The following is a 72,089-nucleotide window of genomic DNA, read 5'->3' on the forward strand; positions in this document are numbered from 1 at the left end:
AATGCTGGAAAAGGAAAAATTTATTGGTAAAATATAGCAATGGAATGAAGTGAAGCTGAAAAACTAAAACAGAGTGAAATGAAATGAATTTTACAGAATGCTAACTGACTATGGCTTTTTGTCACCACCTTTTTCAGAAAAGGAAATGGAAAATATAGGGTGTCAGAAGCTTCTGATTTTCACCCTGTATTTTCTGTATAAGCATGTCAATCTGTGATTGGTTTTCAACCTTATACAATTTATTATATATGTGTGTTATAGACATTTTTGTGCCTTACAGCTATAAACATGAAATGTCCATAAACCAAGGGATCCTAAGTCCCTAATGATGTTGTTCCAGCTCCTAAAGAAACAAGGTCAACAAATGACAGCTTCTCCCAGAAGTTCTCCACCAGAAATTGCCCAAAACTAGTCAAATCAGGATCAATTCAGAGGCTCCACTAGCTGCCTGCGTTGCAAAGCACCCAAATACACTGCCTAGGTGCATTGCAACGCAGGTGAATGCACTACCAGGGTGCGTTGAGCAGGAAATGACAAATGGCAAGCTCATTCAACGAGGTGGAAAGACACTGGAGGCTTCCAGAATCTTCTCCAATGACACTTGCCTCAATGAATTCGACTAGTGATGAGTAAGAGGCTCTTAACCTCCAAGTGGAAGCAAGAACTGACAAAGAGAAGCCACAAGTCAAAACATAAGATAACTCATCCTCTCTACTTACATCTATATATGGATCCCTCACCCAGAGATCCAGGGGGGCTGGAATTTTGTACTTTGCAGAGAATTGCTGTTGGTTTGAGATTGAGATTAGTGCATTGGGTGATTCATGCTTTGTTGGAGGAGAGGAAGGGATTCCTTTGCTGGGAGGTAGATGCTAGATCGGGACTCACTTGGTTGTATCTCCTCTTGGACTTTCTTATCATATCAATAAAACTATTTGAGTTTCTCCTATATGCTTGTATATCAATGATGTTTTGTTATATTTGCATGTTTAGTTTAAATCTGATCCTAAACTAGTTATGAATGTAAATCTATGTTTGTGTAGTTTTCCTCTCTTGTGATCTTGCAGGAACTTGATGAAGTTGGACCAGTGAGAGAGCAGGTAGCGGGAAGAGAACAAAGGAAAGAGTGATTGGATCAACAAACTAACGAAAGACACAGGTTAGTTACATCCTTCCTCTTTGTTTACATTTCATAAAGAAGAATACGAAAATAGTTTTCCTTGTTTGTTGCTAAGGCACTGTCACACCTTAGAGTGGGATAGGGGCATTCTGAATGGATACTTTTCCCAACAACAAATTGGCGACTCCACTGGGGAACGTATCTAGTTAGTTTATTTGTGCTTCTATTGTTGTTCATCTCATAAACTCAGGAGTGTCGAATCGAACTGCATTTGCCATTTACAAATGCAAAGTAGAGAGCTGCTACTCTAGTCCATTCACTGGGCCTGTTTATGATCTAAACAGCTGATCCAAAAGTGTTCTAACAACCCTTTGTGATAGCTCTTAGTCCTCCTTTAAATCATCCCTCTAATTGTACCTTATTGATAGCTTTCATCCGGCCAAAAACCGTAGATTAAACTGCAAACCGTGACCCAGAACCCGGAGACAATTCTCGTTTCTGCTTCAGCGCAGGCTCTGTGAAGAGGTTCTGCATTTCAATGCAGGTCTCGATAGGGCTACCTGCGCTGCAATTCAGTTTCTCTGTGCAATGGGTGCGTTGATCAGCCTTTGCCTTGTGCAGCTGTGGTTCTCTGCTTCTTTTTGCTCAGTTTTATCTCTGTTTTTTGCAGCCTATTATCAGTGTGTGTACCTATCTGAAACCCCTTTTCTTTGCCTCAATTCCGCCTCAGTTGTATAAAAGAAACTGTATTTGTTTTTGTGTATTTTTTACATCATTTGCAGTTTCCCATTACGAAAGTAAACTAGTCATACTGTCGCCCTTAGATCTAGACCTGTCGTAAGTGTCGTTTTGATCTTAGGAGTAAGTTTGTTTGCTGTTGACAGCTGATTACGCTTTTACTTTTGTCTTTTGGTTTGAATTTGTGAATTTCTAGTGTCGAAACAAGTATTAACTTCAAAATCATAAAGTGTCGTAATCGTCTTTTTTGATTTCGATAGAAGCTTGTTTGTGTTTTTCACTTGAAATCGAATTCAAATGTGTACAACAGCTTTCTTTTTAGGCATCAATATTAAGAAAGTGAAAACAAATACATGCATATGTGCATTTGCATTTTGACAGTTTGTATGGATTGATTTAGGAAAAGTGCATTTACAGTGTGCTCTATGCTCTTTGAGAAAAGATTGTGTCTTTCTTTTCCCCTTGTAGCTAGGATTTTCATTGTTGAAAAGATATAAAAGCTTGCTTATCATCTTTAGACTGCATTTAGGAATTATATCTACATCTCGTGGTGATCCAAAAAGGAAAACTTCTAAGAAAGATCAACCTAAAATAAATTGAATGAACTTAACAACGCTTTGTAACTTAACGCACAATGTAGAGGTCTAGGATAGAGACGTGTTCTGGCGTCGTAAAACCTGGTAACTGTTGCCTCACTGATGGTTGGGTGATTCCTCCTGAGAGACAATAAGTGCCAGTACGGATTGTGCTCCCACGTACCGTCGAGTATATATTGGGAGACCCCTATAGGCATAAAACCTTTATCCATAGGAAGCCGTGTCAGCCGCCCTACTGATCGCAATGCACTGAACACAGCATTCGGGAAGACTGACCGCCCGTACCGTAAAAAGTATTCTGTGGTTTTGCGATTGGTTTGGCACACCCTCTACCTAGAACTCCAGAGTAGTCCCTTTCGTTCCTTTTCAGACTCCTTAACGGAAAAGGTCCATCTGAGCACTTGTCACTTCAGGCTCATTAAAAATTGAAGGAGACTAGAGTCATCTTTTGCTTTTTCTCGACTCTTTAAAAGTGAAAAAGTAAGTTGTGTCCAAGCGTCGTTAAAATTTATTTCAAACGGAATAATCATACCCTTTTTCCTGCGTTGATCTTTAGGTTGAGAAAATGGAGCCTACCAACCAAGGAATTCCCCTTGGTGGAAATCCTAGTCCCTTCTCCTCTTGGGGAGATGTTGGTGCACCCCATATGGCCACATTGTCGCTTCCAGGACTGGCAATTGGCTTGCCGGTCTGGCTCTTCTCAACCAATGTCGTTCAGAACACCACTATTCCTGAACAGTCGAATCAGCAGTTAGACGAGTCCAGAATTTCCCACCAACCTTCTACTTCTTCTAATTCTTCCTCTCTTCCTTCCTCTTCGTCTAACGGGACTGGTAAAGCTAAAAACCAAGTACCTAAGGAGAAAAAGGAAAAGAAGAAGAAAGAGAAAAAGAAGAAGGAGCCAAGGGCAAATAAGAGAAAATAAGTGTCGTCTAATGAAAATCCACACACAGCACTGACCAGGCCTAAATCGCCATGTGTCATCTACAAGGGAGACCACTTTCACAAAGATTGTCCTTGCATCCCTCGGATACTAAGGGACTGGTCTCCCCGTTTGCACAATCTGGTGTCGTCAACCTCTGATGGCCATGTTGAAAGTACACCGTCAACTAGCGAAAGTGAAGTTCCAGGACAAAAAGGGAGAGCTAGACCTCCCTGTAGACTGTGCGAAGGCGACCATGCCCTCAACTGTTGTCCCTTCTTAGACGAGGCTAAAAGAGTCTTGGAAGATCGTCCAGTTTCACCGTTATGACTTCCTCCTGGATATAAAAAACTCTTGCCGAGTCCTTCGTTAGTTGAGAATCCAGCTGGCCCGCTCAAGTGGTCAGCTGAAGCATCTATCATTGAAGAAAAACCAACTAAATCCATACAAGACGAAAGTTAAAAGGTCGAGGCGGCAGTTGACCCAGTCTTGCCTTCAGAGGTTTTATCTTCGAATGATACAGTCACTGAAGAGGATAAGGATGACACCATCCAGATTCTTTTCATCAACACAGACTCCGACAAACACGGGGGCAATCCACCCATTCCTTTATTGTAGGAAGGAAGTTCGTCAGAGCGATACCCGGCCGTCTACTCGGTCCCACCACCAAGCAACCTAGTTGTATCCTTCGACTGGAACCAACTAGGCAGACCCCGTTTGCCAGCAAGCATACCATTCTGAATTATCGTTCAAATATACAGAATGTTCATGGCTGGCACCATCATTGATGAGGGGGCATCTGTGAGTATCCTTTCCTCTATTGCTTGGAAAGCGCTTGGTTCGCCATCACTTTTGCCTGAGATGAGAAATCTGACAGGCTTCGATAAAGGAACCAGTCGACCTTTAGGGATCCTCCCCAATGTGCCTATCACATTGAAAGGGAAGACCGTTCAAATGAACGTGATGGTCGTTCAAGGACCCTTGGATTATAACCTACTCCTTGGACGAGACTATATATATTGCATGGGAGCCATCGTCTCCTCACTCTTTAGAGTAATGTGTTTTCCGCACGAAGGAAGAGTGGTCAAGCTCGTGGACCAGCTTTCATTTCCCGGATCACGCATCGCAAATAATCATATACCATCCCTAAATGGTCTCTTCACGCAAGAAATGTCTCAACCCACTGTCCGTGCTCCCGATGAGCGCGAGTGATTCGGAAGGATATGACTGGAACCCAGGGGGCATGCGTCCTGGTCTGCTTCGGCAGGAAAATTTTGGGTATAGGGTAGGTTTCCGCGGGAGAATATGACTAGTTCGTACCCCGTCCATGATTGGAAGAGGGGTTGTTCTAGAATAAGATTCTCTTGTCAAAGTTATGTAAGCTGGGTCGGCACCGCTTACCTTTGTTTATCTCGGTAGACATCGCCGAAGAAATGTTTTGTTTGCTGCGCAAATGAGACCATCTTTGGATAACCTGAAAGAGACAGGCCTTTCCTGGTAGAACAAATGTTTTATCTGCAAATTGAGGGGTAACCTTGAAATCATACTTTATGCCTGGGGGCATGCAAACCTTTTGGAGTGCAAGCTAGGGGCGGCTATTTATTTTTTAAATTTTTAGGTCCTCCCTTTAAACACGTAGGTCTAACCCTTTAAACTCATAGGATTAGTCGTTCCCGAACTTGCATAAAGAAATGATTCCGGAGCAAAGCTTTGTAAGGTGCAAGCTCCATAAAAAATGGAATCTTAAATGAGACATTCTTATCATATGACTGGATTAATCGAGCAGTTTTAGCACATAGTTCATGCTCGTTAAAAAATAAACATAAGACCGAGCAGTGTTTTTCCGCGTTCAAGCTCGTTAAAAAATGAACTACCCTCCGGTAAATAACCACCGTGAATGTAACATTATCAGCCATTAAATCCTTGGTCGTGTTTGCACCGTCACCTCCACTTTTCCATTGGCCGATCATTCACCTCCATTTGATTGTTTACCCATTTTGAGGAACAGCTGCGAAGAGTGATTTCACTCGCCATCCTTGTGACACTGCCATGATTGGAAAATTCCAACCCTTACCTGGAATCAGCTGCTACCCTTTTTATCACTCGTTCCTCAAAAGACAAGTCTTCTTTAAGCTCTTTTCATCTGACTCGTAAAATATGAAAAGATTGCCGAGTTTTGGCCTTCCAGCTCGTTAAAGTGACCGGAAGTGCTATCCCTCCTCTAGATTTTAATCTTTTTGGACCTGAGGGATTATTGCACAAAAAGATCGAGTGCTTGTTTTGTTCGGCTAGTTAAAACTATCGAAAATTCATCCCTTCTGTATTGTTTTATACTTTTTCGGACTTAAGGGATTAGATGACGAAAAAGGACTTCCGGATTTATCTTTACGTTCCTTTTCAGACTCCCTAAAAAGGAAAAGGACTGAGTTATCTTTGTCGTTAAACTCGTTAAAAACATTAATAGCGATAAACTTGTCTTTAGACGAGAACGAGTTTCACTATCGCTAGGCTCGTTAAAACATAGCGATGGGTTTGCCCGAAGGGCAAATTATAGAACAAGCATATGTTATCCTCCTCAAGCTTGACAAAAATAAAGAGGTACTGGTCAGTAATGACTGGGGAAAAATTGGGAAGAAACTCAAAGAACCTTTATTGGTAGCAAGTCGCTCTTGAACATGACACTTCCACTCCGTGCCTGAGTCGGGTTGGGTTGTTTCATTCACCGGTCACATCACCATGGTCTCGCCATACCATCCACCTTTGGGGTAAATGCTACCAATCCATCATATAAGTGTCGCCGATATGTTCAAGAGAAGTCATCCAGAGAAGTCAACCGTGTCCCATCCACTACCATACATTATACTCCATTCTTTCATGACCGCCACCCTGAACCATATATCATCAGATCGTTTTCACCTCCATCAAAATCATTTGCTCCATTCCATGTCACTGATGTGGGATACATTAAGGCCCTCCTTTGACGGATCGCTTCTTGTCGACATCAGCTCATTATCCAAGAAGTTGATCTAGGAACACCCCCTTCAGTACTTTGAAGCTTGCATGCCTCAATGGCAAGTTTCTCACTTCCGGCAACAGGTATACATCAATGACCTTCGACCGAAAGATTTTGCGTGGTGTTCGACGCCAAGTCCTTTATTCACACCACGTGAATTGTACTGCAATACCTTGAGGGTCATTATCATTATCGGTGATTCCTCTCGCGCTTGTTAACAGTTTACATCATTGACTGGTAATCAAGCGATGTCTTTCCATGTTCGACTTCAAAACATTTCTCACATGGATCGACATGTACTTAGAGTGAAGATCGGACGAGATTGAAGACCCCGAATCTAGTTTCATCCATCCGGGCTGCGATATATATTCAGGAAAAATAAAGACATTGACATGTACAGCATTGCAGCACAGATAATCATCCTACCAAAAGGATGATGATTTCATCAGAATCATCAGTCTACCATCAGACGATTGTCTGTCCTATGTACAGAAAAATGGATTTATAAAACTGAGCATGGGAATGCCTGCCTGAGCTAAATCATGAAAACAGTATGAAAAATAATGTATTGTATTGTATCTTATTACAGGTCTCCTCCCAGCATTGGAAGAACTTCGGATCCTCCTAATAAAGCATTTCACCCGATAAACGGCCTCATACTTTAGGGGGCAACTGTTATAGACATTTTTGTGCCTTACAGCTATAAGCATGAAATGTCCATAAACCAAGGGATCCTAAGTCCCTAATGATGTTGTTCCAGCTCCTAAAGAAACAAGGTCAACAAATGACAGCTTCTCCCAGAAGTTCTCCACCAGAAATTGCCCAAAACTAGTCAAATCAGGATCAATTCGGACGCTCCACTAGCTACCTGCGTTGCAAAGCACCCAAATACACTGCCTAGGTGCATTGCAACGCAGGTGAATGCACTACCAGGGTGCGTTGAGCGGGAAATGACAAATGGCAAGCTCATTCAACAAGGTGGAAAGACACTGGAAGCTTCCAGAATCTTCTCCAATGACACTTGCCTCAATGAATTCGACTAGTGATGAGTAAGAGGCTCTTAACCTCCAAGTGGAAGCAAGAACTGACAGAGAGAAGCCACAAGTCAAAACATAAGCTGACTCATCCTCTCTGCTTACATCTATATATGGATCCCTCACCCAGAGATCCAGGGGGGCTGGAATTTTGTACTTTGCAGAGAATTGTTGTTGGTTTGAGATTGAGATTAGTGCATTGGGTGATTTATGCTTGGTTGGAGGAGAGGAAGGGATTCCTTTGCTGGGAGGTAGATGCTGGATCGGGACTCACTTGGTTGTATCTCCTCTTGGACTTTCTTATCATATCAATAAAACTATTTGAGTTTCTCCTATATGCTTGTATATCAATGATGTTTTGTTATATTTTCATGTTTAGTTTAAATCTGATCCTAAACTAGTTATGAATGTAAATCTATGTTTGTGTAGTTTTCCTCTCTTGTGATCTTGCAGGAACTTGATGAAGCTGGACCAGTGAGAGAGCAGGTAGCGGGAAGCGAACAAAGGAGAGAGCGATTGGATCAACAAACTAGCGAAAGACACAGGTTAGTTACATCCTTCCTCTTTGTTTACATTTCATAAAGAAGAATACGAAAATAGTTTTCCTTGTTTGTTGCTAAGGCACTGTCACACCTTAGAGTGGGATAGGGGCATTCTGAATGGATACTTTTCCCAACAAATAGCAACAAGCAGGTATACATCAATGACCTTCGACCGAAAGATTTTGCGTGGTGTTCGACGCCAAGTCCTTTATTCACACCACGTGAATTGTGTTGGAAATAATACTGAGAGGGGGGTGAATCAGTATTATCAAGCAATTTACCAAATCTTCCTTATTTGATCTTTTGAATTATTCTTGCATATCAGTACCATAAAATAATGAGCATGAATAAAGAAAATAGACAGTCACACCAAAGAACACAAGATGTAAGGTGGAAACCCAATGCGGGAGAAAACCACCTGCTGCAATATGTCTCTATCTTCTTTCAAGAAATTCTTTTTACAATGATTTTGTACTGGTGCAGTCCTTTACCAGCACGCAGGCTGCAACCTGCAGAGAGCTACAACTCTCTCTCGTTTTTTTTTTAGTCTCTCCTGGAAGGGAGCTACAACCCCCTACTTCTTTTCATGAAGAATCAAATGATCAACAAGTATACAACAGATACAGTCAACTACAGATATCAGATCAGTAATTACAGAAATAACCCAGAACACCTCATGAACAGAAATATACAATCAACAGATCATCTTAAGACAGGGACGCATATTTTCTTTCTGTGGCCTGCGACTGGACGCAGTCTACCTTCCACTGTTCTGCGTGCAGACGCACTGTTCCTCTATGCTTTGCTGCGACCGACGCACCCAGAATAACTATCGCGCCGCGTCTTTCACTTCAGAGACGCACCCAATAACACAGTCGCGCCGCGTCCTTTGCCTCAGAGACGCACCTGAGCCTTTACTGTACTGCGTCCCGGCGCACTTTCCCTTCACTGAACCTGCGTCCCTTCGGATATAAAAGATATGAGGACTTCAGTACCAACCCAAACACTCAGATCCACAGATCTGATCATGCGCCATAGAGATCACAGTCCATTAGAAGATTCGCCTTCATAGATCTGGACTAGATCTCACCAAAAGATATTCAACCAAGATGATACGTAATCCAAATGAACTCCTTTGCTTTATATAGGCAAGCTTCTCCCCAAAACATGGAACAAAACCACGAGCCGACACCAAGGAAACACAAAAACCGTCGGCTAGATACCACACAAGAAACCCCCACGTGCTTTTCTCTGCCTTGAAATGAGTGCACTGGGCGGACGCACCTCCTGAACGGCTGGCCTGCGTCCCTGGACGCGGGTTCTGTATGGTATATCTGCGGGGACGCACTTGCTGAACATATTTCCTGCGTCCTTCTTGATTTATCACCTGAATGGGTTTGCCATCAAGGACAACACCTGAATCATAATGCCAACAATCTCCCCCTTTGGACTTGATGGCAACCACATAATCTTCAGCTTCATTCTCCCCCTTTGACATCAAGGGCAAAGGGTATGCTCCCCCTATGCTCATGCATCTCCAGATCTGTAACCAGAAATCCATCATGAAGGAGATAGAGACATATTGCAGCTATTTCCAAGATCTCCTTCTCCATAATGCCAACAATGCATTATGTGCTCCCCCTGAGCCTATACCACCAATAGGAAGATGATCAACAGTAAGATGATGCATCAACAACCCCCAGCTTTTGCCTGAGGTATTCAAAAGTGTCCCTGGGCAATGGTTTGGTGAAAATATCAGCAACTTGTTCCTTAGAAGGAACATACTCCAACTTGACCTTTTGTTCAAGTACTTGTTCCCGGAGAAAATGGTACTTGATTGGTATGTGCTTGGTTTTTGAATGCATAACCGGATTCTTTGAGATGCTGATTGCACTTGTGTTGTCACATAAGATAGGAATAGGAGGTGTACAAGTGATGTGATAATCCTGCAAAGTCTGCATCATCCAAAGAAGTTGGGTGCAACAAGATGCAGCAGCAACATATTCCGCTTCAGCTGTAGACAAGGCAATTGAACTTTGTTTCTTGCTGAACCAAGATACCAGTCTGGAGCCCATAAAGAATGCACCGCCACTTGTGCTTTTCCTGTCATCCACGCTTCCGGCCCAATCTGCATCTGTGTAAGCATGAAGAGTGAGATCTGTATCTCTAGGATACCATAAGCCATATTTTTGAGTCCCTTGAAGATATTTGAAAATTCTCTTCACTGCTTGAAGATGAGTCTCCTTTGGATTTGCCTGAAATCTTCCAACTATTCCAACTGCATGCATGATGTCTGGTCGGGTACCTGTCAAATATAGTAAACTCCCAATCATAGATCTGTAGGTTGGTTGATGTACTGTTGCAGATTCATCATTTGCACTGAGACTACATCCTGTGACCATGGGTGTACATACTGGTTTTGCATCTTCCATGCCATATTTCTTCAAAATCTGCTTGAGATACTTGGTTTGAGATAAAAAGATTCCTCCTTCCTTCTGTTGGATTTGCAAACCAAGGAAATATGTCAGTTCTCCTAGCAAGGACATTTCAAATTCTTTCTGCATGACTGAGGCAAAGCTTTGACTCATAGCTTCTTCATTGCTGCCAAAAATAATGTCATCAACATACACAACAAGTATTAGCAATTTGTCATTTTCAACTTTTATATACAGATTGCTATCTGCTGAACCTTTTAAGAAACCTTGTTGATGAAGATATTTGTCCAACCGGTAGTACCAAGCCCTTGGAGCTTGTTTGAGACCATAGAGAGCCTTTTTTAATCGGCATACAAGATTTGGATCATTTCCAAGAATGAACCCATCTGGCTGTTCAATGTACACTTCTTCTTCCAAGTCTCCATTCAAAAAGGCTGATTTTACGTCCATTTGAAATACTTTGAAGTTCTGAAAACTTGAGAGAGCAAGGAACATTCGGATGGCCTCAAGTCTTGCAACAGGAGCAAAAGTTTCTTCAAAGTCTATTCCTTCTTGCTGCGCATACCCTTTACAAACGAGTCTGGCTTTGTTTCTAATTACTTCTCCATTTTCATTCAATTTATTTTTGAAGACCCATTTTGTTCCAATAACATTCTTATCTTTTGGTCTAGGAACCAGCTCCCAAGTGTTGTTCTTTTCGATTTGCTCAAGTTCTTCATCCATTGCTTTTACCCAACATTCATCTTTGCATGCTTCTTTCACATTTTGTGGTTCAGTAGAGGAGAGTAATGCCAAATAGCTTGAGGCTTCTGCAACTGTTCTTCTTGTTTGTACACCTGCTTCTTTCTGCCCCACAATCTGAGATTCTGGATGATTCTTCTGAACATATCTGGATGGAGTCTTTTCTTCTATTCTTGTCCGTTCTTCTGCTTCTTCGTGAGGTTCTTCTTGAGATTCTTCTTCTTCATCATTCTGTCTTTGAGGGTAGCTCTCATCTTCTTCGATGTCTTCACGATGTATTTGCCTAGGAATATATCCCTTTTCATCAACCACTACATCAATGCTGTCAACAATTCTGCCAAGTCTTTTATTGTAGCATTTGTATGCTTTGCTATGTGGAGAATAGCCAAGAAGAATGCCTTCATCTGCTCTAGGTTCAAGTTTGCCAAGCTGTTCGTCAGTATTCTTGATATAGCATTTGCTCCCAAAGATTTTGAAGTGCTTTACCGAAGGAGTTTTACCACTCCAGAGCTCATGAGGAGTTTGAGTGCTGTTCACCCGGACATTTGTTTTGTTGAGAATAATAACCGCAGCATGTGCAGCTTCACCCCAGAAAGTTGCAGGAGTTCCTGATTCATCAAGCATAGCACGAGCCATTTGTTGGATTGTTCTGTTCATTCTTTCAACAACTCCATTTTGCTGAGGAGTTCTAGCTGTAGAGAATTCTCTCCTTATCCCATGTTCATCACAGAAATCGAAAAATTCATTTGAAGTAAATTCCCCACCTCTGTCAGATCTGAGGCACTTAATTTTGTGACCTGATTCATTTTCAGCCAAGGCTTTGAAGGTTTTGAATTTTTCGAATGCTTCATCTTTGTGTTTCATAAGTCCTAACCAAACAAACCTGGAGAAATCGTCAATAAATAATATCAAGTATTCCTCTCCTCTAGGTGTTCTTTTTCTGAATGGGCCACATGTATCTGTATGTACTAGCTCAAGAGGCATGCTGGCTGATCCCTCTTTCTCTGGAAAGTTAGTCCTGGTTTGTTTTCCAAACTGACATGATCTGCATATGGTGTTGTCAGGAATTTTGATATCTGGAAGATCGCGAACTGCCTGATATTTGCAAGCTTTCCTTATTTGTGAGAAGCTTAGATGTCCCAACCTTCGATGCCATAACCAGTGCTCTTCATCCTTGCTAAGATAGCATTGTTGTTCTCCTTCTTCAAATATGTACAGATTATTTGGAGTTCTTTTGCCTTTGAGTACTGTTTTACCTGTATCAAGATCACGAACAAGACATCCATTCGATCTGAAAATAACCTCGGTTTTTTGATCACACATCTGGCTGACACTTAGTAGATTATGCTTCAATCCATCAACATACAAAACATTTCCAGCCTTGACCTTTTCTTTCAAAGGAGCAACACCTTTTCCTTTTATAGTTGCAGGAGTATCATTTCCAAAGGAAACTTTCTTTCCCTTTTCTAAAGTAGAATAAGATTCAAGTTTTTCTTTATCACCTGTCATATGTTTCGAACATCCACTGTCAATGTACCATAGATTTTCTTGTCCTTCTGCATAAAATGCTATCCCACATCTTTCTGTTTGAGGTTCCTTTATTCTCCATGTTTTGGCGTCTGAGGCTTGTTCCTTTTTCTGCTCTTGTACCTTTCTTTCCGGAAACCTGCTTCTGCATTCAAAGTCTTTATGTCCAAAATTATTGCAAATAGAACATTCAACTTCATTTTCAAGAGCTGAAAAGTTGTTATAGGTCCTTTTTGTAATCCCTGTCATACTTCTTTGTTTTTGAGCTTCTCTAGTCATGATTGTTTTATACGCAACACATTGAGCTGCTTTGTGACCAAAGTTATGGCAAGAAAAGCATTGTCCATTGAAGAAGCTTCTGCGATTATTGGATCTACCAGCCAACTGATTGTAATTTCTATTTTCGTCTATTCTTGAACCAAATTGAGAAGATTTTACCTGTGGCTGGTTGTGGCTTTTGTTCACCCTTAAGCTGGATTGCCCCTGATTGTTTCTGCTTGACATTTGTCCCTGCTTTACCTGATGATCTTCCTCGTGCTCTTGCTCATTTCTTCTTGCTGCATCAAGATAACTTTTTGAAGTGGATGCTTGAGAAGTTTCTCCATTATAGCCCAAACCTGTCTTATTTAGTGGAGACCGCTGCACACTGATAATCTCATCCAAAGTTTCAGATCCTTTGACAAACTTGAGGTTAATAGTTTTTGTTTTCTCAATTTCTTTTCTAAGTCCAACAATTTCACCTTCTAATTTTTCAAGATGTTTTTCCTTTTCATCAATTTGGAATTGTAGAGTATCAATAATCATGTTCTTTTCTTCTATGCATCTCTTGAGTCTAGTAATTTCATCATAAAGGTTATCCACATCTATAGCATCCTCATAATCATCATCTTCAAATGTCATTAACAACCTATATTTATTACCTTGTTCATCTTCATCACTGTTTGATAAGCCATCACTATCTTCATGGGTGTAGTAGCTTTTCTTATTTGTGCTTTGTTTCTTGTTCCATCTAACTGGTTCCTTTCCTTTATCCTTATAAGAGCATTTTGCAGCATAATGACCTACTCTTCCACAAGCAAAGCATTTGAAAGGTAGCTTACCTCTGAACCTTCCAGAACCTCTTTGAAGATTTTTGACAAAATTTGATTCTTCTTCCTCTTCTTCTGGATCATGGCTTGCTTCATAGTAATCTTCTTTGCCTGATGCTTTAAAAGCAGCCTCCCTTCTGTCTGATGGTCCTCCCTTTCTCATTTCATAAGCAGTTAGAATTCCATGTAGCTGAGACATAGTAAGAACACGGAGATTTTCTTTTTCTTCTATTGCAGATACTTTGGATTCAAACTTGGGGGATAATGATCTTAGAATCTTTTGAACTACTAGATACTCCTTTACTTCTTCACCCAAATTTTTCATACAATTTACAATCTCATCTACCCGAAGAAAATAATTAGCCACACTTTCATCATTATACATCTTGAGAGTCTCATATTGAATTCTGAGAGTTTGAAGTTTGGCTTGTTTTACCTGTTCATCTCCTTCATAGCTTGTGATCATTTTGTCCCATATTTCTTTTGCTGATTTGAAATGCATTACCTTCATGAATTCTGTTTGGGATATACTTCCTAATAGAGTACTGACTGCTTTTGCATTTGTTTCATACTTCTTTTTCTCAGCTGGATCTGTAGGAGTAGCTGAAGGAAAAGCATAGCCTGTTTCTATAATGTCCCAAACTTCAGTACCAAGAGATTGAAGATATGCAGTAACTCTTACCTTCCAATAATTGAAGTTTGTCCCATCAAAAACTGGTGGCCTGATTGATGCTTCTCTCTCGTAGTTGCTCATGATGAACGATCTACCTTCAAGCGATCAAGCTTTTCTGAAGGACCTGCTCTGATACCAATTGTTGGAAATAATACTGAGAGGGGGGTGAATCAGTATTATCAAGCAATTTACCAAATCTTCCTTATTTGATCTTTTGAATTATTCTTGCATATCAGTACCATAAAATAATGAGCATGAATAAAGAAAATAGACAGTCACACCAAAGAACACAAGATGTAAGGTGGAAACCCAATGCGGGAGAAAACCACCTGCTGCAATATGTCTCTATCTTCTTTCAAGAAATTCTTTTTACAATGATTTTGTACTGGTGCAGTCCTTTACCAGCACGCAGGCTGCAACCTGCAGAGAGCTACAACTCTCTCTCGTTTTTTTTTTTAGTCTCTCCTGGAAGGGAGCTACAACCCCCTACTTCTTTTCATGAAGAATCAAATGATCAACAAGTATACAACAGATACAGTCAACTACAGATATCAGATCAGTAATTACAGAAATAACCCAGAACACCTCATGAACAGAAATATACAATCAACAGATCATCTTAAGACAGGGACGCATATTTTCTTTCTGTGGCCTGCGACTGGACGCAGTCTACCTTCCACTGTTCTGCGTGCAGACGCACTGTTCCTCTATGCTTTGCTGCGACCGACGCACCCAGAATAACTATCGCGCCGCGTCTTTCACTTCAGAGACGCACCCAATAACACAGTCGCGCCGCGTCCTTTGCCTCAGAGACGCACCTGAGCCTTTACTGTACTGCGTCCCGGCGCACTTTCCCTTCACTGAACCTGCGTCCCTTCGGATATAAAAGATATGAGGACTTCAGTACCAACCCAAACACTCAGATCCACAGATCTGATCATGCGCCATAGAGATCACAGTCCATTAGAAGATTCGCCTTCATAGATCTGGACTAGATCTCACCAAAAGATATTCAACCAAGATGATACGTAATCCAAATGAACTCCTTTGCTTTATATAGGCAAGCTTCTCCCCAAAACATGGAACAAAACCACGAGCCGACACCAAGGAAACACAAAAACCGTCGGCTAGATACCACACAAGAAACCCCCACGTGCTTTTCTCTGCCTTGAAATGAGTGCACTGGGCGGACGCACCTCCTGAACGGCTGGCCTGCGTCCCTGGACGCGGGTTCTGTATGGTATATCTGCGGGGACGCACTTGCTGAACATATTTCCTGCGTCCTTCTTGATTTATCACCTGAATGGGTTTGCCATCAAGGACAACACCTGAATCATAATGCCAACAAATTGTATTGCAGTACCTTGAGGGTCATTATCATTATCGGTGATTCCTCTCGTGCTTGTTAACAGTTTACATCATTGACTGGTAATCAAGCGATGTCTTTCCATGTTCGACTTCAAAACATTTCTCACATGGATCGACTTGTACTTAGAGTGAAGATCAGACGAGATTGAAGACCCCGGATCTAGTTTCATCCATTCAGGCTGCGATATATATTCAGGAAAAATAAAGACATTGACATGTACAGCATTGCAGCACAGATAATCATCCTACCAAAAGGATGATGATTTCATCAGAATCATCAGTCTACCATCAGACGATTGTCTGTCCTATGTACAGAAAAATGGATTTATAAAACTGAGCATGGGAATGCCCGCCTCAGCTAAATCATGAAAACAGTATGAAAAATAATGTATTGTATTGTATCTTATTACAGGTCTCCTCCCAGCATTGGAAGAACTTCGGATCCTCCTAATAAAGCATTTCACCCGATAAACGACCTCATACTTTAGGGGCAACTGTTATAGACATTTTTGTGCCTTACAGCTATAAGCATGAAATGTCCATAAACCAAGGGATCCTAAGTCCCTAATGATGTTGTTCCAGCTCCTAAAGAAACAAGGTCAACAAATGACAGCTTCTCCCAGAAGTTCTCCACCAGAAATTGCCCAAAACTAGTCAAATCAGGATCAATTCAGAGGCTCCACTAGCTGCCTGCGTTGCAAAGCACCCAAATACACTGCCTAGGTGCGTTGCAACGCAGGTGAATGCACTACCAGGGTGCGTTGAGCAGGAAATGACAAATGGCAAGCTCATTCAACGAGGTGGAAAGACACTGGAAGCTTCCAGAATCTTCTCCAATGACACTTGCCTCAATGAATTCAACTAGTGATGAGTAAGAGGCTCTTAACCTCCAAGTGGAAGCAAGAACTGACAGAGAGAAGCCACAAGTCAAAACATAAGCTGACTCATCCTCTCTGCTTACATCTATATATGGATCCCTCACCCAGAGATCCAGGGGGGCTGGAATTTTGTACTTTGCAGAGAATTGCTGTTGGTTTGAGATTGAGATTAATGCATTGGGTGATTTATGCTTTGTTGGAGGAGAGGAAGGGATTCCTTTGCTGGGAGGTAGATGCTAGATCGGGACTCACTTGGTTGTATCTCCTCTTGGACTTTCTTATCATATCAATAAAACTATTTGAGTTTCTCCTATATGCTTGTATATCAGTGATGTTTTGTTATACTTGCATGTTTAGTTTAAATCTGATGCTAAACTAGTTATGAATGTAAATCTATGTTTGTGTAGTTTTCCTCTCTTGTGATCTTGTAGGAACTTGATGAAGCTGGACCAGTGAGAGAGCAGGTAGTGGGAAGCGAACAAAGGAGAGAGCGATTGGATCAACAAACTAACGAAAGACACAAGTTAGTTACATCCTTCCTCTTTGTTTACATTTCATAAAGAAGAATACGAAAATAGTTTTCCTTGTTTGTTGCTAAGGCACTGTCACACCTTAGAGTGGGATAGGGGCATTCTGAATGGATATTTTTCCCAACAACAATATGAGATAGGAAAAATAAAGACTAAGTTGGTGGAGAAGAAGGATTCTTCTTCACTAACTTCATTTCAGAATTGTTCTGGAAGATCTTGATGAACTCCTCCTTTGAGATTGGTTTTCGATATATTTTCAATTTATGACCATTCACAAGAAGAGGAGTTTGACTTTCATCTATTGTTCTGATTCTCACTGCTCCATTGCTGAAGACATTTTTCAATCTCATATGGCCCAAGCCAATGAGTTTGAAACTTCCCTTGAAAATCTTTAAACTTTGAATCAAATAACAGTGCCCAATCTCCCTCTTGAAACCTCTTATCCTTGATGTATTTGTCATGCCATTTAGCCCTCTATTATTGGACTAGACCAGTCCTTTGAACAACCTTTTGCTTGATTTCATCAAGTTCATTCAATTTCTCCAGTCTATGCTTTTGAGCCTCTAATAAATCCATCCCCAACTGGACTGGCATCTTGAAAGTTTTGACTTGGAACTCTATAGGGAACAAGACTTGTTTCCCATAAACAAGTTCATAGGGTGTATGTCCCGTTGTGTTCCTCCATGTAGTTCTATAGGCCCATAAGGCTTCAGGAAGCCTTTCTGCCCAATCTCTTCTATGTAGATGCACAGTCTTGGTGAGGATTCCTTCAATCACTTTATTTGTAGACTCCACTTGACCATTTTCTTGTGGATGATAGGGAGTAGATTTCCTATGCTTGATCTTGTACTCCTCCATAAGCCTTTCCATCATGTTGGATGTGAATTGAGATCCCTGATCTATCACAATTTCTCTTGGAACACCAAAACAAGTGAAGATGTCCTCAAAAAGAAAATTAACTATAGATTTTTCGTTAGCAAAAAGTAATGCTTTTGCTTCTAACCATTTGGTGACATAATCAATGCATACCAATATATACTTTTTTCTGCTTAGATGGAGGATTAATTGGTCCAATAAAGTCTAAAGCCCACTTTTCAAAGGGTTCGATAAGTACCTGAGTTTGTAATGGCATTTCATTTGAGGGAGCAGGTTTCCCTACCCTTTGGCAGCTGTCGCACCTTCTGACATATTCTTTAGCATCTTTCAATATGGATGGCCAATAATATCCTAAAGAAATGATTTTATAGGCTGTCATATTGTCAGTAAAGTGTCCACCACACGGCTCATCATGACATGCTTTGAGAATATCAGGCATCTCATCTTCCCTGACACACTTTCTGATCATAAGATTTGGCCCTGTTTTATACAATTTGTTAGTGATCCATGAATATCTTGCACTTTCTTGAATAATATTTCTTTTCTCTCTAGGAAACAAATGTGAAGGTAACTTCCCTATAACCAAGTAATTAGCAACATCTGCAAACCAAGGAGTTTGATTAGTTACTGCAAAGAGATATTCATCAAGAAACTTATATTCAACCGAAGAGTCTTCTTTGATATTTTGAATCCTGGACAAGAAATCAGCAACTGTGTTTTGTTTTCTAGGTCTATCTAGCATAGTAATGTTGAATTATTTCAAAAGTAAAAGCCATCTTGTAACTCTGCCATTAGTAATAGGTTTATTCATCAAATATCTAATTGCAGAGTGATCTGTATGAAAAAAGGTTTCATAGCCTATTATATAGTGTCTAAACTTGTTAATTGCATGAACAATAGCTAAGAATTCTTTTTCAGTCACAGTATATTCAACTCAGTGGGAGTCAAATTCTTACTTGTATAGTAAATGGCATAAAGAATCAAATATTTTTGTCCCAATACAGCTCCTAGAGCTGTATCTAAAGCATCTATAGAAATATGGAAAGAAAGTTTCCAATTTGGACCTCTTAAAATAGGTGCTTCAGAAATTTTTTCTTTCAAGGTTTCAAATGCTAGTTGGCAACCAAGATTCCAATTGAATTCACAATCTTTTGTAAGCAATTTGAAGAGTGGAGATGCTATTTTAGTGAAGTTTTCTATAAACCTTCTATAATATCCTGTAAATCCTAGAAAACTTCTAACATCCTTTTGGCAACTTGGAATTGATAACTTAGAGATGACTTCAACCTTAGATTTGTCAACTTTAATCCCATCTCCTGAAATGTGATGTCCTAAAACAACACCTTCTGTAAACATCATAAAACACTTTTCATGGCTTACTGAAAGGTTTGTTTCTTTACATCTTTTAAGGACATTTTCCAAAGCTTCTTCAAATGTGTTTCCATAGACTGTGAAATCATCCATATATACCACTACACAATCATGTACCAGATCAGAAAAATTCCTAGTACTGCTCTTTGGAATGTTGCAGGTGCATTACATAACCCAAAAGGAAGCACTTAGTAGGCAAAAGTTCCCCATGGACAAGTAAATGTGGTTTTATCTTGATCCTCAGGTGCTACCTGAATTTGATTACAACCATTAAAACCATCCAAGAATGAGAAATACTTCTTACCTGCTAATGTATCTAACACTTGAACTATAAAAGGAAAAGGAAAATGATCTTTAAGGGTTGCTTTATTCAATTCTTGATAATCAATGCACACCCTCCATTTACCATTCTTTTTAGGCACAATTACCAAAGGAGAAACCCATTGGCTATCTGAAATTGGGTAAATGAAGTTTACATTGAGTAATTTTTGGAGCTCTTCTTTCACAATTTCCCTAAGATTTGGATTCATTCTTCTCTAAGGTTGTCTGATTGGTCTACTATTTTCCTAAATATATATATGATGGATACAAGTCTTAGGATCGATGCCTTTCATGTCGGTGTATTCCCATGCAAATGCAGCAAAATGTTTTTGTAATATTTTGGCTAGCTCTTCTTGTTGTAGTTTCTCCAATTTTTTATTTATGTTCAATGTCTTACCTGGAAAAATTTCAATTGTAGAGCTACCAAACTCTTCCATAGAATAGAGAGACATCTGCCTAGATGACAAGTATTCAACACTAGATTTTTCTTGAAATTGTGCATGATCATATTTTGAAGATGTTTCAAATTTTTCCAATGTGTTCAAAATTTGACTATCTTCACTAATTTCTGACATAGTAAAGAGAGGTTGAATATCATCTTCATCATCAATCCATTCCTTGTCATCTATTTCTATGATTGCTTTTGCTATAGGATACAAAGTAAATTTCTTTGTTGAATTACCATCAGAAATATACAAGTCACCAGATCTACAACTAATAAAAGCATCAGCTGTGGCCAGCCAAGGTCTTCCTAATATGAGTGGGTGTCCTCCTACATTATTCTTGGGAGTTAAAATCATGAAATCAATAGGATATTCCCAAGAATCTAAGGAGACTGAAATGTTTTCTAGCACACCGATACAAAGTAAATTTCTTTGTTGAATTACCATCAGAAATATACAAGTCACCAGATCTACAACTAATAAAAGCATCAGCTGTGGCCAGCCAAGGTCTTCCTAATATGAGTGGGTGTCCTCCTACATTATTCTTGGGAGTTAAAATCATGAAATCAATAGGATATTCCCAAGAATCTAAGGAGACTGAAATGTTTTCTAGCACACCATCTGGTTTGATTACTGATCTATCTGCAAGTTGCAGTAAGGTAGGTGTGTAAAGAAGATTAGGAAGATTAAGCTGCTCCATAGTTTGCCTACTCATAATGTTTATTGATGCCCCTAAGTCAATCAATGTATTTGGAATTTCAATTCCATTTATATGTGTCTTGACAACTGGACTTCCTGGATCCAAATATTTCTGCATGGCAATATTTCCCATCATTATGTCTGCTATCTTTCCTACCAGGTGAATTTTTGTTTCTATTGGTTTTCTTCCTGGTCTTTTAATGCTCAACTCCTTTATTGTCTTGGCTAGAATTGGAATTTCTCTAATGGATTGTAACAAAGGAATTTTGATACAGACATTCTTCAATTCATCTAGAAAGTCATAATTGGGCAACAAGATTTGTTTTTCTACCCCTCTATCAATTTGTAATCTCTCAGGAAAAGGAGGTGTAGAAGTAGATGTTGGTTGCTCAATGATAGGAGTTGTGTTTATTGATTCTTTTTGTTTTTCTTTTTCAATATTTTGGTTTTGGAGGGATGTTCTCTCAAAAATTTTATTGACTTGTAGAGAGTCTTCCTCAGAAGTGTCTTGTTCTTGAATAACTATAGAAGGTTTTTCCTTTTCTAATATCCTACGAGATCTAAGTTGAACATCATTAAGATCTAGAGGATTAATCATGTAAGTTGGAAATTGTTGTCCTTCAGCCATGTAAGAATTTTGAGGGCTTTTATTATTGGGGTTTGGTAATGGTTGGGTAGGTAGCTGGTTTGGTTTCTGCTGAAATGGCAGCAAGAGTTGAGGATTTTGACTTTGTTGTGGAAATGGCAATGAAAGTTGAGGGTTCTTATTTGAAAGTTGTGGCTGCTGATTTTGTGGGGGAGGATAATTCTGATAAGATGGAGGATATTGATAATATTGAGAAAATCTCCCATAAGGATTTTGTACCCCTTGTGCCCACGGTTGAGATTGATACTGAGATTGAGGTTGAGTCCAAGGTTGCTTCCAAGAATTCCAGTTTGGTGGGGGCTGAATATACATTGGATTGTTAAATCCCTGATTTTGTGGCCCCTGCTAAGGTCTTCTTGCAACAAAACAAAGAGATTCTATAGAATTTGGGACTGTTTCCTCTTGAAAGACAGCCTTAAGACCTGGGTTGAAGGACAACCCTTGGTCTCATGACTTTCTGAACAAATCATACAAGTTTCTACAATTTTTTCATCTACAGGACATTCCCTTAGAGCATGTTTCTTTTTGCATTTTGGACAAAAGATGGCTAAAGCATCAGACTTTGTTTTCTGCTTGTTTTGAATTTTAAGGGTGTCTAGCTACTCACTAAGGCTCCCTAAAATGTTAGTTTTAAACTCATCAAGCATATTTCCAATTTCTGCCCTACTTACAGATCCGGTTGCAGATTTGTTTGCTCTAACAAGAGAAGGATCTCTCGGCCCTTTTCTTGTTTTAGATTTTCCTCTTGAGAGATGAACACATAGTTCTGCTATGTCACTCAATGGAAGTTGAGAGATATCTCCCTTCCCCATCATGTTAAGGATATCTATAAATTCATCTCTAATGGCCTTTAACAAAAGAGCTTTCAAATTTTCTTCATCTAAATTGTTCATCTTTTCTCTTTTCAAATTATAGTTGAATCTCTCAAGCAAATCCTCTAAGTTTTCATCTTCTTTTTGCATCATTTTGAACACCTCATCTTTATGATTGGTAGGCATACAATAATCCAAGTATCTATCCAAAAATGCATGTTTCATGTCATTCCATGTTCTAATGGATTGAGTAACTAGCCCCATGAACCATTTCAAAGTAGACCCTTTCAATGTTGAAGGGAACAATTTGAGACTTTGAGAGTCTTCTAAATAGTCATAGGTTCTACATAAGACTTCAAACTCAAACAAAAATGTTTCAGGGTCCTCACTTCTCAACCCATAAAAGTTTGGGAGGACACATGGTGAGATGTTTTTCATTGTGGTATGTGTTTCCTCATGCACTATAGGGAATCAAAATGAGTCATATACTTCCCTAATTCCTCTGCCTCCTCCATTATTACATCTACCTCCTCCATTGTTTCCTCTACCTCTCCCTCTACCCCCTCCTCCAAATAGTGAGAATTCTCCATCTTGTTCTTCTTCTGCCATTATAGTTTCTTCAGAGTTAGTATAGGGCTCAACCTACAAGGTTATTCCCTCCTCCTCTGGTTCTTCTATTAATGGATTATGGGAGAGAGTTTCTACTTCTTCTTCCTCACCAGGTATTCCAAATCCTTCAACTACAATAGGCTCTCTCGTGGAGGTGAAAAAGGTTATCCCTGCTGTTGGAGATTCAAAATTTTTCTCTCCTAGGACTGTTTTGGTAGATGAAGTAGGATAATCTTCTGATTGTGTTTCTGCCCCTTGAATTCCAGGAATCCTATGGCTGCGAGTATGATTCTGGATGGAGGTGTTCCTTTTCTAACTCTTGGTGGAGTAGGTGGAGTTGTAGGAATCGAACTTCTGCCCCTAGCTATAAATCTACCCCTAGAGTCTCTTTCTCTATGCATGTCATTGTTTTTTTTTTTTTTTTAATGAATGTAAGAGATAAGGCTACCTAGTTACACTTCCCCAGCAATGGTGCCAAAATGTTTGGTCAATTTAGTGTCCTAAATTGCTCTACATAAATTATCAATCCGAGTATCGTAAACTGATGAAGTGTAGTGCACTATATGTGTTAGATGACCCTTCTTACTTCACTGTTTTTGAGTTTTATGTTGTTTTGGGGGTTTTTGGTCCTTTAGTCCCTAATGATTTACAATGTGACTGTAAAAATCCTAATTGTAAATTTTGTAAATACTGCTAAGAATCTAAAAATGAGGACTAAAAGTGCTTTAAGTCAGAATTGGAAGTAAAGTTTAATTAAGAAAATGAAAACAGAGTTCATTTTTCTGCTCTTATTATTGTTTCCAAATCATGAACTAAAAGAACTTAAGAGTGAAATTGCAACTACTGCGTAATAAGTTACAAGAACAAGGCTAAATGAAATACTGAAAACTGAAAGTGAAATTGCAGGTATTATCTAATCCATGACAAGAACAAAACTAATGAAAAACTAAAACTTAAAGTGGGATTGCAACTATCTATTTATGGAAACGGAACTAAATGAAATACTAGGACTAAAAATTAAATTGCAACTAATCTATTATGGAAACTAAATGAAGTGCTTAGTTATGCTACTTCACAATTTTGGGAGAAAAACCTCCTTGTGATAACATTCTGAGGAATTCTGTACTTCATTTTTCGAAGAAAATAAATACAAAAATGCAAAAAAGACTCATTGCATCAGTGAAGTATTCAAGCACTTAGTTTAAGATGAAACATCAACTAGAAGAGCTTTTTAGAAACATTCACCTACAACATGAGTCACTGAACTAGTAATAAAATGGCAAGAAAGTAATGACACTGATCAGTTTAATTAAAAACCTAAAGACTAATGAAACAACAAATAAAACAAACTACTCTACACTACTAAATTCAACTTCTAACTACTGATAAGAAACTAGAAAGAAATTAAATGAAAAGAACTATTCTGTACTGAAATAAACTATTTTGTGTTAGTAAGAAAATGGTAAAGACTGCATTATGAACAAGTTTAGCAAATGATTATAAACATTATGGAAGAAACAATGAACTTACAGTTTAACTATAAAAGACAAAACAAAATGGAATTAAACCTTAGTCAGCGTAGGGGCCCTCTGCAGCTGCTCGGGTTATGTTTACTTAATCAACACTCCAACAAACGCTTTCAGATATCCATGAAACACACAGTCTTCATATTAAGAATAGAGAATGAGTTTTCAAAATTTCAGAGTAGTAATCTGAACTTAATACATGTGTAAATTTGAACTGGTTCTGTGTTCTTCACACAGGTATTTATAAAGAAATTATAGAACTGTTTATGTAGAAAGATAAGCTACAACCAAAAACACGTAGCAGACAGGCACACAGAATTCTCTTCCTCGGTTGATGGAGACATAAATCTAAGGTGATGGATGTTCGATTTGGTTTCACAGATGGTTGTCGAATTCCATGGCCTCAGGAAGTTGTTTTGGATCCCATCACTGAGAAACGTGTACAAATCAGAGTCTTGTTTTCCTTAGGCCTCTATGTTTGACTTTTCCTTTGACTGGAGTCTTCCTTGTCATCCTGGGCTAGGTGAATAGGACACGATCCATGTCATGATGTTTTCCAAGTTGCCCATGTAGTTATTTTCTCCTTCTGATACCTAGAACATGCAAAAGCATGGAAGTAGCTACGGAACAGTCGATTAGCAGCGGAATAGGCTGCGTTCCGTAGCTAAAAGACAAAAACATATTCGAACAGCAATCATAAAAGTATAACATGAAAATCACTAAAATGTTCTCCTTAAGGCAATGTATAATGGTTATTTGTGATAGGAATGCATTTCTTCATGGAAAAACAAAGAAGGAAGGATGAGAAAAGTTGTTAAGGAAAGGGCAATTTTGAGACTCAACATAAAGTGTGTCATCCCATCATCCAACCTACATAGAAAACATATATATTTAGTTGTTGAATATAGTGGAAATCAAATGTAAAACCCACTCAACTCGATCTTTACATGACATAGGCGTAATGAACTAGTACAATAGAAGCATGCTAACTTAGAAACAAGAGATGATAAAAAATAATAATGGAACATTGTTTCCTGCCACATAATTGGCATGTGTAAAATTTCCACATAATCCATCCAAAAAATGAGAAGAACTTATGGTAAAAGAACATATTATTATTGTTTTGTACCCTCTTTAACACATGTAGCCTAGGGAATTATAGGAGGCCAAATGTAGCAGGATTCCAATTGTGTGGGATATAAAAATAAAAATTTGGGAAAACATGCTTACCAATTCAAAAAATATCACTCTAAATAATAAAACATGTTGAGGATAGTAATGATGAAAACAAAGCATGTATGAAGATCAAGTGCCTTTAACTTGCACTGAGATTCAAATTCTCCACGTTTTCTAATTTTATGAAAACAATCAAGAATATCTTGGGTCTATAGCTAAAATACTATGGTTTGTCCTTTCTAGAAATTACTTGAAAACTTATATAGTCCAAAGGCTTTTCAAATCCAAATCTCAACATTGTACCTGTAGCTTTGATTGCTCCAGTTTGGTATACATTTTTTTGTTTTCCTGCATACAATCAATATTTAGGTGCTTTATGACTCCATAGGAACTGACCCATCCTCAATTGCAACTTACACTGCTAGAAGGATCAATAGAGTGGATTAGGAATGCACCTTAACAGAGGGCCAAAGAGATGAATTTGAGGACATGCTTCATGCTTTAACCTTGGAGAGAAATTAGATAAAAGAAGCAATGGGGTTTTCTCTAGACAATTTCGACACAGTTGGTGAGGTAGTTGAGGTACTTACAAAGTCTTTGACTCTAAAGGAGACGCTTATTCCAACTGAAGTTGCAAGGATCTTGTTAGTTTCTGATATTCTTCACAATAGTAATGTTCATGTGAAAAATGCTTTTGCATATAGGACAAATTTTGAAGTAGCATTTCCTAATATTATGGAAATATTTAATGACTTATATTGAAACATCACTAGTTGGATTACTGTAGAAGCTTTGAGGGAGAGAGTGATGAAATATCTCCAATTTTGGTTAAAGTGGTTTCTCTTTTTAGATGCTTATGTGAATGGGCTATGATCCACCTTTCTTCGGTATTGAAATTCAGGTGTCCCTACTTTTCATTAAATATGTGGAGATGCCCCACCATTGAAGGACCTTGATAGCTCTGAAGCCAATCTTACGGACATAACAGACAGATTTGGTCCAAATCAAGATGCTACTCTAGTGATTGGAGAGGGAGAAGAAGCTCGAGAATTATTTAGTATTCCTCTTGTAGAGCTTCAAAGATGGTGTAGGAAAAATGGTTTATCTATTCATGGTGGTAGGGATGTAATGGTTTCTTGATTGCTTAGCTTAGAAGAAGCAAAGAAGCATTAGAACCAAGATCAAGGTGAGGATATCAGGTACGGGTATGACTTTGCAATAGGAGGGATTCAGCATATAAGAGAAACTAATGCTTATTTAAAAGTGGGAGGGGGAAGGTGGAGCACATGTGAAGAAAGAAAATCCATACTTCATAATGATAAGGACTATATTTCCATATCTAGGAAAAATGTTTAGGAAGAATCATGTTTATGGTCACGGGCTGAGTAATGTGAATCAATGGATGACTCTTGCACTAGAACTTTACCAAAAAATTTTGGTGTGGCGGGGACCTCAAAGTCATTAATCCCACATCGAGATCTAAAACCTTTATCATGCAATTATATGAAAACACATTCTATATTACAAGCTTCAAAGTTGACTCGTGAGGATGGTGGAATGGATACAAAGGACAAGGTAGAGCTTAAGAGACTTGGTTTGAATTACTCTTCTTCTGGTAGTGATGACATATTTGGGGGTTTTGGGACAGAAGACAAACAATAAGTCACAATGGACAACATTGCTTCTACTCTTAATGACAGTTAAATGGATGAAGGTCTTAGGCAATTCTCCTTGCCTATAGGATGATAATTTATTTTGTGCCTTTATATATATATATATACCATATAGTTTGATACTGTAAACTTGTAATATCAGGCAAAATCTATGCCAATTGAAGGTAACACTCATGGAGTATCCTGAGTATCTTCAAGAATGTGGCACTAAGAATGGTGAAGAAATTGAAAGAAAAGTCTCTTCCCACATAAAGAGATTAGAAGTTGAATATGGGTTAAAACAACTCGTCACTAATAAAGACACTAGATACCACATGCATTCATCATGCATGGTAGGTAATGCATGAAATTGTATATCTACTGGATTACATTTGATTGAAGTGGGTTCCATATGAATTCTCTGGTGCTTGGAAATTGTAGCTCATTTTAACTCAGATTTATAACAACTGGTATCTACATGATTGATATCTTTGTGGCTTACTTATTTTACTTTGTGATGGGAACCATAACAAAAGTCCCTCACACAAATTAAGTAAATAAAGGGAAAGAGAGGATAGGGAGAATGGTTTTGATGGGAATGAGGAACGAGATCCTAATACTATTTATGTTTTTTGTGAAACAGATGGTAATGGATATTGTTTCCTTAGGAATTATTGTTCACGTTGTAGATTTGATTGTTGATGGTGGACAATAGTCAGAAATATGAAGGCTAAAACATTCACCCAATGACTCCAATTTGATCCAAAGACTCCACTGGTAGCAGGATCTAGAAATCAAAATGAGTTCTCAATCCAGAAGGTATGCTCCTATGCATCAAGATCATGTTCTAGGATTTCCAAATCGTATGCCTCAGCTATATTGGAAAACATACTTGCCAAAATTTAGAGATGGAAAAGGTGATGATGCTACACTTCATTTAATAAGATTTCATATGCATGTGCATAAGATGAGGATTAATTTTCATGAAGATTATTTAATGAAAATGTTCATGATCACATTAGAAGAAAAAGAACGTTTTTGGTATGAAATCTTGCCTCCTGCTTGTATTTATTCTCTCAAGGATTTTCACTCAATATGTTTTTAGAAGTATAAAGAAGCCTATCCTTCTTTGCTTTTTATTGAGGATTCTTGTGATCACTTTGAGAATTTTATTCAAGAGCTGGAAAGTTCTTATGGCGATGAAGACTTTATGGATGATGAAATATTGAATGCTTTGAATGAAAACCCTTTTCGCCACCATGAGAAGATCACGGATTCTACCTTGGATGACAACAAACTTGAGAAGAATTATTCAAAAGATGACATTGATCTTCCATTTTCCGAAGTTGATGATAATTCACAACGGTCTTGCCAATTTTCAAGCAATCAAGATATATATGGAGATGTTTTCCCTACCTACCCTTCATTCCTTTCCTCTTCTAAGTTTTTAATTCAGGAGGAAATATGTGCAGATCAGAATTTTGAGTGATCTTATATAGAAACTCTAAAGAGTCATGTTTTATCTGTTGAGGTTAAAAGCAATGTACAACGAGTTTGTTGTCTTGAGTTTGATGAATATGATCAGTAGCCTTCAAAAGATCAAGATATAGAATTTTTTCAAAGCCAAGACAATTTTATTTCTGATAGACATGAAAAGCCACTTGTAGATATTTGTGTTGATTTTGATTTGGCTACCTTAATTGCAGATCAAGAACGTACAAATATTGTCTCTGATTTGGATGATATGGAAGGTCACATTGCTGCATTTCCATTTAAGAGGGATCAACCAAATGAAGAAGAACAATCAACCATTATATTTGAAAGAATCTCCCTTTCTTTTTTGGATCTAGAAGACTGAGATAATGTTTCATGATTTTCAAGACCCCTTGGGAAGTCTTTTGGAAGCATCAGAAATAGTGGAGTTTGTTTCATTCACCAACATAGGTTTTGGAAACATGTATCATTTTGAGTTTCCATCTTCTAAATATTTCTTTATGCCTGGTGGCGCTGAATAAAAGAATCAATCAAGTAGTCACGTACTTGATTTGTTACACTATATCTTCGACTTCACTCAATCATATCACCTATGGATCAGTTAGATTAGGTAAGGTGTGATGAATAAGCTCAACATTATGAGAATCATTTTCAGTGCCAGTTTCTAGTAGAGTTTGCAGTTGACAGTGTACAATTCAACTTTCAGTTTTATTTGAGTTAGTTTGAGGATTGCCGCTATTTGTGACTACATTGCCCAATGAATAAGGCGATCTGCCAGTCTACGGTGTTCTTGACACCTCCTTGGGAGCTTCCATCCCCATTGGAGCCAATGTTAGGGTCCTATGTTCCATAGTAATCAATAGTTGTTAATATTCCAAAGTTCGCGAAAATCAAAAGTCAATTTTTGGTCTATGCTAGAAAATTTTTCCAAGTCATCTGGCAAAGGGTCTTGAGTCAATGTTGAAATGTATATTGTATATGTTACTCTCATCACAAGCCTAAGGTCATGGTCATCATCAAAAGTATCATCACAAAATATCATGGGTCTTTTGAGTCATCAAGTCATTATTTCCCTATTAAAGTGTCATAATTCGAAAGTCATGGGTTAGAGAGTATTTATGTCATAGTTATGATTGTCAAAGTCTTCCATGGGATCATGTTAGTCCTATCATTTCCCCTTCACAACTTCTTTCCCGTGAGTAGCACTTCCTCATACCTTTGTTTGCATCCAATTTCAATTCAAACGGTAAGTCTACATATCCTACACCATGAAAAAATCAGAGACCAAAAAGAAGTCAGAAGATGGAGGTGATTGGCATGATTTTTAGGGTTTTGAGGTCATTTGTTGCACACAGGGACAATTTATTTCAAAATCCGTTTCTAAAGTAATGGACGTGAATTTTAAAAAAGTGAAGAGGCTTTTGTCAATCATATACCAAAGGACAATAAGCTCCTTTAGTTTATGCACAAGTGTTATGATTTGGGAGATATGCAGCGAAATTTGAGGCTTATTTTTCAAAAATATTTAATTGCATGTTTTAGTCATTATTTTGTGGCACGGATGAAGAGAAGATGGGAACAAATTTCAAAAATTTGAGAGAGGTTTTTCTCCAAAACAATTTTATATAAAAAAAATCTCCTAGGTTTGTAACAGGTATTATGGTTCAAGAGATATCAACTCATCTTTGACCCGTATTTTTACAAAGATGCATAAATTTGAATGTAGAGAAACCCAACAAATGTTTGCTGCACTTTTTCTTGGAGCAGTTTTGGGAGCTCTCTCAAGTTGTTTTGGATGCACAAAGATATATGCAGGTGATGTAATATGTTCAAGAAGCCAAAACCATCTTTCAGGGAAGGAAAAGTAGCGAAAAAGACTCCTTTTTTACCCTTTCTTCCCTCCTGTTGTGCTTCTAGGATACGTTGTAGGAATTTGCATTTTTGAAGCAGTTTTCATTAGTTTTGGTCAGAATTAACTATGCAGTCATAAAGTAAACATATATTTCTATCAAATAAAGTGTTCAAGAGTAGGAAAATCATAAAGGAAGGCCTCCAAAATCAGCCTACAAAATATTGCCACACTTTTGGCAAAGTTGTCCCGCTTCTGTGGATGAAATGTTTTTATCGCATGTAAATATTCCGATGGTAATTTTGGTGAATGTAAATGGTAAAAGTAGTCATGGGAAATGTAATTTTGGTCTCGTACGGTCAAATATCTTGTATGAAATCCTTTGAGAGATAAGCTCAAGTAGTTTAGCAAAAAGGGGAAGTTGTTCTAACTCCCCTAAGATTTGGCAAAGATAGGATATATGCATGTATTTCACTATTTGGAGTGGAATTCGACCTCATTAGGAGGAATTCGACCTCATATCATATATTAGGCTGAAATGTAATGTAATCAGAGGTTGGATGTTTTGAATTTAATACATTTTGGAACTAACGTACTCCAATTTTGCAGAGAAATAATATACAGTGGCAACTATTTTTCTGGGATTCATATGTTGTGGTCAGTGGCACTATTTTTCTCATGTTTTCTTATGTAATTGATTATTAGATGTTTCTAGTAACCATCTATACTTCTTCTTATGTTTATATTTTAATTTTTAATAATTGTCTAAATGCTCTGTTTCGTTTGAGATTAGCATTCAAGTGTTTTCCTTCTAGATAAGTGAATTCATGCATCTATGCTCACTTACTCTCTTTCATCTGATTTCCTCATTACCATACTACAATGACCAATCAATTTATGTCTTTCATTACATCTATATCGCCCCAATTAATGACTGCAGCTAATCTTTTGACCTATTTTGGCATAGTTCCTAAACCTATTTCTTCATATCCAACAAAACCTAAATTAAAAACCTACTATGGAAAATACCTAGCCTAAAACCCTAATAATTTCAACCATATTTTGGTTGATTTTAGAGAAATCCCTCTCTGATTTGGTAGGGCTAGATGCCAAGTCAAAATTTTGGTCTATGGTTACCTCTTTGGTTTCTTTTCTCAGCCTTGGGAAACTAAGGAGTGTTAGCATGCTAGAAGGGGGAGAGGGAGGAGCGACAATAGAGAACATGACAATCATGATAGGGATAGGGACAAAGACAGGGAGAGGGGCAAGGGAAGAGAGGGATAGCGATCATGATAGAGAAAGAGAGAGGGAAAAGGAGAGGGATAGAGATAGGGAAAAAAAAAAGGACCAGAAGAAGCTAGTCATTTATGTTAGTGTTTTCTGGTGCTAATATGTCCTCTCTACATTTTTATTCGAGTTGTGATATCTATACAGGTAGGTAGTTTTATTTCATTTTTAGGTTTAAAGAAATGTTTCTTTGCCTTTGATGTTTTCGATTCAATTTATATTTTATAGCCTACATTATTAATGCATAATTCCATTATTAAAATTCAATTTGATGCAGAGGTGTCCCATAAGCATACTAAGGCAGTTTTAAATTATAGAAGGTGACTTCTAACATTGTTTCATTTCTCATGTAATATAAATTGATTATGATGTGTGTGCCTTCGAACCTTATATATGAAAGCACGGTTTGTTATATGTTCTCTCTTTTTTGGGGTACCACTAATGACTTTTCAAGACACCCAAAATATGCACATTTATGATGGTGATTAGCTCCCCATGTTTCAAAGGGTTTTGTTCTTTAGGCAGTTAGCCTTCTAAAGGAGTATTCAAACCAGTAGTGAGTTTATACAGTGGAGCATAACTATTACAATATTATATGTATTTTCTTTGCTGAACTCAAGGGTCTTGGAAGTGAATTATCTGAAATACGTTGTCATTATCACGTGACTAAGTGACCAGTTTCATGGAATCTACTAAGGTCCCTTAATTTTAGTTTTTCCATGATTGCAGATGTTATTGTTAGTGAGTGTATTTAATTGGTAGCCCCTTTCTTCCATTTTTATGTTTTCCAATTTAAATGCTTTGAAGGTTGTAAAGCCTGTAGGAATTTCAGTCTCTTTTTAAACATAACTTTTTTGGATTGACATTGATATACTCTGAAAAAATGAGATTAAACACAAATATCGTGGTGAGCATTTCAAAGATGAAAATGCCTGTCACAGTTTAATAGGTGAGCCTAACTATTTTAGAATCAAGCCATGAAATGATAATACTATATGCAAGGATGATTTGATTATAATAGTCATTAGAAACACACCCTTTTTTACTAATGCTTTCATGAATATCTCTATCCTGCATTTCTTTGTGTGTTGATTGACTTCTCCCTTTTTTGTAATTATAAATAAATATTGAAAAAAATTCTTGAAAGGTAATATGGGAATATTCATCTTATCCTCTCAAATGGGTGAATTTCCGAAGAGATGAATTTGAGGACATGCTTGGTGGAACCTATTGTGCCATGCAACAACCCCCCCATTTCAATTTTTAAACTCTTAGTCTTAAAATGCTAAATAAGAAATGGGTCCCCTTTTGAATATAGATAAAAGCAATAAACTTTTGAATAAAATAAATTTTCCATAGAAGTCATATGAAAATTGCTTTTAGAGTAGTTAGGACCACTCATCGCAAACCGCATTTCTTTAGAACCCGTGAAAATCCATTTGAAGAGCTTGCGATGTGATCATAGTCATAACAAAACCCTCATTGCAAAGTTTTATCAAGGTAAGCCTTTTATATGCATGATGTAATAAAACTATCGCATCTCGCACAACGTTAATCCCACAGGATGATTTAAAGTGGCATTGAAACTTTGTGATGCGATAAGGCTATCGCAAATTGCATATCGCTGATTCATAGTGAAGCGTCCATAAAAATCCATTGAAATCTTGCGATGCGATAAGACTATCACAAATCACATATCGTTGATTCATAAAGAAGCATCCAATATACTGCATTGAAGAATTACCATGCGATTTAATTATCGCATGGCACGCTCTCGATAAAAATAAAGTGATAAATATTATGAATACATGTGGTAAAGGGATAAATCGATTACAAAGAAATAACGTGATTTGCCAAGATTAAAACCCGTTGTCTCCCCATGCCAGCTCAACACTCATCGCAATCACAACTATGCAAACAAATCTTTTGAGTATGGCACTTGTAACTCCTGATTTGTGATACATGATTATTACACAAATATTAAAATAACGCAATCATTGATCACAAATCACGGAGTCACAACACCTATTCTACAAAAGATCGTTACAAGACTTGCGATGTGACATATGGTTTCAGCATTAAAGTTTCACGTTGGAAGTTACGGCAAAACATTAAGGAGTAGTTATGGGTACGTCCTTTGAAGATTTCATCTGAGATAGCTAAGTACAACATAACATCTCATGCATCTAATGCACTTAACTGCGTTTGGTCTGTAATTTGTATTATCTTTGTTCAAGTTTTTTGACTGTTACGCTCCTCTTTCTTATTTTGCAGAGCTAACTGAGAATCACACAATTAGGCAAGATGTCTAAGAAATCTCGGAAGGCAAAGGCCCCTATTGTAGTGGAAGAAGCACCAGCAAAATTGGTGGTAATTGCAGATACTACCTGTCTAGGACTCGGTAAAATCTCGTGGGAAGGAATCTATGCTTTACTCGAAGCAGAAGATCCAATGGAGATAGAAGAAGAAGCAACAACGGATGGAACCAATAAAACAAAGAGCACGTTCAATGACTTGGCTAGCTCCTTCCTCCATAAAATAGCAGCCCGAGCCAAAGTTTTACCATATAATGATCTAGTGAGATGGGTGATCGAAAGTATTAATATAACAGATAGAGCCTTCTTCACAGCCGATGGGAAGATGTTCAGGACATTCAAGCCTAAAGATGTTAAGAAGATGTATCATTTTTTGGATCCCCAACGACACTACAACAAGGCATTTCTGGAAGCTTTCGCTAAGTAGAATGAACTAGAGTCAGACCCTATCAAACAATGGAGACATTTTCCAAACAAGCATAAACACGAATCTTTTGGTATGTACTCTGTGGACACTTTAGCATCCCCGTATTGTTATGTTGATGCAATGGTATGTAGGCTCTTTGGAAGCCCAGATTCTGCTAGGTTTTCTATAAAAATGGTCCCATTAATAGGAGCAGTAATCAACTATTTTATTATGGATTGGGCAACCATTCTATCAAATAAAATGGCCAGTCAAATATTAGATTATAGAAGAAACAAATTTGTCACCACCAGAGTCGTGCCCCCATTTTATATGAGCACCTACATAATGGACACTATCTGTTTCAATTCTGACTTTCCCATTCTGGGTTGGAAATGGACTGTTCAAGATCCAACCCCCATTCATATTTATCATAAGTATCTATGGAAGTCTGAATATAAGAATCACATATACAGAATTTGCCATGGTTTTGTTTTACCTGTTCATCAAGCCATCTTTAACAAACCTGCTCCTCAGGTCTCTGACGAAGCCAGCATTGACTTAACTTCAATCAGCAGTTGGTTCAAGGAGGAGAATTTCACCTATATTAGGGTTTTTGGGAGTATAAAAGACCCTCATGTCCTTCCACTCTATATCCCAGACAAGCTATTAGCTAGGGAAATAGCATACCAAATAGTGGAGAAGGGAATGACTAGAAACCTTAAAGACTCTAAAAAACAAGTGTGGCCTCCATTTCCCCTCCGTTGTGGCACTTACACATTGCATGACTTTAAACATGCTGAGAAAGAGGCAGAGAAAACTAAGGACCTCAGTCTAGCAGCAACTCCTAAGAGACAATATGATCAAAACAATGTCTCTTACAATTTCACCAGTGAGGTGAAAATTGCTAAATTTATAAATGAGGAGGCTGAGTTTGATGATTTATTCACTTCTGCAGAGTTATTTTCACAAGTAACTCATCTAGCAAGATTCAAACTAGGAGCCGCAAAGATGGATGAATTCATGGAATACAGGACAAGGAGGTTACAGACATTGCCTCTAGATTTATTAAATACTACCCCTACTATTCAGCAAGAAGAACACAACGGGGAGTAGACTATTGAAGAGATTTCTGGGAAAGGGGAAACAGTTGAAAATACCAGTGAACCCCTTGGCACAGATGTTCATATTGACCCCATCTTGATAAAAGAATGGGAACAATTTGATCAACAGATCAAAAGCCAGAGCGACCCCCAAAACAGTATTGCATCAACATCGCCCGCAACTCAACAACCCATCATTACTAAGAGCGCGATTGAAGGGACATCATCAATAGCTCCTCAATCATAATTTATGAATGTTATATGGAAGGATTCAGAGGTCAATCCTTCTGAGGATTTGACTAAGCTATCCCAATATGCAGGGGCTTACACAGCTGCCACAATTGATAAGGCCACTGAGGTTAATCTATTAATCAAAGAAAAAGATCAAAGGATTGCTTAGCTTGAAGAGAAAACAACAGCAGAAAAATAGAAGATTAATCGGCTTGAGGAACAGTTGGCCGAAGAAAAACAGAGGAACGAGCAGCTCAAAGTTCAATTAAACCTGGAGAAACAAAATATTGACCAGCATGCCATCTAGAAACAACAACAGTTGTCCCAGCAGCTCGAACAACTTCAATTGACACATCAACAAGGAATGAAGGCAAAAGAGGAGGAAATCTCATAGCTTCAACTATATATAGAACAGTTCAGAGATTATCCTAAGGTCGAGAAATTCAAGAAGGAAGCCTTAGAAGCAAATAAGGCTTTATTGCAATATCTCAATCTCCTTTTCCATAAAATATCGCTCGTCGACCCATATGCATCAAAACTGCATCACTTATCAATCAGGCAGTGAGGACGCAGATGACAAGGTCACAAATTTTCTCAAATGGCAAAGCATAGTGGAAGGCAGAGTTGTTAACCCTACCAAAAATTTAAGAGTCACATAAAGAAGTATTATTTTCGGAATGGGAAACGCAATTAATAAAGGTAGAAAGGGCTACTTCCAGGGCCAGAGCTATAATGAACAATGTGATAGAGCTAGTAAATGATAATTTATATGGAGTAAATTTGATTTCTGACTGTTCCCCTGGAAAGCTCCCAAAAGCGAAAATGTTAGAAAATCAATGGAAGCAGGATTTGGCCACCAAAGAAGAACAACTCAGCAGAGTACAAAGCCTTACTTGGGATGCATTTTGGTCCTTTTTGGTCAAGCCGCACAGTCAGTAGATGACCATCAAATGCCTTACCGATGTTGTTGATCGCATGGTGCCCGAGCTTTTAGATGCCACATACACGGGACAACTACACTCAAGGATGAGTCATCCTCTGGAAATTCAAAACATGCTCTCAATTTGTTAGTTGCGGATACAGGAGAAGAAATAGATACAATGAATCCTTTTCAAAGGAAATCACACTACTATTTTTGCAATGCAAATCCCAGATTTGCATATTTACAATTCCAACAACTCTAAGAAATTTATTTTGATAGTTTGTTTTAGTTCTATTATATAAACCATTTCAATTTATTGAAGAAGGGGTCCTCAATTTGTACAAAAACTAGACTTGAGAAGTTGCACTTTTGCGCTTCTAAATTTATTTTTTTGTAAGTAGTGGATCAAGGTTTCAGATTTTTGTGAAAGAACTTTTTCAAGACTGGCATTTTTGTGTCTCCTGGAAGTTTCTGGAACAAAGAGGTGGAACCGGAATGTTATTTACAGATCAAGACTCAAATGCATGCAGTATTTCTATCACTATTCTTTTTCTCTTGATTTAATTGGCATTTCATTTAATTTTGCTATTGTTCATGTATTCATACGCTTCAAATAATTCTATATTGAGTCATTTCTGAACGATTTAGAATTGTTACAATTAGAGATATATATCAGCGATAAATATTACGATGTCATGCGATATGTTTTCATAATTACTTTGTTTAATTTCTTAAACAAAGTAATCATTATTTAAATGCACCTTTCTATAGATAAGTAAATCATCTATATGATTGTTTGTCTATTAGGAATTATCAAGTAAATAAGTAAATCATCTATATGATTGTTGTTCTGAAGGCTGACAAGTGGGGGGGCTTCTGTCATTCTTAACAAGGAAGACTACCCCAATAAAATGTTAGATCATCTACACAATAGTGGTAGTTATAAGAAGCTTCCCAAAAACCCGCTAAAGAGGATCTCCAAGACTGTGGCCCTTGCTATTAAATCTTGTGACTCAGTGAGTTCCCTGCACCATAAACTCATTGAGAGCAATCCTATCACACCTAGAATCTATGGGCTCCCTAAAATTCATAAGGAAGGAGCTCCCCTTAGGCCTATCATCAACACCATTGGAGGTCCTACCTATCTTCTTGCTAAGTTTCTTTCCTTGAAGCTTAAGCCCTTAGTTGGCCATACAGCATCCTTCGTGAAAGACTCGGCCTCCTTTATTGAAGAGCTCAAGGACATCAAACTGGACCCTGGAGACATTCTAGTCAGTTTTGATGTTGTTTCCCTCTACACTTGCATCCCTATAAATGAGGCATTGGATGTGATCAACCGTCTTACTGATCCTAATACCGCTTAGTTAGTTGAGATCTGCCTCACCTCAACCTTTTTCAGTTTTGAAGGAGAGTTCTTTGAGCAAACCTATGGGGTTTCCATGGGCTCACCCCTATCCCCTGTGGTTGCTAATCTGTTTATGGAGGATTTTGAGTCTAAGGCTCTGAACTCAGCCCATCTCCTTCCCAAACTTTGGAAAAGGTTTGTAGATGACACTAATGTCATTTGGTCTCATGGCCAAGAGGAGTTAGATCTCTTCTTTGATCATCTCAATAATCAATCCTCAGCTATTAAGTTCACTATGGAACAAGAGGTTAATGGTTGCCTCCCGTTCCTTGATATTCTTATCTCTAAGAATGAGGATGGTTCCCTCTCCCACCGAGTGTTTCGCAAGAAAACTCATACGGAGCAGTATCTTCATCCTAGTTCCCACCATTTCCCGGCCCAGAAGTTGGGGGTTCTCAACACCCTTGCAACTCGTGCCTTAAGGATCTCTGATGATAAGAGCTTCGAGGAGGAGAAAGCCCACCTCCTTAATGTCTTTGTTGAAAACAGTTATAGTAGACACTTGGGACAAAAGGCTTTCCTCAAAGCGGCTAAGAATTCGTTAACCAAAAGAGGGCCTAAAGAACGGATTCCTAGTGTCCATCTTCCGTATGTTCAAGGGACCACGGATAAGATTGTGAGGGTTCTTAAGAAGCATAATGTCCCCGCATCTTTTAGACCTCTCAACACCATTCGTAAATCCCTCAGATCTGTAAAGGATCCCATCGACCCTAAGGACATGAAAGGGGTTTATATTATTCCTTGTTCGTGTGGGACCCCCTATATTGGTGAGACTGGTCGCTCCATTAATCAAAGGATTAGTGAGCACGCAGCTGACCTCAAGCATATGAGAACTAAGTCGTCCGCTTTAGCAGAACATGTGGAGAAAACTAATCATCATGTCTGCATCGAGGAGGCTAGTGTGATTGCTAGAGTGTCGCAATTCCATCACTGGAAATTTAGGGAAGCCCTGGAGATTGAAAAAAGACCGAACAATCTCAATAGAGAGGATGGCTGGAAGATCAGTAGTTGTTGGATCCCAGCCCTCTCCTCCTAGTCGTTTCCTTTTTCTTTCTTTTCCTCCCTTATTTCATCGATTAATTAATTTTTAATATAGTAATTTATTTTATTTATTTATTTATTTTATTTATTTACTTATTTATTTATTTATTATTATTATTATTATTTATTTATTTTTTATTTTTATTTTTTTAATTTTAATTTAAACTTAATTTATCTAAGAAAATTAATTTTAAATCAATTTTAATTATTAATTTAAACTATTATTTAATTTTAATAGGTTAAAATTAGTATTAATATTATTAATTTATTATTATTATTTATTGATTTATTTATATATATATGTTTATTTTTATATTTTTTAATTTTAATTTTAATTTTTATTTATTTATTTTTATTTTTATTTTTATTTTTATTTTTATTTTTATTTTTATTTTTTTATTTTTATTTTTATTTTTATTTATTATTATTATTATTATTATTATTAATTTATTTTTTTTTATCAATTTAAACTTAATTTGCATAAAGTTAATTTTAAAATACTATTTTTACCATTATATAGACCTTGAATAAAATTTTTACTAACTAATATTTTTATCTAACAAGTGGAAATTAATTTTATTCTCATTAGTTAATATATTTGAAATTATTTATGTTTATTATTACTTATTCTATATTTCAAACAATTTTAAATTAATTAATATATTTGAAATTAATATATTTTATGATTTACCTATTATAATTTATTAATTCCATTTTTGAAATAAAATAAGTAAATAAATAAATAAATTCGCCTTATCAAACTAGCCCTTATCATGGTCAAACTAGCCGTTATAACTAACTAATATTTTTATTTAACAGTTCAAAATTAATATATTTGAAATTATTTATTTATTTTTAGTAATTTACTTATTATAATTTTACCTAGTATACATTTCTAACAAACTTAAATTAATATAAATTTATTAATATATTTAAAATTAATTTTTATAATTAATTCATTTTATGATTAATTTATTCTATAACTAAAATTTCTGTTATATAAATAAAATAAATAAATAATATAAATTAATATAATGGTCAAACTAGCCGTTATCAGGCCAAATCGAGCTGTTGTCTTTCTAGCTGTTACCTTATCAAGTAATCTGAGTCATTGGATATTCTGCCCGGTCTATTTAAAGTGCATATGCCAGATCTGCTCATTCAACTTGTCCTGACGATGAACCACACTGGTTGGTTCGAAACGCGTCGACAAAAATTTCTCCATGTGATTTTCGCCGAAGAATTCTTCAAAAATTTGATATGGATCACAGAAGTCTCAATTCAATAATTGATTCCCTGCACGGAGGAGCCACTGCATCTAAAGTTCATCATTTTGAACGGGCACGCTTGCAGGTTTCTAGGTTGAAAGCAGATCTAGCATTTCTTAAAAGGTGCAAAGATTCCAGTACTATTCCGGTTTTTGCTCAGATTAAGCATCGTTTGCACTCTCCTCAGAACCATGGCGTCTTCCTAAAGGCCAGCTTAGCATTATTAAGGTCTGAGATTAGCAGAGTTCGAAAGACCCTAGATCGGCTCTCTCGTAATCTCCTTGATTTGCATTTGGAGCTATCCAGCGCATTGTCGGCCTCCCTATGGGCGAGGGTTGATGCTTGTTCAGCGCTTAAATGCCTGCGCATGGAGGATCAATGGAGGTTGAAACTAGCTGCTAAGTTTCAGAGGTTGGCTCGTAGATCTACCAATCCGGTCTCTTCGGTAGATCATGTCTCCCAGGTGCGGCTTTCTGCCAATCAAAAATTTTCACTACGGAGCTAGGTTTTTCATAATTCTAGGCTAGCTAACTCGTCTGTGCAGTCCAGTGAGTCAGATGGGGCAGCCTGCTCTCATCCGAATCCTTCAGTGGTATCCTGCAGAGAGGTTATTCCTCGCACCGTCGGCTCGGCTTCCCATTCTGGCTCGACCGGTTGGTGTACCTGCGTGGGGGATAACGCTGAATCTCTCCAGATTCTAAGCTGTCACCCGAGCCCTCTTCCTTCTGTTTGTTCTGATCTGCAGTCGGGTGAGCAGGTTCCAGTAGATGATCTTCATTGCAATAAGGTTCGGTCCGAACATGTGGTTCCTCAGTCCTGTTCTGATACCAGCATGAATCCGGCTTCCCACGATAATGAATTCAGCTTCTGCACACATGCTCAGGTCTCTGCTATCGACAGCTCTGGTGCTCAGGTCTCTGCCATCGACAGCTCAAGTATGGTCTATGATTCCGCTGTTCTCACCGTTTCTGGCACCCACGGAGTCCATCCGAATCCGGATTTGTCTTCCCGCATTTTTTATGCGGTGAGTGGTGACTCTGCCATCGACCGCCTTGGTAAGTTAGGCGTTTTCGATAAGGTTTATGGTCAGAGTAATATATGTGAAGCGGGTATTAACAATAAGGCGGGTTACGATAGTAATATGGCAAATTATATTGATGATAGTAATAAACATAGGTTTAATATGGGTAATATCAACATTAACATGAACAATAATAATATTAACAATAAGGCTGGTTACGATGGTAATATTACAAATTATAATGGGGATAGTAATAAACATATGATTAATATGGGTAATATCAACAATAACGTGAACAATAATAATATTAATAATCATAGTACTAATAAAATTTTTAATAGAAATAATAATATAAATGATAACATTATTAATAATACTAATAACAATAATAGTAATTATATTATTAATATTAAAAATTATAACTATAATAGTATTTACAATAATAATAATACCATGAATAATGGTGATAATAATATTAATAATTATAATATTAATGATATTTGCGATGTAAATAATAGTAATAATGTTGACAATATTAATAATAATAGTAATAAGATCAATTTCATTATTAATAATGAGGATAATAATAGTATAAGTATTACTAATATTGATAATAATAATATGAATATGGTAAATAATAATGAAAGAGTAAATAAATATTGCTCTAGGAATAGGAGGATAAGGGGCTATGATAATAAGTTAACAAGTTTTAACTTACATAGAGATGTTAACTCTAAATCGAGGAAGAGTCATTTAAGTGATGTTAACCCTCCCTCTTCCTCTCATATTAATAATAAAGTTATTAATTTATCCAGTTTTTCTTTTCCCGCTTCTGTTTTTAACCTTTTAAGCAAAGGTCTAAACTTTGCCTTGGCCCCTAAAAAGATCCCTTTTGATGACATTATTTGTGACATAGAATATGGAATTCGGGGCTTACCTGATAGTATTAAGAATACTATTAGACAGGATTGTGCTGTTATTCTTAGGAAGGCTAAGCCTCCTAGGAGCAACCTTAGCAGAGATGAATTTGAAGCCCTAAAATCCTTAAATCAGAACAAAGATATTGTTGTTCTGAAGGCTGACAAGGGGGGGGGCTTCTGTCATTCTTAACAAGGAAGACTACCGCAATAAAATGTTAGATCATCTACACAATAGTGGTAGTTATAAGAAGCTTCCCAAAAACCCGCTAAAGAGGATCTCCAAGATTGTGGCCCTTGCTATTAAATCCTGTGACTCAGTGAGTTCCCTGCACCATAAACTCATTGAGAGCAATCCTATCACGCCTAGAATCTATGGGCTCCCTAAAATTCATAAGGAAGGAGCTCCCCTTAGGCCTATCGTCAACACCATTGGAGGTCCTACCTATCTTCTTGCTAAGTTTCTTACCTTGAAGCTTAAGCCCTTGGTTGGCCATATAGCATCCTTCGTGAAAGACTCGGCCTTCTTTATTGAAGAGCTCAAGGACATCAAACTGGACCCTGGAGACATTCTAGTCAGTTTTGATGTTGTTTCCCTCTACACTTGCATCCCTATAAATGAGGCATTGGATGTGATCAACCGTCTTACTGATCCTGATACCGCTCAGTTAGTTGAGATCTGCCTCACCTCAACCTTTTTCAGTTTTGAAGGAGAGTTCTTTGAGAAAACCTGAGGGGTTGCCATGGGCTCACCCCTATCCCCTGTGGTTGCTAATCTGTTTATGGAGGATTTTGAGTCTAAGGCTCTGAACTCAGCCTGTCTCCTTCCCAAACTTTGGAAAAGGTTTGTAGATGACACTAATGTCATCTGGTCTCATGGCCAAGAGGAGTTAGATCTCTTCTTTGATCATCTCAATAATCAATCCTCAGCTATTAAATTCACTATGGAACAAGAGGTTAATGGTTGCCTCCCATTCCTTGATATTCTTATCTCTAGGAATGAGGATGGTTCCCTCTCCCACCGAGTGTTTCGCAAGAAAACTCATACGGAGCAGTATCTTCATGCTAGTTCCCACCATTTCCCGACCCAAAAGTTGGGGGTTCTCAACACCCTTGAAACTCGTGCCTTAAGGATCTCTGATGATAAGAGCTTCGAGGAGGAGAAAGCCCACCTCCTTAATGTCTTTGTTGAAAACGGTTATAGTAGACACTTGGGACAAAAGGCTTTCCTCAAAGCAGCTAAGAATTCGTTAACCAAAAGGGGGCCTAAAGAGCGGATTCCTAGTGTCCATCTTCCGTATGTTCAAGGGACCACGAATAAGATTGCGAGGGTTCTTAAGAAGCATAATGTCCCTGCATCTTTTAGACCTCTCAACACCATTTGTAAATCCCTCAGATCTGTAAAGGATCCCATTGACCCTAAGGATATGAAAGGGGTTTATATTATTCCTTGTTCGTGTGGGACCCCCTATATTGGTGAGACTGGTCGCTCCATTAATCAAAGGATTAGTGAGCACGCAGCTGACCTCAAACATATGAGAACTAAGTCGTCCGTTTTAGCAGAACATGTGGAGAAAACTAATCATCATGTCTGCATCGAGGAGGCTAGTGTGATTGCTAGAGTGTCGCAATTCCATCACCAGAAATTTAGGGAAGCCCTGGAGATTGAAAAAAGACCGAACAATCTCAATAGAGAGGATGGCTGGAAGATCAGTGGTTGTTGGATCCCAGCCCTCTCCTCCTAGTCGTTTCCTTTTTCTTTATTTTCCTCCCTTATTTCATTGATTAATTAATTTTTAATATAGTAATTTATTTTATTTATTTATTTATTTTATTTATTTATTTATTTTATTTATTTACTTATTTATTTATTTATTTATTTATTATTATTATTATTATTTATTTATTTATTTAAATTTTTTTATTTTTTTTTTAATTTAAACTTAATATATCTAAGAAAATTAATTTTAAATCGATTTTAATTATTAATTTAAACTATTATTTAATTTCAATATGTTAAAATTAGTATTAATATTATTAATTTATTATTATTATTTATTGATTTATATAAATATATATATATATATATATATATATATATATATATATATATATATATATATTTTAATTTTAATTTTAATTTTAATTTATTTATTTTTATTTTTTATTTTTATTTTTATTTATCTTTTTATTTTATTATTATTATTATTAATATTATTATTATTATTATTATTATTTTATCAATTTAAACTTAATTTGCATAAAGTTAATTTTAAAATACTATTTTTACCATTACATAGACCTTGAATAAAATTTTTACTAACTAATATTTTTATCTAACAAGTGGAAATTAATTTTATTCTCATTAGTTAATATATTTGAAATTATTTATGTTTATTATTACTTATTGTATATTTCAAACAATTTTAAATTAATTAATATATTTGAAATTAATATATTTTATGATTTACCTATTATAATTTATTAATTCCATTTTTGAAATAAAATAAGTAAATAAATAAATAAATTCGCCTTATCAAACTAGCCCTTATCATGGTCAAACTAGCCGTTATAACTAACTAATATTTTTATTTAACAGTTCAAAATTAATATATTTGAAATTATTTATTTATTTTTAGTAATTTACTTATTATAATTTTACCTATTATAGTATACATTTCTAACAAACTTAAATTAATGTAAGTTTATTAATATATTTAAAATTAATTTTTATAATTAATTCATTTTATGATTAATTTATTCTATAACTAAAATTTCTGTTATATAAATAAAATAAATAAATAATATAAATTAATATAATGGTCAAATTAGCCATTATCAGGCCAAATCGAGCTGTTGTCTTTCTAGCTGTTACCTTATCAAGTAATCTGAGTCATTGGATATTCTGCCCGGTCTATTTAAAGTGCATATGCCAGATCTGCTCATTCAACTTGTCCTGATGATGAACCACACTGGTTGGTTCGAAACGCGTCGACAAAAATTTCTCCATGTGATTTTCGCCGAAGAATTCTTCAAAAATTTGATATGGATCACAGAAGTCTCAATTCAATAATCACATTGTTATTAGATTACCCAGGTTATGCAGGTATATTTGTATATTTGTATATTTTAAAGTCATAGATTAAACCACCTACCATCTCCTATATATATTTTAAAACATTCATTCATTAAACCACACATTATTGGGAAACTGGTCCCATAACCCCCAGTCGAAGCCACCATCCCAAACAGAAAAGGAGTATTACTAAGGTCAGGAACAGGTGGTTATCCCCCAATGTTGGTGCTACGATTTTAGAGGCATCAATAGAACCATCCATTCTTCCCTACCTTGAACCTCTCCTCAAAGGATGATACCGCAACCCAAACCTGGAAATGTTGATGTCACTAGCAGCAAAAATAGTGCACTCATAGGTCGTGGGTAGACCCATGTCACAATGTCAATAAAAAATGTAGTAAAAAGGGGAAAAGCAAGGTTGTGGAGATTGTAGATTACTTATTTATATTGTTATTTCATAGACCTTCTAATTACTTTTAGAACCTTGACTTGCCTCATCCATGGAGTGCATGATGTATCTAGCTGAAGGAGGGGCTTCATAGCAACACTTCCTTTTCTTAGAAGAATCATATTCTGTAAGCTTTGCCTGTGAGAAACCAATGTAAGAACTCTCTTCCGCCATAATCATTTTGTGACACTTCCTCTGATCGATTTGTAATGCATATTGTTGGTTCCAGTGACATCCATTTTGAAATATTAGAATTCATGTCGATAAAGAGTAGCAATAAATTCTTTATGATAATCTTCTTCCCTTACTCAAGACAACATAGTGAATGAATCAACGTATGTAGTTAACTAAATACAATCTATTATACAGAGAAAAGGAGATATGTATGTTAGAGAACTTAGGTCTAATTAGGGTATTGCTACACATTATGTGGTTTCAAAGGCACATGGAAACCTTCCTTATCATTGGTTGTCACATGTTCCTCTTCTATTTATGGAGAAAAGGGTTGAAGAAAGAAAAAAAAGTAAACTAATCAACTACTTACATTGTATATTCTTTACTGCAGTCATCAATTGAAAATTTGTATATATGTGTTTATAAATAATATGCAGTCATGATTTAGGAAGGAAAAAAATGTGAAAATCAAGGAACTTGGTTGAGTTGTGAATGTTTCATCAATGTTGAGTTGTAAATGAAACAAAAGAAGAATCAAGAAACAGTCCACCTACTTCTTCAACTTTCGTCATCCAAATGACATAAACTGCCAACGTGCGTCAATAGAAAAAAAAAAATTGTGGTTGAGAAATAATAATTATTTCCTCAAGTTAAATTCTACTATAGAAAAAGTATAATGGATAGTCTGATCGCTTGTTTCAAGCTCCTACTAAAAAAAAACAACTTTGCACATAATGAAAAATGTATTTTTTAAGGGAATTGTTTATTTCAAGATGGAAGCTTCACCCTGGTAGTGTTGTTATTGATATTGTGGTTGACCACGATGGCATAGTCTCCAAAAACCCTCACAAATGAACCCCGATCACCGACATTTTATTCCATGTTATAGACAATGGCTCCCTCCAGCATAGACCTAAAGGGAAACCCGTTACCCAGAGTCAAGTTTGCCTTCTTTCCAAAGTAAATGAACTATTCTATAGGAAATTTTGCAGATCTACGAAACCATTGTGAGGAACGATGATTTTGAGGATTGGTTTTGGCCATGGCTATTTCGCATGGTGCTCTACCTTCAATCATTTGCAGTCGAGGTAAAAAAATGAATTGTATTGTGTACATACCTACACTTGCTACAAAGAACTCTTTCTAATGCTTGTAACAGAATGGGTGCCTAAAGTTCACCTTGCAAAGGGGAGCGTCGTGACCAGGGTCATGCATTACATCCATGACAATTCCCCTGATCTAGCCATTGTGCTCACCATAGGCGAGGCTTCTGAAACATGCTGGTCCCTTCTTGTGATGGGTATGGGATCTGAACACAGGGCCTACTCCTTTTCTCTGTGCATGAATAATGTGACCCATCTTTGCAGACCAGAGCAAATCATGATGATGTGCAAAGTGCTCAAACCACGAATGTGACTGTAACAACTAGCAGTTCTCCTATGAGAATCAACATTTCTCTTGTAATAGTAAAAGCCATTGTAACAATAAATGTTCCTCATGTTGTGAAACCTGTAACAACTACTAGAAATGAGACTTCTTTGAGCCCACCTTATCTGGAAAGGTTGAATGAGGATAGAAATGTGCTCCGAGTTGAGTGTAATTTGTTAACATAATTGTGGGTAATTACACAGAGAGTTTGGATCTGTTGCGCCTCTGAAATTGGAAGTAACTGATATAACTATACATACAAGCTGCATTTACACCGGTTTCACCGTAAAGCTTTGAAAGTAATAATAAAATCTAGACATACATGGTCGTAGTTTGAAGCAATGCGATTGAAGAGGTTTTGTCTGTATCTAGTGGTTGTTTAATGCAAATTGCGTGATTCCTCTACTCGGGTGTTTGAGATGTTAGGCTTTCGGGGGCACCAAACACACAGATCTATCGAAAATCTAGCCCCACCACAGAGATCTGGATCGGTGCTACCATTGTAGAAACAGTGCCCGAAAGCTAACTCACTCAAAAACCTAAATAAGGAGAGGCGTTTTAACTAATCGACTGAAAGGAGAGGAGTCAATCGACAAGATTCTCTTTTATTGAAGCCCCTTTCCCAATTAAACCTGATTCAGATGAACGAACATTGTCCCCATCCAATTCTGATTCAATTTTTCAAATTCAGATTCAATTTTGGAAGGACATAACGATAAAATAAAGCTAGCTCCTGGAAAGCAAGAAGTGAGTAATAAAGGTTGGATTCTAATGCCTTCATCATCTCAGTAGAGCTCCTAGGTAGGAACATGTTACCACCAAGAAGTTAATATGTGGTACTGTTGTGCTATTCAACAACTCCCCCATTTATTAATATAGTAGTTAATATTATATCAATAAATGGGGACCCTTAAAAAATCCTTCCAAAAAACAAATTTACCATTTAGACACTTTATTTTAAATTTTTGGAATAAAACAAGATATCAAGTCAAAACCCTTTGTTAAAACTAGCAATACTCACCTTTTCGCATATCGCTGAACTGAGTGTGTCAAGAGACTTATTAACAAGAAAAACACGCGAAATGCGATCTAAATGAATCACTGCGCTTAACCTAGATATCATTACGATTTTTTCATTAAAAATTAGGTCCTAAGGCATTTCCTCTCAAAATAAAGCTCATATAGCATATCACAATTCATAAAGAGTGCACCCTCACGAAGTATGTTGAAACATGCGAAATGTGATATTGTGATGTGACAGTTAACCTTATCGCATCGCATCAGAAATACTTAAGAAAGGTTTGAAACGTCATAAACCATGTGATGTTACAAAATGCAATAAAAGCCCAGACCCGATTAGAACCTATGTTATAAAGTAACACTTAAGTTCATTACGCAAATGAAAAATGCTTTATAAGGTAAATCCCGTTAAACATGCTATGATTTAAAAAAAAAAAAAATAACTTCCCACATATCACATCTCTCAAAAACCAAAGGAACTTTAAAGAAAGCGCACAATCAAAATGCGATAATTCAATTTGCGATATTGCATCGCAATCACAAAATCGACATTTTTGCAAGTCAAAGCTTGTAACCTTAAAAAAATTTCTTCCCATTTTACGATGTCGAACATTAATGAGTACTAAAGAGCGATAACAAACCATTAGTGGCCATTTACTATGGGTTAATGGCATTTATGTTTGAAAAGCGGCTCAACGTGATACGATATATTTTCATCATCATTTAACTAAAACTCCTTTCTTGTCACCTTTTCAAGGTTATCTATATCATTCATCCTTATTTTGATTCTCTCTTGTATCTATCTGATAGCTTCCTCTTTTCTCCATTTCAGGAAACATTCACAGCAAGAATTGTTAGGAGCAATGGTGAAGAAGGGAAAGGTAGTCGCGTCTGAAAATTCAGAAATGATCCCTCTATTCTTTGATACTATGTGCAATAGAGATGGAGGAACTTCAACATGGGAAGCCATGTATGATTTGTTAGAATAAGAGAAACCAAGGCCTCTGGTAGCAAAGGCCACAGTTGATGCTCATGTTTCCTCCAATGCCTCCTACTTCGGGACAACATGCTCGTTTCTACACCACATAGCCACAAGGCAAAAGATAATCCCATACAAAAATATGGTCAAGTGGATAATTGATGTGGTGGACATCTCGGACAGAGAGTTCAAGACTAGCAGGCATGAGGTTATGGGATCATTTTCAGCAAACAGCCTACAGCTTATGTACAATCTACTAGAGCCACAAAATCTCTACAATAAATAGTTCCTCGAGAAATTTTCTAAGGAGAATGAAGACCCAACAGATGTTACGTGGGCCTAGACAGAAAACTAAAGAAATATCAAATGGGATAAGAATGGTATGTATTCTACGACATCTATTTCTCCCCCTTACAGTTTTTCATCAGCCATGCTATGTAGATTGTTTGGTAAGCCCAATAGTACCAAATTTTCCTGGAGTCCCTGCCATTAATAGAAGTAGTTGTTAACGCAAAAATAATGAATTGGGCTCATATTTTGTTTGATAATTTGGTGAAATCCATTATGGAGTATAGGAGAAAGAGGAGTCCTCTTGAAGGGTTTATCCCCCATTTTTCATGAGTGCCTTTGTAATGGACGCAATATGATTTAGCTCTAAATTTCCTATTATGGGATGGAAGTGAGTTGTGCAAGACCTGCTTCCTATTCATGTGTACCATAAGATTTTGTGGGAGTCTCAATTTCATCCTCATCTTTTCAATATTTGTCAACGAATTATGCTACCCATCCATAAACAATTCTACAACGCAACCGCCCCTAGGTTTTCCAAAGAAGCTAAAGTGGATATTTTGCCTGTAGCCAGACGGTTTGGGGAGGATACATTTACCTATATTAGAGTATTTGGGAGCACTGCTTCACCACATGTCCTCCCATATTATGTCCTCGACAAGTTAATGGCCATGGAGATAGCCTACCAAATGGCAGGGGAAGGTGGGATGAGCAAAGGGTTGAAAGAACAGAAGAAGGCCATTTGACCTACATTTTCATTGCAATGTGGTGCATTTGCACTACATGATTTGGACATGCATGCAAAGAGGCAAAGACTATGAAATCTTTGAAATTAGCTAGATTCCCAGGAAGGCAGTATGGCCCAAATGGCATTGTTAACGACTTCACTACTATGGTGAAAGTGAAACCATTCACCCATGAGGAAGACACCTTTGATGACCTCTTCCTACAAAAAGAAACATTTTGATATGTGACGCATATGACATCACTACTTTTTGCCCCAGATGATGTTGAAGCTTTTCATGTGTACAGAAAAAGGAGATTAAAGAAGGTCCCATTGGACCTACTACAAATTGAACTAATAAGGGAGCCAACTCCCAGTGTAAGCTTGGAGGATAGCTCCAAAGAAAATTATGAAGCAGAGACCTAGGAGAGATCTACTCATGAGTCAATGAACTTAGAGAAGCGATCTCAAAATGGGAGAGGAAATTAAAATAAAGAGTCTGAAAGGGACACAGCTAGAACTACAGAAGAAACATCCAAGTAAACCTCCTCAAAGAAACAAGCAGAAATTCACTCTACTTCTGCTGAGTCAGAAAAACCTCCAGTTATTGATTTGGAAAAGGAATGGGAACATTTCAACAAGAAGCTTCATGCATATGAAAAAACATCTAAGATACAGACTCCACAACACAAGTCAAATTAAGAAATAACAGTGGAGAAAACTGCAGGCACTTAGGATGTTGAGCTCATTCCTGCCACCCCCACTTCAGAAATGATTTTGAGAATTGAGGAAATTCCTCCATTAGATGTGTTTTATAGTCCTGCTCACAAATTTGGTGTTAAGCGATAGAGGAAGAAGAGGATGCTAGATGTTGTAGCTATTACAACCCTTGACAATGAATCAATGGAAATTGTATGGAAAGACTTGCCCATGGACCCATCTGAAAACCTCAAAAGACTTTCGCAATTTGTAGTAGCCTATGCTACGACAACTATTGACAAAGCGACAAAGTTCCAAATGCTACTTAGAGAAAAGGGACAAAAGATTCTGCTATTGAAACAAAAAGTAGCTCAGGAGAAATTCAATAAACAAGTAGAATTACAAGTGGCCCAGCTCCAGTAGGAATTTGAACAGATGAAAATACAACATCAGGCCAGCCTAGTGGAAAGAGATGCATAGATACAAGCCATGACAAATCGGTATAAAGATAGTCTGCAAATCGATGAGTTCATAAAGGAAGCACTCAGTCTTAACTCCCAACTAATGCAGCAAAAGGAAGTTCTATGCCAGAAAATCTCACAAATAAGTCCTTATTGCGAGATCAGTGATAAGCTAACAAGCCAAGTTGTCGACATGAGACTTGAGTATGACGAAATCCATAAAAGGGTTTCTGACTTTATCACCTGGAAAGAATCAGAAGAAGGGAGAAAGGTTTATTTGCCAAAGCTAGAGGAATCGCATAAAGACATCTTGTTCATAGATTGGGATTCACGGCTCAAGAAAGAAAAAAGGGTAATGACAGTCACGACAGCAGCAACAAACAACATCATAGAAGCCATCAACGAAAATCTGCATGGTGCCAACTTGGTTGCAGAGTCTATAGTAGGATTTCTTCCAAATGCCAAACAATTAGAGCAATAGTGGAGGCAAGTGGAAAAATAAAAGGAGGAGGTGATCAGACAAATGGGCAAGCTAAACTGGGAAGCATATTGGCAGTTCTTAGTGAAACCATACAATAATTGGATGACCTTGCGATGCTTAACTACCTCCACACAAAAAATGGTGTCAACACTAACAGACGCTATATTTGCTGGGAAGTTGAAATCTGTGATTGGCCAACCAACACAGCTCAAGCCTATGATAGATATTTGTGATCTCAAAGATCGAATGCAAAGGAGTTAGTCACTTATTTTATTTTCATTTTAGTTATATTTTTGCATAATTTGAGGCAGGTCGTTTAAATATCCTCAGTTATTTTTGTAATAATATATTTTAGGACCTATAGTTTAGTATTTAAACCCCTCTCATGCATTTAGAGAGGGATCCAGAAATTTTATCAGAAACATTCTTCAAAACATGTACTTTTGTACCTTTGAGGGGGTCCTGATGGAATGAATGGAACATGATCTATTTTCTCTTAAATGTCTAGCATGCTCCATTGAAATGCACTTTTGTACTCTTAGAATATGTTGGATTGATTGGAATTAGGTCAATATTGCTGAAGCACATGAGAAGGACTCGTCATATATGGTACTTTTATCTTATGATCTTGTTTTATTTATGTATCAGGCAATAATTCTTCTTTTAATTGTTTATGTGTGAATGTCTAAATTAAAGTTAGCATTATTGCACTTTTGTATGATGTTGGCTTTTGTCTTTATTCTGAATACATGAATGATTTATATGCGATATATCTTTCACAATTGTTTTGGCTAACTATTTATCAAAAACGATTATTGTTAAACAATTTCACTTCTTATTGCAGTTGAATGATATTTATTACCAATTTCTATAGGAAATTATTGTAGATCACATACTTTATTTAATTCCCAGGTATATTTATTCAAATAGTGTTTAAACTAGGATATATGCATGTGTTTAGTAGTTTAGATTAGATTAAACTTAGCTTGATCATCCCCCTGTTACATCATATACCACCCCATCAACACTATCAAAATCGCTTCTAGGAAACTAGTCCCATTATTTCGAATCGGAGCCACTACACCAAACAGAAAAGGAGCTTCTAACCAAGGTCCGGACTGGGAGGTTTTCCCACATGTTGTAGCAATGAGTTTTGAGGCTTCAACAAGTACTTATAATTTAATAGTGATACTCAGAATAAATCATAAAGAAAAACAACCATCCATACAAAATTAACAAAAATTGCAAAACAATACCAATTATAAAGGAAGAATCTACGATCTATAACTCCTAGGGTTTACCACTAAAGCACCCAAAACCCCAAATTTATGGCCTTTACAGTTTAATCATTTTTCCCTGGATGATTAATCCAATTCTAGCCATGACAGAAAAACCCTCTCAATGATAACTGAAATTTTGATGAGAAAATAAAAGTAGAGGAAGAACTCAAAAATAAACCAAGAAAATTGACTTGCAAAAAAAGACAAAAACAAGGAGAGTGAAAAACACCTTAGAATCCCAAAAATTTCAAGTGCAGAAACACACAATTCTGGGAGGCGTGGGAAGATGGTTGAAGGATGGATGGTAGAATTATGTAAATGAGAAAGGCTTATTGATCTCATGTGCATGTTGCAATCAAGCCAACCTGAAGCCCTCCTTTATTTCATATGAGCCCCTTGTTCATTTCTTTCGAAATGCAGATTTTTACCCATAACATCCAGCCTACAATTTAGTGAAATATTTATTTATACTCCTTTCACTTGCAAAAGAGTTTTATTTCATACGAGTTGGGCACATCCGAAGCCTAAATATTTTACCATTGTTAGGCCCAGTGGATTATAATAAATTATTTTCATAACATTTCACAAACTAAAATTTATTTTTATTAACATTTTTCACATTAAATTTTATTTTACCAAGTTTCCTCAAAATAGATATTAAAATTAATTTTCAAATAAAATAAAATGGCTATATTTTTTAATATTAAAAGTTAGTTTTAATTTGCCCCATGGTGTAGCTTAGTTGATGATAAAATGGGTTGTAAAGGCATTTCTTATGATGTTAATGGTTTAAACTTCGATTAGCTCAATGTGCCACTTGTGAGGCAATGTGGGTATAATTGAGGTGATTGTGGTATTGGATAGAATCGATCCCTGTCATGTAAATACAAGCTCGTTATAGTTGTAGATTTTGTCATATACAAAAATAACAATAATAATAATTATCTTATTTTTTTAATTTTATTAAATTAATTATTTATCAAAATTATATGTTATTAAGCACATGATTTTATTGGAAGTAGTTTAGGTGATGGAAATTAGGGAAACTAATTTTCTTGTAAGCATTTTCTAAATTGTGTCTCCACTTAAGCACTGTCATAGAAAAAATAAGTCCCGACCCCACCAAGAATGCCTAAAAGGAAACTCTCAAGCAAGCCACCCAATGTCATCTTGGTGGCCTTCTCTCACTCTTCAGACTAAAAGAAGGATATCCTTGTCGAGGGGGGAATCCTTGAATATTGAGTTGAGCTAGGTCATTGAGTAATGAAGGGAACTTCCTTAATGAAGATTAGAGATTTGACACTACTCAATCTCAAAGTAAAAGTCCAGAGATAAATGTGTGAATATCCAAACAAAGCATGAATTATTAACAAATTTTGAATGATTTTAATTAGAAAACTATGCTTATTCATGCAACGAAATTATACTTGAAAAATGAAAGATAAATCTTGATCAATTAACCATATAACATGAGATGCTCGTGAAGCATATATATAATGGCACGATAAAAATAGAAAAACAATTATAAATTGTGTCCATACAAGTAAGGGATTAGATCATTCATTCCCTGTATTCATCAACATTGGAGATTGAGAGTTCATTATCATCATCAAGAGACCATTCCATAATTAAGAGATCATACACCAATAGTATTAAGTATGTTTGGGACGACAAAGAGTTATGTGTTTGTGATGATAAATAAAGGAAATATTCAAACTTCTCATTGTTACTAAGGACAATGAAGATAACAAAGTTGAATGTGGACTACTTACACATTTGTAACATTCAAATATCATCCATTTATCATCAATTTATCACTATTTATAGTTGGGTAGTTTGTAACCGTAGAACCCAAACGATGTATTTGTAACATTCCAAAGTGTGTAATTACAACTAATGAACCACGAACAATACCATTAGCGTGTGAGCACAATAACCACAATGTATTTAGAACAAATTTCAATTAAGACTAGAGATCAATGTAAGTTTTAAATCACCCCTAAACAATAAGAAATTCCATATTTCAACATCAAATATTTAAGAATTGTGGGCATTTTCTAAATTGTGTGTAGAGTGCACCAATAGTATAGGTTTTAACCCGATAAAAAAATTACTTGCATATGAATTCTAAAAATAGAAAATAAACAATGGCGAGAGCATAAAACATAAAACAGATATACACAGAGATTTTCCCCTGGATCCCAAAACTGGGACTACTAAATTGATTTTTCATTATATTCCTTTCAATGTTACAATACATATATATATCTATCTATATCTATCTATATATATATATATATATATATATATATATATATATATATATATATATATATATAGAGAGAGAGAGAGAGAGAGAGAGAGAGAGAGAGAGAGAGAGAGATTGTTTTCTTTTGACATGGGGCCACAGGAGAGCTTAGTCATTGGTCCGGTCCTGCAATGCCCATTGTTTCTCTACACCAATAAAACTTCTCAATGCTCACATAATTTGTCAATGCATCTGCAAAATTCTTCAAAGTTTCTACCTTTACTAGTAACACCTTTACTTCCTCAACCATATCCCTCAAAAAGTGATACTAGGCATTAATGTGCATTGTCATTGAATGATAAGCAGGGTTATTTGCCAAGAAAATTGCACTTTGGCTATCACAGTCTATCCTTATAGATCTCTACACCGACCCCATACTTGAACACAATATCTGCAACTTCTTCCTTGCGTGCATGAGTGCCTGCCATGTATTCTACCTCTGTAGTTCAAAGTTCCACTACAGACTGTCTATTTCTCATCCAACTGACTGCACCTCCAAACATTTTAAATAGATACCCACTTGTAGATCTTCTTTGATCCATGTCTCCAGCCTAGGCTTCATCAAAAAATCCACGGATGTCCAAAAATCTATCCAATCCTGGTCTTCCTTGGTAGCACAAACCATAATCACTAGTGCCATGCAAATACCTGAAAACCCTCTTCACTGTTGTCCAATGCTCCTTCCCTAGTTTTGACATAAACCTACTCAATACTCCCACTACATGTGCAATGTATGGTCTAGTACAAACCATTGTATACATCATGCCACTGACCACACTTGCATACAGAACACGAGACATGTCTTCTTCCTCTTCTTATGTCTTGGAACACTGTTCAGCAGATAAGTTTACACCGATAGGAATAGGAACCTTCACCCATTTACTATACTGCAGTTTAGACCTCTACAATATTATCTCTACATACTTCCTCTAGTTCAACCAGAGCTTCCTTTTTGCTTGATATTTTTTAATTTCCATGCCCAAAATATAGCTTGCAGCACCAAGACCTTTCATTTTGAATTTGAAGGAAAACTGGGTCTTCAATTCCTGGATAATTTCTTTGCTATTTCAAATTAACAACATATCATCCACATACAAGACCCAAGAAATAACACGGTCACCTATTAATTTAAAATACACACAGTGATCTACTTTGCTTTTGGTGAAGCCAAGTCCTCGTATATATGTATCAAATTTCTGATACCGCATCCTTGGTGACTGTGTTAACCCACACATAGACTTTTTTAAACTACATACTAGTTCTTTCTTACCCTTCACCACAAAGCCTTCAAGTTTCTTCATGTAGATCTCTTCTTCGAGATCCCTGTGAAGAAATGTTGTCTTCACATCCATTTTTTCGACCTCAAAATCAAAAGCAACAAGAACAGATAAAAGTAATCTAATAGAAGCTACCTTGGACTTTGGAGAAAAAATATCACCAAAATCAATTCCCGACACCTGGGAATAACCTTTTTCTATCAACTGAGCTTTATATTTGTCCACCTTGCCTTCTGCATGCATCTTCTTCTTAAACACCCATTTACTGCCAATGGGTTTCCTTCGAGCTTACAACTCCACTAGATCCCAAGCCTCATTTTTGTGCAAAGATGTCATTTCATCAACCCTAGCCTCTTTTCCAGAGTTTTAAATCCTCTGAATATACTACTTCCCTGACAGTTCTGGGATCATCATCAGTAATAGATAAAGAAAAATTTGAACAGAAAGAAACTAGACTATACCTTTTTGGCTGCCTTCTTTCTCGAACTGATCTTCTCTCAGTTGGAGTTTGTGGCTTTTCACCTTCTGATTGTTGTAGAGTCTGATTCCTCCTCCTTTAGTTAAAACTCTATCTTCTCAGGTTCCTTTCATAGGACTTCATGTTTAATAACATATTTCACCTCTCTAAACACCACATCGCGGATATACACAACCTTCCTTGTTTATGGGTTCCAAAGCTTATAACCTTTTAAACCATCCTTATACCCAATAAAGATGCACCTAACTCAGTTATTTTCTCCTTTGGAACATGTACATATGCATCACATCCAGATACCCTCAGATGTGAAAGAGAGGGTTTCTTACCAGTCCATACCTCTTCTGGAGTCTTAACCTCCAATGCTGATGAAGGTGATCTCTTGATCAGGCAACATGCAGTCTCCACCACCTCTGCCCAGAATTCATTTCCTAACTCGACACCACTGAGCATGCTTCTTGCCTTTTCCATCAACGTCATGTTCATTCTTTTTGCAACTCCATTTTTCTAAGGTGTGTATGGATTAGTCTTTTGTTGTGCTATACCAAACTTCTTACAAAACTCTTCAAATTCCTTCTTGCAAAACTCTCCACCGTTATCTGTCCCCAGCACCTTTATCTTCTTATTTGTCTATTTTTCCACTAGAACCTTAAATTATTTAAGTCTATCAAAGAATTCAGATTCCTTCTTGAGGAAATATATCCACTTATTCCATGAGAATTCATTTATAAATGATACATAGTACACAAACTTACCCAGTGATGGAATCGACATAGGTCTAAGCACATCACTATGCACAAGCTCTAATATATGTTTCACCCTCTTAGCACCAGAGGGGAAACTCACCCGATTTTTCTTCCCATATACACAATTTTCACAGAAATCAAAATCCAAAGAGAAATTGGACATACCTTCTACTATGCCATTACCATGAAGTATTTGAAGCCCCTTCTCTCCAATATGTCTAATACTTTGATGCCATAGCATGGACTTTTCTCCAGAGACCACTCGATTTTCTGCTCCACTTTCAGGAACCACAAAATTGTTGCACACATCAATAACAATGCTACCTTGAAGCTTTTAAAAAGTTCAAATCTAAACTCCCCACATCAATACTAGTGCTCCTCAAACCATCTTACAGGTATCTTTCTCAAACACTATTTTTACACCTGCATCATCGAAATTTCCCACAGAAATCAGATTTCTGGCCAATGCAGGAATATGCGGAACACCCGGAAGTGTTATAATCCTTCTGCCTTGCAACTTCAACTTGAATTTTCTGCAACCAATGATTCTAGCCTTCCTATCATCCCCTAAGAAGATATCACCACCATCATATTTTTCCTACTGACAGAACCACTCCCTGTGGGGAGTGAAGTGAAAGGATGCACCTAAGTCAATCAACCATCCCTCATGATCTACCTGTGTACTTGAAGAAGAAGCCAAGTACACATCCCCACCTTCATCTAAGGTGGTTTTCAACTCTGCAGAAGGAGCATGATCATATCCCTTTCCTTTCTTAGGAGCTTTACATCTACATTCCTTTTTTAGTGCCCTTCCTTTTTGCATTTCTAGCACACCTTTATAGGATTTCCTAGAGATTTAGATATCCCTCTATATTTAAATCTCCCACTCAAGGATTTATTTTTGTTTCTGATCTAGGACCATCTTCGTACAAACAAGGCATCACCATTCTGGTGCTCTGTATTTTTCTGTCTCATCTCCTTTGATAGCAAGGATGAGATTATTTCATCAAACTGCAAGGCATTCACATTGTTATCTATTGCAACAAAAAGACTATCCCATGAATCTGGTAGAGAACATAACAAAATAATGCACTTATCTTGATATGAAATTTTTATATCAACAGATAATAACTGGCTTAGCACAGTATTAAAGGCATTCATATGCTCTGTCGTCGAGTCTTCATCCTTCATCCTCAGGTTATACAACTTTTTCCGTAGGAACAGTTTATTCACCAGAGACTTAGATTGGTACAAAGTCCCTAACTTGTCCCACAAAGCCTTCGTTGAATCTTCCCCTGATACATTCAACAATATTGAATCTGAGATAGAAAACCATATTGTGCTCTTTTCCTTCTGACCCAACTTCACCTAGTCTTCAGCCGAAAATTTCGTTGGTTTAGTACCCGGATCTACCATGATCCACTGATCTGTATCCACTAGAAGATCCTCCATCTTGAGTTTCCACAACTCAAAACTCTGACCATTAAATTTCTCAATCTTTATCTTTCCACTGCTCGCCATCTTCTTTCAACACAAGAATTGGTCCCACAGATCTCCCACTGAACAGGGTCTACCACAGGCTCGAGTGAAACCCCTTAGCAGCAAAGGCATCCCCTTGAAGCCAAAAAATCTCTAAAACCAAATATAGGTCTGTACAGAAATTACCTACATACAAATTCTAAAAACAAAAAATAAACAATGGTGAGAGCATAAAACATAAAACAAATATACACATAGATTTCCCCCTAGATCCCAAAACTGAAACTACCAAATTAATTTTTTATTATATTCCTTTCAATGTTACAATACATATATATACATGCCGAACCATCCATAAATCTCAATCCATTAACCCTGGATTAGAACATAATTGTAGTTCCCTTAACCAAATTTACAAAATACCATGGGCAGAAAACCATCATGGCAAAAACATGTGTGAAACCACACACAAAACCATAGATAGGTCCGCTCACCTAATATAGGTTCCAAAAAAAATTCCCCAGGGCGTTGCCCCGGACCCTGTAGAAGGGGTACGTCGCCCCCCTCAAACCCCCCGACAAGGAGGGACTATCGCCCCCCCTGATGCGCCTAGCACAACAAACAAGGTGTTAGCCTCCTGTTGCAGCAGGTTAATCATCTTTCATGATCGACAATTTTACATGCCAAATATGTCGTACTATCCATGCTGCAATGCTCCATATTTGCTACAGATGGCCAAAGAAGTGTCCATAAGAGTATGCTAGTCTAAGTGCCACTGCTGTGTTCCAATTTTGATAAGCAATCCATTTTTCGGTTGAAGGCAGTTTTTCAGTTGGAGGTACTCAGGCTGGAGTTCACTAACCTCTCTCTTCTTCTCATCACCCTTATTGTATAAACTCCCTATTAGTTTTCCCTTCCCCTATTAAAATCATGTATATAAATCCCCTTATGTAAATATTCCCCCCTGGCATTATAGCCATAATTCTACTAAGTCCGAGAAATCACTGTCCATCTGGGATTGTTTTTAGCCCATCCGTGTCTTTGAGGAACTAGTTTGACATCTGGTCAGCTAGTAACCTCTCCCTTAACCCTAAAAACCCCTAAAAAACCTATATTCCACCCCTAACCCAAAGTTTCTATGCATAAATATTAACCCGCGCCTGTAAAAACCCGCATAAACCCGTTTCCCTAAGTTTTAACCCATCCACCGCGCATATTAAAAAAGGAATATTCCTGCGAATATTCCCACCCCTTAACCCACCGTCCCTTCGCATCCACCGCCAGCCGTCCGATCCACAGCCCCGTAGATCAACGGTGGGCGGGCATCCCCATTCCCGACACGCCCGACCTTTAACATCCGGGAGTTCGGCGGTTTTGTCGCCATACTCCCGCCACGCGTCAGGCGCTGGGCTGTGGCAGAGCCCCCTCCCCTGAAACCGCCTTTGCCCATAAGCGGTGCGCCATATACCGCTTACCACCCTGCCGGGTGACGTCACCGCCCACGTCACCCCCTGCACAGTCACCGCCCATGTCACCCCTTGTCCAGTCACCCGATGAGTCACCAGCCTGCGTGGCCTCCTGCCATGTCACTGCCACGTGTCCCCGCCACCGTACCTGCCACATCATCGTCTGTACGTGATGATGTCATGCTGATGTCATCTCGCCACGTCACCCGCCGTACAATGCTGACGTCATCAGCACTTTTTGGGCGCAGAGGCGCAAAAGTCGCACTTCGGAGCCCCGGAATCGAATTCTGAGGCAGTTTTTGATGAGCGCAAATCGCTCATCGCAGGATTTTTTGGGCCAAAATGGAGAATCTTCAGGGAATCTTTAAGGAATCTTCTCACCATGCGGCCCCAGGAAGCCCGAAAAGGCGCAAAAATGATCTGTTTTCTTCACAGAGCATATCAAAATGATCAGAAGACAATTCCAGATGATACAGAGGCCAAACAGCAGCCATTTACTGGTGATTAGACCAGCAGTGTAGTAGATCAGCAGTCCAGATTTTGTCAGAGAGTATCAGTGGAAGAAAGGACGCCAGAGAGAATCAGTCAAGGTTTTTTAGGGGCTCGAGGTACCTGAACATTGATGAAGCCCCCAGAAAGTCAAATCAATAAGTATTAGCCCATCCTTGCCTTCAAATCACCTTTAAAAGAATTCAAGGCAGCAGGACAGCAAGAAAGCAGAAACCCATACTCATTTATTACAGAAATCACTGCAGCAAGCCACCGAGGACAACATCATTTATTCAGTTTTGACACATCGGCCCTGAGCACGGCCCGAGATATTTTTTGCATTTATTTCTAGGTAAGATTAGGTCTAGTAGTCATTTTTTATGACCTAATTAGGTCAAGATGTAATAAAGGAACTCTGCAAAGAGTTTTTGCCCTATATATACCACCCTCTGTATAGTTTTAAGGGTTGGTTAATTGAGATTTTCACTAGAGACTCGTTGTGTATACCTGAACTTTTCTGTAATCAAAGATTGCTTAAAGCTTGGAGAGCGAACTGTCTGTTGCTGATGAATGTTCTAAAGAGTTGAAGATGGAATTCCTGCGCTGCGGTCTGAAGCAATAAGTGCCTCTTATCTCTGTTTATGTGTTTGCCATTATCTAAATAGCAGAAAAAAGGAATAGCCTAGAATTAGTTTAAACACTCTCTATGCTCAATTTCTGCTGTTTCTTTATGTTTTCCTCTAAAAGAATTGGTTATGAACATTGAATTCCTCTTGGCTCATGTTTACCCCAATTCACCTATGCTGGCCAATTATCTAGGGATTCTTAACTGCCCCTAGGTAGTGCCCTGTTATTTTCTCTGCTAATTTGTTGGAGAGATTCTTAACTGCCTCTCTTTCTTTAGCATTCATTCCATCCTTTGAACCTGAAAGTTTCTTCTACTTCAGTTATCTTGCTCCATTTTCCCCTCACTATTATTAAGGAAAGACACCAGCAGTTCCCCTCCTCGACTCCACACCCAATGGTTTGAAACATTCAGACTATACTCTGCCTCTCTACCTGAAAGTGTCAGTTTTCCCACCAAAACTCAATCAAAGCCCCTGTGCATCATATCTAGCCTAAAATCACCCTTTTCAACAAAGCTAAATCATAAAGAGAGAGCCCTCTCTGACTGCAGGTAGGCTAGGACTTGCAGTCCAAAGTTGGTTTGTGGTTACCTCGGCCGTATCCCTTTAGGAGTCAAAAGGGACAACCTGAGTGATAACATAATGGCGACTCCACTGGGGAGATGAATCATGTGTTTATTAGTATAAATCCTCAATTTTGACCAGTTCGCCTCGTTTTCTGGAGAAAGTGTTCCTTTTCTTCAGGGTTTTTCATGTTCAGCTCTGATCTGTGACGGTGGACAGAGATCAGGCACTTCAAGGTTAATTCATCCACCTGGCGACTCCACATCATCCTCATAATAAAGACTCCGCTGGAGAAATGAACCCGAAGGAATTATACAAGCAGATCAGGCTCTTGACTTGGACTATCATCCAAGATATCATGTTCTTTCTCTTGCACCAGATTTTGCTGTGCATATTGTACTTTAAAAACGATTTTATGTCAGATTTTTATGTTTTTCCTTTGGAAGAAATTGTTGAAAAGCCTCCTTGCACATCAGAGCAGCAGCTCTCAAATGCTGTTGAAGATCATCATACAGCCAAGGAGGAACCAAAAATAGAACCCAGTCTTCTAGTTCCTGTACATACTCCTGTGCCTCGTAAAGTTCCTGAAAGATATAAGCCGCTCATCCTGCCTCCTGTGCTTGGTCCCCTGCCGGCAAATCATCCTGAATATCTCCCTAGATTTGATGGAGAGAATGGCATTACTGCCCATAAACATATCCAGGTTTTTGAAGATTATCTTAATACATTTGAAGTGGAAGATGAAGATGTCAGTCTTAGACTATTTGCCCTTTCTTTGCAAAGCGAAGCTAGGACTTGGTTTAAAGCGTTGCCTGAGGCGAGCATCTCTAAGTTTCAGCAGTGTGCCAAGCTTTTCCTTGATAAATGGATGATCAGAGGTAATCTCTTCGCGCTCATTGAAGAATACAATCATTTAGAAAGGCATCCAGATGAATCTGTTCAGCAGTTTTCAGACAGATTCAATCAAGTTTATCAGTCCATGCCTTTAAATATAAGACCTCCCCTTGATTTAGCTCTATTGCAATATCCTAGAGAATTTGACACAGAAATGGAGTTCTGTCTGAGAGAAAGAGGCCCGTCCACTTTGAAACAGATGCAGGACATAGCTGTGGACGTAGAGGCAAATCTAAGAAGGAGGGAAGAACAGCACAAAGCAGAGCAAGAAGAAAGATTTCATAGTGTGTTACAAAGGACAGAGAAAATGATGCAGCTGATCACAATGAAAGTGGAATGTTCAGAGCACCAGAACAGATTTGTTTCACAACAGGAAAGTAGTGACATTCACGAACAAACCTGCCACAAAACAGATGACATATTCATCCAGCCATACATGATGGAGCAGTCTCCTGATATACTGTGTGAATATAATAGCTTCTCTTCTTTCAATTGTCTGCCCAAATATGATCTGTATGATGATAATTATGAGCCTAACGACCAAATCAGCCTTCCAGAGGAATCAGATCCTATTTTGGCAGGAAGCGGTGTTCAGATTCAGCAACCTGAACCCAATGATCAGCATGCCCATCTCAGCTATGAAGAAAAGGAAGAAAATGCAGAGTACATTGATTTCAGTGAAGGAACTTTACCCTTTTGTTTTGAATCTTTTCAATTTATCAAGGATAACTATCATGCTATATATGATCAAGTGTCACCGCGTGCTGCTATTGACTGTCTGGAGGTTAATCAAGATATTGTTCCAAAGGTATTGCCTCTAATTTTGCAGCCCCAAAGAGCCATTGAATATCAGATTGAGGAGGATCCAGAAGTAGCAGCATATGACCAAAAGATCCAAATGGATCCCCCGCCTCATTATTTTCAGCCATCTGAGTTGTTCAAAGAAGAAGAAGACCAGCAGCCTGCACAGATCAGTCAAGTTCTATTCGAGCCAGATTGTAACAAATTACAAACACCTCTGCAAGTTCTAAATGACCTATCCGCTGGCAGGCAGAATGATGAAAGAGATCAGTGCTCTTCTCCATTAACAGGCTGCAAGGCTCAGTATCGAGTTGTCGATGATCTCCCGACTCCAAGGCATGGTAGCAATCCTCAACCTTTGTACAGTTCTTTAATTCAGCCTAGAAATTGTATATATATGTTGCAGGACAGTTTTGTACAGTATTTAAACACCGCAAAGGAGGTCAGTAGCTTCCTGATCTTCTCAAAGATTGACAAAGCCATAACAAATTGCAAAATCTCAGTTGCTCTCACCGGCAAGCACAAGCAGCAAAGCCCACTCATGTTATTATTGCTTAAGTGGCTGCATTGGCTATTTCACTTCACCTAACAGTAAAGTAAGTACTGGTTAGGGTAGGTAGGTAGGTAGGATCAATAAGGCAGCCAGCCAAGAGAAATTTGCAGAACACAGCAACAATTGAATACAAGGCAGTCTAACCTGTTGTTCTTGACTTTTCACAAGGAAAATCCATCCCCAAGTGGAGCCACTGTTAGCCTCCTGCTGCAGCAGGTTAATCATCTTTCATGATCGACAGTTTTACATGCCAAATATGTCGTACTATCCATGCTGCAATGCTCCATATTTGCTACAGATGGCCAAAGAAGTGTCCATAAGAGTATGCTAGTCTAAGTGCCACTGCTGTGTTCCAATTTTGATAAGCAATCCATTTTTCGGTTGAAGGCAGTTTTTCAGTTGGAGGTACTCAGGCTGGAGTTCACTAACCTCTCTCTTCTTCTCATCACTCTTATTGTATAAACTCCCTATTAGTTTTCCCTTCCCCTATTAAAATCATGTATATAAATCCCCTTATGTAAATATTCCCCCCTGGCATTATAGCCATAATTCTACTAAGTCCGGGAAATCACAGTCCATCTGGGATTGTTTTTAGCCCATCCGCGTCTTTGAGGAACTAGTTTGACATCTGGTCAGCTAGTAACCTCTCCCTTAACCCTAAAAACCCCTAAAAAACCCATATTCCGCCCCTAACCCAAAGTTTCTATGCATAAATATTAACCCGCGCCTGTAAAAACCCGCATAAACCCGTTTCCCTAAGTTTTAACCCATCCGCCGCGCGTATTAAAAAAGGAATATTCCTGCGAATATTCCCACCCCTTAACCCGCCGTCCCTTCGCATCCGCCGCCAGCCGTCCGATCCACAGCCCCGCAGATCGACGGTGGGCGGGCATCCCCATTCCCGACACGCCCGGCCTTTAACGTCCGGGAGTTCGGCGGTTTTGCCACCGTACTCCCGCCACGCGTCAGGCGCTGGGCTGTGGCGGAGCCCCCTCCCCTGAAACCGCCTTTGCCCATAAGCGGTGCGCCATATACCGCTTACCACCCTGCCGGGTGACGTCACCACCCACGTCACCCCCTGCACAGTCACCGCCCACGTCACCCCTTGTCCAGTCACTCGATGAGTCACCAGCCTACGTCGCCTCCTGCCACGTCACTGCCACGTGTCCCCGCCACTGTACCTGCCACGTCATCGTCCGTACATGATGATGTCATGCTGACATCATCCCGCCATGTTGCCCTACTGACGTCATGCTAACGTCACCCGCCGTACAATGCTGATGTCATCAGCACTTTTTTGGGTGCAGAGGCGCAAAAGTCGCACTTCGGAGCCCCGGAATCGAATTCTGAGGTAGTTTTTGATCGCAGGATTTTTTGGGCCAAAATGGAGAATCTTCAGGGAATCTTCTCACCATGCGGCCCCAGGAAGCCCGAAAAGGCGCAAAATGATCCGTTTTCTTCACAGAGCATATCAAAATGATCAGAAGACAATTCCATATGATATAGAAGCTGAACAGCGGCCATTTACTGGTGATTAGACTAGCAGCGCAGTAAATCAGCAGTCCAGATTTTGTCAGAGAGTATCAGTGGAAGAAAGGACGCCAGAGAGAATCAGTCAAGGTTTTTTAGGGGCTCGAGGTACCTAAACATTGATGAAGCCCCCAGAAAGTCAAATCAATAAGTATCAGCCCATCCTTGCCTTCAAATCACCTTTAAAAGCATTCAAGGCAGCAGGACAGCAAGAAAGCAGAAACCCATACTCATTTATTTCAGAAAGCACTGCAGCAAGCCACCGAGGACAGCATCATTTATTCAGTTTTGACACATCGGCCCTAAGCATGGCCCGAGATATTTTTTGCATTTATTTCTAGATAAGATTAGGTCTAGTAGTCATTTTTTATGACCTAATTAGGTCAATATGTAATAAAGGAACTCTGCAGAGAGTTTTTGCCCTATATATACCACCCTCTGTATAGTTTTAAGGGTTGGTTAATTGAGATTTTCACTAGAGACTCGCTGTGTATACCTAAACTTTTCTGTAATCAAAGATTGCTTAAAGCTTGGAGAGCGAACTGTCTGTTGTTGATGAATGTTCTGAAGAGTTGAAGATGGAATTCCTGCGCTGCGGTCTGAAGCAATAAGTGCCTCTTACCTCTGTTTATGTGTTTGCCATTATCTAAATAGCAGAAAAAAGGAATAGCCTAGAATTAGTTTAAACACTCTCTATGATCAATTTCTGCTGTTTCTTTATGTTTTCATCTAAAAGAATTGGTTATGAACATTGAATTCCTCCCGGCTCATGTTTACCCCAATTCACCTGTGCTGGCCAATTATCTATGGATTCTTAACTGCCCTTGGGTAGCGCCCTGTTATTTTCTCTGCTAATTTGTTGGAGAGATTCTTAATTGCCTCTCTTTCTTTAGCATTCATTCCATCCTTTGAACCTGAAAGTTGCTTCTGCTTCAGTTATCTTGCTCCATTTTCCCCTCACTATTATTAAGGAAAGACACCAGCAGTTCCCCTCCTCGACTCCACGCCCAATGGTTTGAAACATTCAGACTATACTCTGCCTCTCTACCTGAAAGTGTCAGTTTTCCCACCAAAACTCAATCAAAGCCCCTGTGCATCATATCTAGCCTAAAATCACCCTTTTCAACAAAGCTAAATCATAAAGAGAGAGCCCTCTCTGACTGCAGGTAGGCTAGGACATGCAGTCCAAAGTTGGTTTGTGGTTACCTCAGCCGTATCCCTTTAGGAGTCAAAAGGGACAACCTGAGTGATAACACAAGGGGGGCTATCGCCCCCCCTATGACCCATCCTCCCCCATGCATGGAGCTAGTTGTGGAAAGAATATAACACACACATAAAAAATAGTGGCACTATTAGGCTTCGATCACTATCTCGTTATGTGTCTTAGGATGTGGCATTTTAAGTTAGAAAGTGATCATACATCTACAAAAAGGTAGGCAAGTAAACCATCAAGATAATCTTAAAAATAGTGAATTGTTAGCCTTATGAACCAAGTAATTTCACATTCCCATGCATTGATTTGCATAAGGGTGTGGTTAAAATGTCAAATGTGTTAAAAGAATGTAAGAAAAAAATGTATCAAGAAAAAAAGTTGACCATGATGAAAATTTGTAAACCCTTTTCACAATTATTAAAGAGCTTAAATATCAAGGTGTTTCATGAATTCATGTACTCATGTGAAGCTTAAGAGTGTTTATTATTGCATATATATGTTACCTAGATATGTCAAATCCAACATGAACAAGTAAAAATATGATATTGTATCCTTACAAGTAAAGCGCTAATCATTTTTAATTTACGTTAATTTTGTCACTTATTATCTAGTCATATATTTTAGTCCTAGACTAAATTAGTCATTTAACTTAGTCACTTTTAGTTGAGTCACTTAATATCCAGTCATATATTTTATCTCTAGACTAAATTAGTCGTTTAAGTTAGATGTTTTTAGTTCGGTCACTTAAACTTTTTCAAATTTAGTAGTAATTCACTTGAAATAATTTTCGTGACTAACTTTTTTAGTCGCGTAGTCACTAATCTCTCATTTTGTACTAGTGATATCCTTGTTTGAAATTCATGGAAACTTGTATTTAGTTGTATTTTCTAAATTGCAAGATAATTATTTTCCCTTGCAGATCATTTTGGTGACTTGGCCATGTTCCTGTGAAAAAATATTACTTCTATGATTCTATCTAGTCAATCATTAAGCACTTTTATGTTGCTTTTCACCTTTAACAAGGTTGAAGGGGAAAACAAAATCTGAAAAGATTTGTAGGTAAAAGAGACATATATATTTTGTATGTATTTTTCTTGTTTTGATTATTTGATATGTAGGTTGTTTTTGTTGTAGATTATTTTATCTATAGCCCAAAGAGTACTTAGGTTAACTGAAAGGTAATATCACATGATTTTGAGGTGTTAAATGTCTTAACACATTTCACATATTTTTCAAAGTGGATATGCCACTGTGGTAATAGTTGCAATTATCCTCAACATCACATAGATGACAAATGTGAGCCAAAAAGGGCCACAAGTCATAACACAAGGTATGTCACTAATGCCACTAAGGATGTTAATTCTAGACTCATGAAATATACAATCACATCCACCCGGGGTTACGAAACCTAAAGCCAACTTCTAAATTGGCAAGGCTCTAGTAAAATACATTCATGTCTGGTTGTAAGACCCCCTTACTGATATCTAAGTATCTCAGAACCTATTGCTTAATGCTCAAATCTCAAATATAGAAAATATTGATAAGTACGACATGAGTTAGACAATGAGGATAAATGAATGACTTTTGCAATCATTTAAGGCATGTGCCATAAATGATTCTAACAAGAAATTGTTGATAAGCGTCCACAAGCAACTAATTTTTTTCTTGAAACTAGTATAATTGCATATAATCCTCACCCATATGTCAATATCCAATCAAATATTAATAATAGATATTATACCAACCAGCCCCAATAACGAGTTGCATGCCACACTATTCGACCCAGGTGGGATAGTTCAGTTTGGACCAATTGGTTAAAATAAGTAATTCATGCAAATTTGAGAATTCATTTTGGTAACAGTTCAAAAGCAGGTTTACCTAGAATCAATGGATTGTGCGGCAGCTTAAGCAGTAGGTCCAGTTCCAGGTGCAATTGATTCGGAGCCAGTGAATGATCCAACAACATACTCAACAACAAAGGTACCAAATCCAAATCCAAGCATCCTTGTGCAATATATAAGTGAAAGGATTGAGTTTATGGTTTGTAGAGATCATATAGTCCCCCAGTCCCCTAGAAGTAGAGATCTCGCCAACTGTGACTAGGTTGTAATTCTAATTTGATAGCCATAGAAAGGATTTTCAGTTGACTGAGTGAAAACAGGGGCATAACCACCCATAGCACCTGTTATCTCAAAATCAACCCCTGAAAGGCTGTTGATCAGGTAGACCTTGAGTAACTATTTCAAACCTACTTTTGGCTAAGGCTTAGCCTCCTCAACCTGAGAGGGCTCTCTCACAAGATTAAAGGTTTTGATAATGAATAAGATGGCTAACTCTTTGAAGCAAATGAATAAGTATAAATGGTGGAAACATAACTAGAGCATATCCATTGGGCTTATGGAGTCAAAATCGTTTCAGTATAACAATGATATCAGCATTACATAGAAGTCAAGGCATCCAGAATTCAACACATTTAGAACACACCCGAAAAATATAGGACAATATAGTTTATAAATGTATGAAGGAAATTAGAGCACAATCAATGATTTCTATGTAATCACACATTCATACCACTGTAAATACTGAGAAGAGGACAATACAAGACATTCTGAACATTTAATTCCTTCTGATTCCTAAGAAGCAAAGCCAAATACTATATTACTAAAACAGAGTCTTACACACAGCACAATATTCAAGTTTCTCTGAAATTTCGCAACCCTTTGTACAATAGCTTTTCTGATATATATAGAGCTCTTTACATAACTGAGATTCCTCCTCCAGCATGAGGGGAAGTCGAATTATTCCTATTATGACACCTATTGACACTTTAAACTAACTATTAAATGCAACTGACTGATAACTAGAAGTTCTAGAGACCTAAAACAATTAGGAGTATAACTCCACATCATGTTCGTAATAGCATTTATTACAATCCAAACTCATTCTCTGACAAATGGCCTTCTTCATTTTAGCTTTGGTGGAGGTTTTAAATTCCTTGCTGGCCCTTGATGCCTCATCCCTTTACTGCTCCTGGAAACTAGGAAACTGCCCCTGTTTTTCTGCTTTTGGTCTTCACAAGGATCTCCGAAATCAATTATCCCTGTTGTTCTTCTTTAATTACACAAAAATGTATTGGACTTCCATGTTTTTCATGCACTGTAAACCTTCCATGTAAACACGTGTGAAGACAAAACCTCTTTAATGCTACTTGAAATATCATGAACCATACTAGCTGTGATCATTTTTATAATAAATAACTTATGGTTCATATATATCTTTCCTCTGCTTGTTTTGCCCTTGCTGGATGCTTGCACTTTATAAATGATCCTTTTCAAAAATTTCCTTTCAAAAATGTTTTCCCTTTGTCTCTCAAAATTGGTCAACCGAATTATAACATGCAGCTACAACAGTTTCGTAGCGCGCTACGAAACTGCTGTGCATTAGGCATCATCTACAGCAGTTTCGTAGCGTACTACGAAACTGCTGTGTAATTTCAAAAACACAGTTTTAATGCCAAAATTTGACTGTCTTGAGCTTTCTTTTTCTTGAAATGTCTTTTTCATCTACCCTGAAGTTGTTCAAAACTGAATGCAGAGACACCATTCTTCAAGGAAAACTTCAAAAAGGTAAATCATCAAAATTTAGGACTTAGCCTTACTTGCTGTGTGATTTTCCTTAGCTAAGGAAGTCCTTCCCACTGGCTTAGTTGTATCTTCAAATCCTCGATTTGCCTCTTCATAATTCTGATCCCAACTCTCAGTCTTGTATTAACTTTTCTAATGTATTTTGCTTCCTTTATTGCAGGGACTGACCAGGTGTAGTATTGAGCATGACAGTTGACCACCTCGGGTATTGAAATTGTTTTGTCTTCCCACAGAGCCTCCATTTTATTAAAATGAGCTTCCTTGATTGCATGTTTTCTTGAGGCTTTCTTTAGTCTAGCAATTTCAAGATTTGCTAACTTCAACTTCTTTTTCAACTCTTCAACACTATATTCCTCTTGAGAGATAACTGCCTT

The 72,089-nt window shown here is 37.7% G+C and overlaps 1 pseudogene; it reads left to right on the forward strand.

Moving 5' to 3' along the window:
• The first annotated feature begins 24,864 nt into the window (after positions 1–24,864).
• Positions 24,865–27,040, forward strand: LOC149160398 (protein RRC1 pseudogene; annotated as a pseudogene).
• Positions 27,041–72,089: the final 45,049 nt, after the last annotated feature.

Source organism: Pinus tabuliformis, chromosome 5_2 (genome assembly GCF_031772625.1).
Source record: "Pinus tabuliformis cultivar Carrire ecotype Pingquan chromosome 5_2, CPIR1, whole genome shotgun sequence".
Classification (NCBI taxonomy): Eukaryota; Viridiplantae; Streptophyta; class Pinopsida; order Pinales; family Pinaceae; genus Pinus; species Pinus tabuliformis.